Here is a 71,711-nt window from a genome sequence, read left to right as displayed (position 1 = left end):
TTCAGAAGACTCTGCACATGCATTTCCATTGATCTCTATGGCATTGCATGAGCACAGCCTTCTAAAAAGAGTAAAGCCTGTTGCAGGCACTGATTTTGCAGGGAGATACCGCTGGGACAGGGGAGCAGGTGAGCATGAAAAGAGACTCTCTGGTCTCAACTTCATCTAAACTATAAGCACATAACTTACCATATATACTCGAGTATAAGCCTAGTTTTTCAGCACATTTTTTAATGCTGAAAAAGCCCCCCTCGGCTTATACTCGAGTGAGGTAAAAAAAAAAAAACAACAAACCCCCCCGCAATACTCACATCGCAGCCTGCGTCTGTGTCCCTGGTGCGATGGTCTCCCTGGCGGTGTGGCAAGCTGCTTGAGAATTCTCCCCGCTGTCATCTCCATGCTCAGCTTTGAATTCCCCCACCGTCAGCACTGTGATTTAATTGAGGACCAGCCAATCACAACCGGCGCTCGGTCATTCACAGCCATTCAGTGGATGACATCACTGAATGGCTGTGATAGGTTTATCGAGCTCCAGCTGTGATTGGCTGGCGCTCAATCGAATCACAGCGCTTACTTACACAGCGCTGACAGCGGGGAATTCAAAGCCAAGCAGGGAGATGACAGTGAGGAGAATTCTCAAGCAGCTTGCCGCACCGCCGGGGAGAACTTTGCGCCAGGGACACAGATGCCAGCTGGGAGGTGAGTATTGCATTTTTTCTTTACCTAGTATATACTCGAGTCAATAAGTTTTACTAGGTTTTTGTGGTAAAATTTATTGACTCGGCTTATACTCCGGTCGGCTAATACTCGAGTATATACGGTAGTTTATGGTGCTTATAGTTGATGACAGCTACGATATAATGGCAATATTACATGCCTAAGAGGCTGCATGGTATACGTCACCACATAGTCATGAAGTTTCATGAGTGACGGGAAAGATCTTCACGTCCTTCTGGTAATACACTAGCAAAATGCGCCCGGAGTCTCACACTACATCCTTTATAATGGAGGGCCAACTAAGATCTGAGACAACGAGCTTCCTCTGTGTGTGGCATGGACATTCCTGCTGCAGGGCAAACCACAATGTTGCCAGGGGATTGCAGGAAGGGCATAATATGGGTCCATGTGAGCAGGGATTGTCCTTCTGATATGAGTCAAGGGGTGTAGGTTAGCCACTAATAGGGGCTTATATTTGATTTCATTAAATAAGTGTAATTATCACACCCACATAATTACATGACTGTTCTTCTTAACAAGCGTTCTACTCTGTGCTCCGGGGAGGAACACGAGTCACATTTTTTTTAAGTGTCATTTCATTACAAACACTAAAACTGACAGCAGACGGGGCATAATTATCTTATAGAGCCTATCTAGTCTGCATGGGGTCTTCTAAGTGCCCGAATGATGTCATTGCTGTGTATGTGCGGTCCTGGCTTGGGAAGGATTCAGATTTATCCATTAAAGGCCACTTAGATTCTGAAACCACTAAGCCCAGGTTACACTGGTCAATATTCAGAGAGGAGATGTGTTTATGACTTAAATTTCAGGTTAATAACGAGGACATTCTTGGAACTCGGGATGTGCCAAGAAAACATTCCCTACACCACTACTCTCACTGTTACACATATACTGAGGCAAACATGCCTCAATAGTGTGATGGTGGAAGTGTTGGCCAGATTACTAATGATAATATGTAGTAGCGTTCAAAGTGGCCTACAGCCAAAGAAACCTAGTAAAAGGGGAATGATTTTGGGCAGTGCTCCGATAGACCTCCACCATTGACCAGTCATAAGCTACCCATCCCAAGCAGACATTAGCCAACTCTAAAGGTGCAAACATCACCATTTATTCAATCCCCATTTATTCCCCTCCATCTCCATTTATTCAATCCCCATTTATTCCCCTCCATCTCTATTTATTCAATCCCCATTTATTCCCCTTCATCTCCATTTATTCAATCCCCATTTATTCCCCTCCATCTCCATTTGTTCAGTCCCCATTTATTCCCCTCCATCTCTATTTATTCAATCCCCATTTATTCCCCTCCATCTCTATTTATTCAATCCCCATTTATTCCCCTCCATCTCCATTTATTCAATCCCCATTTATTCCCCTCCATCTCCATTTATTCAATCCCCATTTATTCCCCTCCATCTCCATTTATTCAATCCCCATTTATTCCCCTCCATCTCCATTTATTCAATCCCCATTTATTCCCCTCCATCTCTATTTATTCAATCCCCATTTATTCCCCTCCATCTCTATGTATTCAATCCCCATTTATTCCCCTCCATCTCTCTCTTATTCAATCCCCATTTATTCCCCTCCATCTCTCTCTTATTCAATCCCCATTTATTCCCCTCCATCTCCATATATTCAATCCCCATTTATTCCCCTCCATCTCCACTTATTCAATAATAGTATTACTAGTGATTGATAGTTGCCCTCTCAATTCTATAATCCGCAGTATTGGATGTCAGAAGCTCTCAGTATCTCCCCGTATTTCAAAGTTGGTCATCTTATTCTTTGAACTCCATTATCAAGTATATATATTCTTTGACTAAAACCAGGTAACTTCGACATCAACGAACTAAACAGACCAATACCAATGTAGCCTATATACAAGTTTAACCACAGTAAACAATAAAGTTCCATAGTTATCCATTAATTTCCCATGCATAGACTATTTTTATACTCCTACAAGGGAACTGTCGGGAAAACCAGTATAACCAGTTTGTAGGAGTAGGGGGATTCCTGGCACAGGAAACCCCTCCTTTTTCCTGAAGACATGGGACATATATATGACAAAGTGTTGCTGGAAACTGAACCCCCATAACACTTCCTAAATCACTAGTGTCGGTTAGATGAGGCACTCCTGACAAATGGACAGAGTAAGGAAACAAGTACAATACCTGCTGTATATACATGTTATACCAAAGAGTTATTAATCTTCATCCGCAATCACATTGTAGTATTTTCAGTCTGAGTAATCTGCTGGCAAGTTTAGCTTCATTCATGTTCTTGCATGAGAAGTTCAATAGTAATAGATTTATCACTAGCGCTATAAATACAGTGGAGTAACTAATGTGGGGGGATCTTACGCAAAACCGAAGACGAGCAATTCAAGCACGAAAACCACTAATGTCTGTGACTCAACACATTCTGGGATGCGATTGGCTGCCTTACTGGTGTTAAAAGGGGTACAATACGTTATTATGGAAAATAGCTAGAGATTTATATTTCCTTTGATCCTTTTTGTTCATAGAAACATAGAAAATTGACGTCAGAAGAGGACCACATGGTCCATCTAGTCTGCTCTTATATTATCTCCTTTTGCTTTTTTTTTTCCTTTATCCCAGTCAGCTTGAATTCATTTATTGTTTATTTTCCAACCATGTCTGCTGGAAATCTGTTCCAAGCGTCTACTACTCTTTCCATAAGATATTGATTTTGATTTTCCCCCAAATCTTTTTGCGACCCCTTATTCTACCGTGTTTCCCCGAAAATAAGACAGTGTCTTATATAAATTTTTGTTTGAAAAGGTTTAACTTTTTTACATGTATAGCTGCCTGGACACTATTTAAATTGACTTTTTTAATTAACTGTTAGCAGGGCTTAATTTTGGAGTAGGGCTATTATTTTCAAGCATCCTCAAAAAGGCTGAAAAATCATTTTGCATCCTCAAAAATTCTGGAAAATCATGCTGTGTCTTATTTTCAGGATATGCCTTATTTTCAGGGAAACAGGGTAGTGTTTAACTTTCAAATAAAAGCACTTCCATCCTGAACCTTATTTATACCTTTAATATGTATATCAAGGTTTTCATCATGTCTCCCTCTCCCCTCCACTAATATATACAGGTTTGCCCCCATCACTTCTTTCTTACTGTAATATAGGTTTATAGTATATTGCAGTAGGAAAGAAGGGATAGGGGGCATAATGGAAACCTATATATATATATGTGTGTGTGTGTGTGTGTGTGTGTGTGTGTGTGTGTGTGTGTGTATATATATATATATATGTATGTATGTTTCCATCATGCCCGCCTATCCCTTCTTTCCCACTGTAATATATTATATAGGTTTCCATGACGTCCCCTTCTCTCCTCCTGTAACATACATAAAGGCCTCCTTCATGTTTTCCTCTCTCCCTTCTCTCCTGCAGGCTATACAAATTAAGTTATTTAAGTCTTTCCTGATAAGTTTTGTCCTTAATGACCTTCTACCATTTTTGTAGCCCATTTTTGGACTCGTTCTATTTTATCAATGTCTTTCTATAGATGAGGTCTCCAGAACGCAGTATTCCACATGTGGTCTCACTAAAGCTCCATACAGCGGGATCACAATCTTCTCCTTTCTACTGGTTATACCTCTAGCTATTCATCCTATGAATAAAAGGGATACCTATGAGAATTCATACTGTAGATAAAGTCTTGGTCATTAAACGAATGACATCATCGCACAGGAGAAATGACAATGTACTAGAGATGAGCGAACACGTTCGGCCCCGCCCCTTTTTCGCCCGGACACCGAACTTTGCGAGCACTTCAGTGTTCGGGCGAAAAAGTTCGGGGGCCGCCGTGGCAGCGCGGGGGGGTGCGGCGGGGAGTGGGGGGGAGAGGGAGAGAGAGAGGGCTCCCCCCTGTTCCCCGCTACTGCCGCCCGCGCCGCCGCGCATCTCCCCGCCCCCCGGCGGCACCCGGACCTTTACGCGCGAACACTGCAGTGTTCGGCAAAGCCGGTGTCCGGGTGCGGATGTGTCCGTAACGGACATGTTCGCTCATCTCTACAATGTACCAAAAGTCACTATTAGTGGTGGCAGAAATCTACAACTTCAACTGGAACTCCTCTAATGACCCTAGCTGTCTGTTTAGGGTCCAGGGTGCGCCCATATTTAATGTTGAATGGTCCATCAGCATTTTTCGATGAGCACCCAATCTACATTTTTATCTAGTATTGTCAAATTTGAATTGCCTGATGGAAAATGGAAGCAAAGCATGATTTAAAACATTTGTCTTTTTTCAGCCTAGCATACTATGTTATACTATGTTTGTACTAATTTGTGTCCTGCCATGTTATAAAATTAGTTAGGATCCAAGAGTTCGGAGTTTCACAGTTTCCCTAAAGGAACTGCTGCAGTTCATTCTAGAAAACATTTCTGTGATGAGGAATCATTGTGGTACATTACATCATGATGATAGGACATTCATGCTCCTCTGGGTAATATGCAAATAAAGGAGATGGAACAATACCTCCACAGTGCCACCTATTGGAAGGCAGCATTCCTTCAAGTCAATGTTAGACTCTTTATACAAGCCTTGTAGAGGGGAGTGGGGGGGGGGGAGAGAGAGAGAGCTCCCCCCTGTGTTGCCCACTGCTACCCCCCACTCCACCACGCCGCCCCCCACCCCCCGGTGCCCCCGAATCTTTTTGTCCAAGTAGTCAGTTACTCGGAAAAAGCGGTGCTCGAGTGCAAAAACACCCGAACCGAGTACGCTCGCTCATCTCTAGTAGCATTTCCTTTCACAATCCCTCTTGCAGTGCAAACAGCAGCACGGTTCGGCATAAATATGAGCTGCAGCGAGGATCACTAGTAAAAAGTGTGGACATCAGCAAAAAAGGTGCTCACCTTGACAAGGAGTGCTGCCGCAGGCACTATGGGCGTGTGTCTGCTGCTGCCTCTCCTGGGAACGGAAGGTATCCAAGCCTCTATGCAGAATTGTGGAATAGAAAGGAGAGAACTAGAAGATTTAGGGCAATGCGGAGATGAGTTGTGGAAACCTAATATGGAGCAAGATTATATGGAGATGCTTTATCAATTACGAGTTTCTGCACCGAAATGGCGCCTACATCAGGTCATAGGCAACATACTCACACAGACAAGTTTAACCACTAGAGATTTACCACTTTTTTTTGTTTGTTTTTTCATCCCTGCATTTTAAGAGCCATAACATTTCAATTTTTCCTTTAGCATAGCCATATGAGGGCTTGTTTTTTTGCGAATTGTATTTCTATGTGGTACATACACAGCAGTACTTTTTAAATTGTTTTAGTTTTTTTTTTATAGGAATTATGGAAAAAGGAAGGGGGTTTGAACCTTTAAATTTTTTTTATTTTCATAACTGTTCAAAAAAACTTTATTAAATCTTTTTTAAAACTTTTATTTAGTTCCCACAGGGGACTTGAACTTATGATCATTTGATTGCTTGTACTATATATAAGCTGACCACACTTCTAAACAGTCAGCAGCAGGGGTCAGAGGGTGCCGATGGGCTGGTATGGCAGCCCGGAGCATACTGGAGGCTCCCATGGCTACCATACATAGATGCTTTTCAAGCCCTGAATGTGGCAGGACTTGGAAGAAAACCTCAAAAATCAGTATGTGATGTCTGAATCTGACCTTAAACTTGTCTGTGCCCGTATGTTGCTTATGATCTGATGAAGGTGCCATTCTGGCGCAGAAACACGTAATCAAAAAAGCATTTCCATATCATCTAGCGGTATCCATAACTCAGCAATGCCCTGAATCGCCTGGTTTTTCTGTTGTGAGGATGTCTAGGAAATTACCGTAAGCATCTAACATTAGTCGCGTTGGAGATTTTCAGCTATGGACATTTTTTATAGCAGATGCAGAAAGTTTTAGGAAAATTAAACTAAGTCCCCACAATGTGAGATGTGACACTAAGTGGCATCACTGACTGATCGGCAAGGTAGTGACTAGCATTGAAACCTGATGCACACCCCTGTCTATGTATGCCAGGAAGGTGTCTTTCTGAAGTAGGTGGTCATAATTTCCCAGAAACCTGCGGTGGGGGGTTTCAGTTTTTTATGAATGGGTTTGAGCATGGATTGATGATGGAGACTGCGGATTGGCTGCTGATGCATGGTGCAGATAAGTGTAGTGTATAAAATGTGGCAGATCTCAGCCACCAGCCAGAAAGGGTCTGAGCTGTCAGACTGGAGAATGAATCTGAAGAGCAACCTCCTCCTTGTGCTGCTGGTCAGTGTGTGCTCAGCCTACGACGATGAAGAGCTCGGAGACTCAGTGCTGGTGAGGAAGAGCAGAGGAGCATCACAGAGCTTAGGTAAGGGGCAGGCTGCGGGGAAATGGGAAATAGGGTGCTGTATACACACACACACACACACACACACACACACACACATATATATATATATATATATATATATATATATATATATATATATATGAATATGGGTAAAATAAAGTGAAACTGGGCTGAATTTATCATTTAGCTCTTTGGGTTGCATATTTGATGCAGTAATCTCCCTGTGGTCCTATGTAAAAATCACAGCTTGCATATCCTAATATGTAAGAGTTAAAAACCTATTACTGTGTTTCCCCCAAAATAAGACAGTGTCTTATATTAATTTTTGTTAAAAAAGGTTTAACTTTTTTACATGTATAGCTGCCTGGAGACTATTTAAATTGACTTTTTTAATTAACTGTTAGCAGGGCTTAATTTTGGAGTAGGGCTTATATTTCGAGCATCCTCAAAAAGCCTGAAAAATCCTTTTGCATCCTCAAAAATTCTGGAAAATCATGCTATGTCTTATTTTCAGGGTATGTCTTATTTTCAGGGAAACAGGGTATATCTGATATCCTGTGGAAATAGCACAATTGCATTAATGTGGTCACTCATGTTATACCCATCTAAGTATTACATTATACAATAGCACTGTGGATTTAAAGGAGTTGAACCAGAATTGCAAGTTATCCCCTGCAGGGAGGAAAACTTGGTGATTGATGGTGGTGCTACCACTGAGACCCCACCGGTCCAAAAAATGGGGGTCCTGTTTCACTCGTTCTTATCACTGCAAGCTAACTGCACCCCTCGCAGTTAGGAGGAGATTGAATGGACCGTTGGTCGCGATAGCGCTCCGTTCATTTTCAATGCGACTGCCGGAGATAGCCGAGCGCTCATGAATTTCCGCCAGCCACATCAAAATGTATGGATCGCCCACCATGCATGCTTTGCCAGCTCTCCATTCTGACGTTACTGGGGAGGGGGGTACATGAAACCCCTGTTCTCAAGATTGTCAGGTGTCTCAGCACTACCGATGAAAAAGTTGTGACTGTGATTCTGGTACAACTACTTTATGAAGGTCTTCTGAGGGCTATTGACATCCCGTGTTTTATGTATGTTTAGTGTATTAGTTAAACATACGTAGAAAGCACATACCAATGTATAGTATGCAGTTGTAAGCATACATGCACATTATTATTAGTGCTTATGGTAAAGTAGAGCTGTATGTTTTCATGTTTGTGTCTGTCTTTACAGTGAAAACAGATACTTTTTTAATGCAAAGTCTTTCTTTTAGATAAAGTTTTATCATTTAGCAATTTTAGGTTTTTTTATGCATTTGAGAACAAAAAAAACTATGCATTTAAACTTATGGAAATGTACAGCGTTCATGTTGCCAAATGACTGGAATGTAAATAACATGTCAAGCATATGTTTAGTGAGGCAGAAAAAAGCTTTTCTATCCCACAAAAAATGTACACAAATGTAAAGCTGGACGAATGTCCTCAACAGTCTGAAGTCTGCTGGACCAATCATAGTCTATTCATGCTTTTAGCTGTTTCTTTCGTATTAACATGTATATGCTTGACAGATGACTAAACATGATGCTGAACAACTCCTTACACCGACCAACAAGTAACTATATACAGGGCTGCATTCACAGGATTACCGTATGTATCAGATGCTATAAAATGATAACGAACTGATGACAAATGGATTCATAACAGAAACAATAACAAAAAAGTTTGACGGATCAGTCAAAAAATGAACTCTTTGATCTCCGTTTGTTTCCATTATGCTGCTGTTTCTCCCCAGTTTGCAACAGAATGGTCTATTGTACTCTCCCACAGTTAGGAAAAACGGATCTGTGAAATGGAATAAATAACGGATAGTAATGGAAACCATTCTGTTTGCATCTGTTTCCCATTGACTTAAAAAAAAAAAACATTCCGGCGTGGGTCCGTTATTTTGAATGGAAGAAATAGTGCTGCAGACTTTTTTTTTTCTGGTCCGAGAACGGAAGAAAAAAACGGAAAACACAACACTGATTTAAATAATTTTCAAATCTGCTTTTTCTGTTAATTCCTCATGATTTTCATTTCTTGCTGTCACAATCTGGTTATGTGATAAATAGAGATGAGCAAACGTACTCGTTTAGGGTGATTTCACAATGGAGCACCGCTTTTTTCGAGTAACTGACTACTCAGGCGAAAAGATTCGGGGGGTGCCCGGGGGGGCGGCATGGTGGAGCGGGGGGTAGCAGTGGAGAACAGGGGGGAGCTCTCTCTATCTCTCCCCCCACCCCACTCCCCTCTGCAACCTCCCGTTCACCCCCGGCGCCCGCCGAATCTTTTCACCCAAGTAGTCAGTTACTCGAAAAAAGTGCTGCTCGATTGCGAAATCACCCTAAACGAGTACGCTCGCTCATCTCTAGTGATAAACACACAAAGTACAAGATTCAGTTACGACAACTGCACATCTTGGGTTGGGCATGTACCAGTAAATGAAATCAGACTCATGGCTGCTTAATAAGTAAATTACCTGAAAGCGCTGCGGAATACGTTGGCGCTATACAAAAAACAAGCTTTATTTTTTTATTAATTTAGGTGTCCAGAAGAGATCTCTGGCATGTTCCACCTCCATTCTCCATTCTTCCACGTGGAAGAAAGATAAGGCAGGACGTATCTTCCCACTTATTTTTTTCAAAAATCGCACGCAATAGGGCAAGTCCTATCTTTTCTCCTGCGTACTATTAACATATATGAATCCCAATAGTGCAAACGAAAACATTAAAATCAATTGTTTCATTTCATTGGGTTATGCGGTTGTGATTTTCACGGCCACATAACGGGATAAAAACGCACCATAAATGTACAAACACAACAAGTCAACCCTTTTAGGGCTCCTTCAGTAGATCCCATGCACAGAACGCAGAGAATAGAAGCCATTGATTTCAAGAAGTTCCTTCTCATTAAATTTTTTTGCATGCGCAAAGAATACGATCTCCATTTTTGCGTATTTGTGCACCAAAAAGCCCCAAGCAGATCTATGGGAGGTATGCAAATACTCACATCTGCATGTGCTAAATGCTGAGCATACACCCGATCGCCCGCACCTAGTTAGACCAATTAGCCAATTAAATCACGGTTGGGTGATTACCCCGCCCATGTGAACAAGCAATGCCTGCGCTAATACGCCCAATATACTTGCACAGGCATGTGCTCAAAATACATTTGCTCCATGCACAAACAAATTGCGCAGCAGCGAACGTATTGTCAAACGTGCTCGTCTGAAGAAGCCCTTAAAGCATAAGCACTAGAGATGAGTGAGTATACTCGCTAAGGCACATTACTCGAGTGAGTAGTGCCTTAGCCGAGTATCTCCCCGCTCATCTCTAAAGATTCGGGGGCCGGCGGGGGAGAGCAGAGAGGAACGGAGGGGAGATCTCTCTCTCCCTCTTTCCCCCCCGCTCCCCGCCGCAACTCACCTGTCACCCGCGCCGACCCCCGAATCTTTAGAGACGAGCGGGGAGATACTTGGCTAAGGCACTGCTCGCTCGAGTAATGTGCCTTAGCGATTATACTCGCTCATCTCTAATAAGCACTCAATAGCCGTCCCACTGACTATCGCTCCTGTGTTTTCAACATGGTAGTCGTTGAGAGATTGGAGTCAGAACGGAGATCTCTTCTGGACACCCACCTCCATTCATTGCAAACAGGCAGTCATTCACAAATAAACGACTGCCTGTTTACACTGGCCGATAGTTGCTTGGTTTCTAGGTGAGGTTGCAAATACGCTTGCTGCTACGGAGCCTATTTGCGCATGAACAAGTCAAAAAGTCTTTTTTTTCCCACAAACTTTGCACTAAAAAAAGCAGAAGGATGGGGCAAGACCTATTTTTTTCACGCATGATAATTGCACGCAGGAAACACGCTCGCGAAAACAAATCCATTGAAATCTGTGGATTCGCTTTGTTGCGTTTTGCAAAAAGCTCTGCAAACGCATTCCTATATTTAAGCCCTGAGCTATAAACCAAGCAACAGTTAGCTTAGTGCCCTTTGGGTGGCGATGTGTACTTGGCACAACTATCGCCCAAATTCATTGTTTCCAGCGATTATTCAGGTGATAATTGCCCTGTGTGAAGATACCCTTAAGTAAATCAGTATTAGGGCTTAGGCAGATGAACGTGTTTGCGGAGGTTTTGCGCACATGAAAATCAAGCCTGTAAACGTGAAGAAGCGAAGGCATTGATTTCAATGGGTTCGTTCCCATGAGCGTGCCCTATCTTATTGCGCACACAATAGCACTGGCTTTGAACAGTAAAAAAAGATGCCACATGGACAAAGCCTTCTAACATGCCAAATACGCTCCATTGCGGTAAGTGCATTCGCGCATATGTTCATCTGTGTAAGCCCATAAGTAGAGGCAATTAAGCAGCTTTGAGTCTATGTGGAACAGTCTGTCAGCTTTGCACTTTCTCTCAACTTTTCCTTGGGAAAGTTCTTTCCAGTTGCACCAGAACCTGAATGATCAATTATTTCCAACCCAACCCCAACATCTTAAAGTGACCCTCCATACCGCCGACACAATTTGGCTAGGAACTGGAAGATGATGTTATACTACAAGTGCCGTCTGTTCTCTCAGTTAAGCTGCTGATCTGTTTGTTCATGGGACCCCTCTGAGCAGCATGTAATGTCTTCGACTACCGATGCACCACCAGTGCTCAATGTGCATCAGGTACTCTTGGAAGTATGAAGAGAGGTCCCAGGAACAAGCAGATCGAAAAGAGACAATAGCCAGCCTCTATAATTCCCTGCCTTCGGTCTCTCAACTAATTTTTACCCAGAAGAGAAGAGTAGCTTTAACTGGATTGAAAACTAGTCTCCTTCTAAGGCTCCTTCAGGATGAAATATTTTGAATATTTGGCTTTATGTTTAGGGATTTTGCATTGATAATGAATAATTCTTCAGCAAGAAGCAACCAATGCCAATCGGCTGCTGCAAAAGCTAATAAAGTCTTGGGGTGCTTTAAAAGAGGTTTAGGGGCGAAAACATTATTCTTCCACTATATAAGGCACTTGTCAGGCCCCACATGGAATACTGCGCACAGTTCTGGTCACCGGTGCTCAGGATGGATGTTGCAGTGCTGGAGGGGGTTCAAAGAAGGGCAACTAAATTAATAAACAGAATAGGAGGACTAGAATACCCAGAGAGGCTATCAAAATTGGGATTATTCACCGTGGAAAAAAGACGACTAAGGGGCGACCAAATAACGATGTATAAATACATGAGGGGACAATACAAGGATCTCTCCCATGATCTGTTTATAGCTAGGACTGCGATGGTAATGAGAGGGCATCCGCTATGTCTAGAGGAAAGCAGGTTTCATCACCAACACAGAAGAGGGTTCTTTACTGTAAGAGCAGTGAGACTGTGGAACTCTCTGCCTGAGGATGTGGTGATGGCAAAATCCATAGAGGAGTTTAAGAGGGACTAGATGTCTTTCTCGAGTGGAAGGATATTACAGGATATAGACATTAGGTGACCAGCGGGTTTGTATTTTTGGGTCTAACAGTCAGGTAGGAACTATCAAAGGTTGATCCAGGGATTAGTCTGATTGCCATTATGCAGTCGGGAAGGAATTTTCCCCTAAATGGGAAATTGGCTTCTGCCTCTTGGGGTTTTTGCCTTCCTCTGGATCAACTAGATGGTGGAAATATGGCTGAACTAGATGGACATTGTCTTCATTCAGCCTAACATACTATGTTACTATGTTAAGCTGCAGTTATGCTGTAATCTGCAGCAGGTTTTCCTCTTCCAGATTTTCTTCTTTCATTCTGTGTCATTCATTTACACTTTACATCCACAAGAACCTTCTACAAAGAGGCTTCCCCACAGTAGTATGCTGCTACTTTCTTTCTTTATGGTGGGGCTCATTTGTTTAAGTTATTCAAAAAAGGGAGTAATTTGCATTGTTAAAAAGCTCAATTTCCCACTTGCTTTTTCCAAGCAATTTGGCAAATTGTAACCAAAGTGTCATTGCTGATGTGACTTTCTCTTTGAACTTTCCCATAAAGATGTAACTGGTGAATCAGTTGTTGTTGACATGTCACAAATTGTCATACAGATGTAGCAATCACTAACATGACTGTTATCCATCATGATAACTTGATTTATAGCATTGTAGTACGTTGTAGTTAGGTTTTCATAATGTGTTAAGTGTTAAAGGGGTTTCCCAGGAGGAATACTATTGATGACCTATCCTCAGGATAGGTCGTCAATAATTGATCGGCTGGGGTCTGTTGCTCGAGACCCTGACCGATCAGCTGAGCGGGCGCATGCTGTCAGCGCCACAAATACACAGAGGGCGGACCGGTAGTTTCCGCACTGACCTCTGTGTAGTGGCTGGCGCTTGTAACAGCTGGCACGACTCATGTTGATTTCAATGAGTACCATGCCTACAGTTACAAGTGCCGGCCACTACACAGAGGTCGGCGCAGAGATTCTTGCTGCTTCAGCCGCAACCTCTGTGTATTTGAGGTGCTGACAGCATGCGCCCACTTAGTTGATCGGTCGGGGTCCCGAGCGGTGGACCCCAGTTGATCAATTATTGATGACCTATCCCGAGAAGATGTCATCAGCAGTATTCTCCTTGGAAAACCACTTTAAGTTCATGTTTGCTACATCTGTAGGTCTTTGATATCTTCCTCACTACCTGCTCTGGGCATATGTATACCTTTTTTGCGTTTTCCGAAGACTTTCCTAAATGTACATTTCTAATATCTATTCCCTGACTGGTACTTTTTAATAACTTTGTTAGACTTGATTTGTATGGAGCGTTCTTCTGTCTTCTCTTTGCCAGGAAACTGATTCATCAGCTGTTGGACCTGGCAGATACAAGTGTATACAAGAATCTCGTGAAACTAGCTATTGCCATTAACTGTTATTGTATGTTGTGCTGAAGATATAGACATGTCACAGTAAGGCTGGGTTCACACAGGGCGGATTTGCCGCGGAAATTCCGTGCGGAATTTCGCCGCAGCAAATACGCCCGCGGCCGCTATTCTCGGGATTAGCCAGCCATGTGGACGAAATTTCTCAAATCTGATCCACACGGGACGGTCAATCCGCTGCGGTAAGTCCGGCTGAAGCTGCGGCTGCGGCTGCTGCAACTGCGGTTTCAGAATATGCAGCATGTCAATTCTTTTTTTCTCTCCGCCGCGGGAGCGTCAGCCGCAACGGAAGAGCGAGCGTCCGGGCCGCTTCAAAGCCGCCGCGGGTTTTTCTGCAGCGGTTCCCCCGTCAGAAATCTCGCGGTTTTGGCTGTGGCCAAACTGCGGGATTTCCGACGGGAATACGCCCCGTGTGAACCCAGGCTTATGGCGTGAATATTTATGCATTCTTTTATGTTTGTTTTTTATTGAATGTGTCAGTTTTCAGAAGTTTGTCTTTACTAGTAAAGAGTCAAATTATAGCTACTACTTCAAGAAAATCCAGTCCAAGGGGGCAAACCTATAGACGCTGCATATTATTATACATCTCATTAAAAGATTTTTCTTAACTAACGATATGCATTACAATATTTCTCCATATAGTAGAAGTCATCCGTTGCCTGAATGGAGCGTTGACAGTGGGTTGTGGAGCTTTCGTCTGTCTGGAGAACACAACCTGTGACACTGACGGCCTTTATGACATCTGCAAGTCCTTCCTGTTCAATGCTGCTAAATTTGATACTCAGGTAAAGACACCTCCACACGCTCATCAGCTAACACACACTGTATGTATTGTACCTATTTATTTTTAGTTGTTTTATCTATTAGCATTTATTTGCTAAACAGAGAAGAGAAGAGCAGCACTCCAGGGAATTAAATCAAAACGATGTCAACGTTTCAACCCTAATCATAAGGGTCTTTGTCAACCCTTATGATTAGGGTTGAAACGTTGTTCATGGGCACAATAAAGACATCGTTTTGATTTAATTCCCTGGAGTGCTGCTCTTCTCTTCTCTGTTTGGTTGATATACATCTGATCCAGGATCCAGGATCGTGTCGAGCGTGCACCATATATTCAAGATTGTCCTTCCTTTCAAGATAAGGTGGTGTGAGTGCTGTGGCAAATTGATTATCTGTGATAGCATTTATTTGCTACATATACATTGTTGCAAAGCATGTATACATAGTTTTAAATAAACATCAAGTGCATAAAGCTTATATTCGATAATTTTAGGGTGGTTTCACTGCATAAATAAAAAGGTCTACCCCTTCCTAATACACTTTGTGTTTCAGTTCCTGGTAAGGCTTTGTTCACATAAGCATTGGAGGTTCTGTTTGTAAGCTCCGTCACTGATTTCCGCAATTAGCAGCGCTATTTTGTCCTGTAAATTCTGGCAAAATGCCGGACTGCTCACCAGAAATCCAGCTGACCTCCATTATAGTCATCGGGGTCCAGAGCAGGAAGACAAAATACCCTAATGCTGATTTGGATGAGCTTTTATTTGTAAAGGCCCATTTACACGGAGCGATGATTGCTCAAAAATCGCTCAAACGACAGTTTGAGTGACAGTTTTCAGCGATCATCTTTGCATAACTCTTAAGTAGCTAATTAGCTACTTAAGAGTTATGCAACCAGGGCGGGATACCACTGCGATGGTTCGGAGAACAATGCAGCTGTTTTGTATATGCAAATAGCTGCATTGTTTTCGAAACTTTCAGCTGGTGTCCTGCTGAAAACTGCCAGCAGGATACCAGCTGAAAGAATGCTAGCAGCACCACCCGTTGAAATATCAGCATGCGGTGCTGATAAGGCTCATGGGTCATTTCTAGCTTGCTTGAAATTAGCGATGAACGAACAGTGCATGAACAGTGCACGATGGCCGCGTGTTTAGATGCAACAATTATCGCATAAAAGATTGCTTTTGAGCGAATTTTGAGCGATAATCGCTGTGTCTAAATGGGCCTTTAGATATATGTTGGCTTTGAGTAAATGCCATAATTGTTTACATGCAATTCTATCAGTCTGGACAATGCTCTGTGAGATAAATACATCAGAAGCAGCTACACAAATCACTCTGCTAGTTTACTACAATTTGTCAGGCTGTTTAGCTCACAGAGCATTGTCTAGACTGGATACAATTGTATGCATTTCCCAGATGGAAGCAGGACAAGGTATGTACGGGTTTGCTGCCTCTGAATATAATCAAGTATGTTCTCATTCACTGACAGCAAATAGATATCTTATAAATGATGAGGAATTGAAACATATAATATACTGGTAGAAAGTCCGTCCAGGACAGCGAATGCTATCTATATATAAATATCCATGCTCAGCAAAGTTACTCAGTGGAATTAGATATAATAGTTATAATAGAAAGGAGTCAGCTGTTTCAAATACACCAAATGCTCAGGGCAAACCAGCGTGGAGGTCCCTTTGCGTTTTGCCTCACTGGACTACGTATGTAGACACTGGCAAAATTTTTTGAAAGCCTATGCAGGCCTTTTTTTTATTCTTAATGTACCTAATTGAAATATTTCCTGATAAACAACATTCTAACCTCGGAAGGATGGAAGCCTGAGTGGACCTTGAGCCGGCTACCTGATTGAACTTACAACCTTCAGGTCATGAGCGAGAGCTTAGGACTGCATTTCTGCTGCTGTAAGCCTGGGTTCACACAACAGATGATTGTTTCTTCGATGGTTCTTCAATAGAGATGAGCGAGTATACTCGCTAAGGCACATTACCCGAGCGAGTAGTGCCTTAGCCGTGTATCTCCCTGCTCGTCTCTAAAGATTCGAGGGCCGGCGGGGGGCGGAGAGCGGCGGGGGGGGAGCGGGGAGGAACGGAGGGGAGATCTCTCTCTCCCTCTCTCCCCCCACCCCCGCTCCCCCCTGCTCGCCGCCGCAACTCATCTGTCACCGGCGCCGGCCCCCGAATCTTTAGAGACGAGCGGGGAGATATTTGGCTAAGGCACTACTCGCTCGAGTAACGTACCTTAGCGAGTATACTCGCTCATCTCTATTCTTCAACCATTAACATACTTTTTTCTACTGTGTATGACCATCTTATGATCGTTGGCAGAACCCACCAAAATCATAGAGACTGACAATGTTTATATGTGTATGACCAGCTTACCCCATTTAATCCCCAACTTCCGTCATGCATAGGGAATACATAAAATGCAGATCTACAAATGTTACTTCAATCCACTGCACCTGGTACAATATATTTATCTCACTTTTTCCTGTCAGGGCAAAGTGTTCGTAAAGGACAGCCTTAAGTGCATAGTTGGTGGTATAACCTCAAAAGTCTTCCTGGCTATCAGACGATGTTCCAATCTTCAGCGGATGATTGCTGAAGTACAAGACGACTGTTACTCTAAATTTGATCTCTGCACTATTGCCCGTCAAAACCTAGAGGCATTCATTGAGGTTGTGCATCTTCCACAGCATTTTTCCAATAGGTAAGTCTTCCTTGGACTCGTTCATGTTGTTCTCCAGTTCATCATATTTCAAAAATGTTGTACAACTATAGATGTAATGGAAAATGGCTATGTAGGTAATGCTTAGTCATGAAGTTCAAGATTCACCTCTTGTGAAGGGCAGCTTATCCATAATGGATAGACATTTAGTACAGCGTTCAATGTATGTTAACTCTTGAACTATGCTGGAAGTCTTATAAATTTACCTACCTTCTCTCTTACAGATATTACAACAAACTCTTGAGTAGTCTTTTGGAATGTGATGAAGGGACAATCACAGCGGTGAGGAACAACCTGATGGAACAGATTGGACCTAATCTAGCCAGTCTTTTTAAAACCCTTCAAGGTGACAAGTGTTCCCAAGCTCAACCTAAAGTAGACTTTAACCGCAAGAGAAATATTGACCCACAGACCCTTCGAGTCTATAGCCGTAGTTTCAGAAATAAAGACCTTGGAACTCTATCTTCTACCCAAGATTCCTTCGAAGATGATTAGCAATGACAAAGATTCAAGGATAAGAACGATCACAGCCAGAAAATGTATTAGATGTAACTCAAGTCAAACTCTCTTCCGTTCTTTGTTGAGTAACCTACTTACTATCTTTCCTCAACTCTCTAAGTAAATGGATTGGATGATGGTTTCCTCTATTATAGGGAATTCTTACCTCTTTATTTGCTTCAGGTAGCAGTTTTAACCTGTGCCTGTTCATTGGTAATGTCTTACAGATTTCTTAAGAAATCAACATTTACTCACCTAAAATGTAATCCAGAATGGGTGACTGCTGCTCTAGATTATGGACTCATCCTCTTCTAACAAGTCCTGAAAGGGGTTTCCCAAGAATTTTCATAAGCTTTGGCTATGCCTAAGATAGCAAATTAATAAAATTTGTAATATACTTACCTTAACAGTTTTCATTAGTCTCCTGCCTTCCCTTCTTTCCTAAGTTTTCTTGGTCCATAGTGACAGCACACCGTGTGACTGTGGCAGTGAAATATCATGACATACCACTGAAGATCTAGCATAGGACACAGGAGATCAGCAGCCCAACCACAGTTATTGGGAAACCTAAGTGACCACCAATATGGCTGCCACAGCTCTCTAAAAGCCTAGTAATGCTGAAACATGAAAATAGGGGATGTATATATGACAGCATAGCTATGCAGAAGTGCTGTGTAGTGGGAATATGTTGTCTTTGATTACCTCCTTATGCATTTATTGGTACAGCACTTAATTCCCAGCCACTGTCTTGAGTAGCAGTAATGGTCATATGGTATCATCCCGTTCATTCCTATTTAAAAATCAATGTTTATTAGATTTACTTGAGCACAGAGGAGACAGACAGCAAACCAATACAGATGTTTAAAAGAGAGACCCGCACTTGGAATACTGCACAAGAGTATTATTATCATCTTCTTAAAATCTTCAACACGGCATGAAATATCAGCGGTGCGTTTCGACATGTAAGAACATCAGTTTTCCCTTCTTCTTGAGGGAATGCTGCCTTCAATAGGTGGCGCTGCAGAGGTATTGCTCCATCTTCCTTATTTGCATATTACCCAGAGGAGCATGGATAGCCTTATACGTCTCCTCACTCACCTTCTAGGTTTTCTCCTGAAGGAGAGATGTTACCCTTCCCGACCTACGTCACAGGCCTCTCACCAGCCAAGCTAGGATCCTTCTGGACACCGATGAGGGGCAAACACCCCGAAACAGCTGTGCATGATTCTGGCTTGGTTTTCAATTCCCAATCATTGCTCTACAGACCAGTATAAAGGGTCAAACATTGATTTGAAAGAATTCTGCTATCCAATAGGTGGTAGAGGTATTGTTCCATCTTCATTAGTTCCCTTGTTCTGGCAGGGTAGGGAAATGCTGGAGGAATCCTGATGCCAGAACTGATCCTGTACTTTTCTATTGGATCATTCATGGCATCCAGGACATCAGTCTTGATGCTAGATGTCTGCCTACACTGAAAGAAAAAATGTTGCATACCATCTTTTTTGTCTGGCTTGTGCACAAAAATGTCATCACTTGTGTCCAGGTCAGGCATAAAAAACTGTCCGGACCCAACTGTACACCTAGTCTATGAAATATTCCTGTGACAAGCTTAAAGCAGTAGTGCCAAGATATAACGTTATTCCCTAGCCACAGGATAGGGGATAACTTTATAACTGGTGGAGGTTCAACTGCTGGCACCCCAACGATTGGGAGAACCGGGATCCTGAAGGTCCCTGCATGAATGTATCCCAAGTATTTGTGCTGGAACCCCATTCATTTCAATGGAAATTGCATAATACAAGCCTTCAGCAATCTCCCACGGCAATGAATGGAGCGGCGGTATGTATGTACCGTACTTGGTCCGCTCCATTCATGCAAGGACTTTGGAGACCAATGTTCTTGGGATCGTTAGGTTTCCCAGCAGTCGGACTCCCACCAATCATAAAGTCATCCCTATCTTGTGTGTAGATGATAACTTTATGTCTTAGCACAACCAAAATTCTTGGCTCTCTCGCTTTTGTAACATTTACTGGATAACAAACGAAATCTGTATGTTTCTGATTGCATAGCTTTAATTAAAGGGATTGTCTGATTACCAGACAACATTCCCCTTATAGTGCCCACTGCACTAAAATAATAAAAGGAGCAGTACTTACCCATCCTCTGCCACCATGATCCAGCGCTGCGGTCTTTGTGGTTTGTTGTGGCAGATGATGTCACCGGAAGTCACCTAACCACTGCAGCCAATCAGAAGCTGCAGCATCACTATTCCAAACTCCTGTCATCATGGCACCCTGGGTGTAAGTGCTGATGCGTGACGCTAAAGCCTCTGATTGGCTGCAAGTTTTGATTGGACAGAGAACGTGTAAGTATGGCTCCTTTTGTTATATCAGCACAGTGGGTGTTGTAGAGGAAATGTTGGCAATTAACTGGAGAATCCCTTTAAGGCTAGCCTTCACAATGTATCACCCAAAGGGAATAATTGTTATATATGGTACCTAAACAAATGGAACCTATAATAGCCACTATTGGACCATCAAGAATGCTAATATGTGTATTTTCATTGGGTGGGTGGTGGAAATTCAACTGCATCCTCTGCCAAAATACGGTGTCCCGGCTTATGCACTATTTCCTTACAGCATATTATGAGGGCAGCTTCAGAATCTACAAAAGTCTTATATTTTTTCAATCCATTCCAGATCTTCCATGTCAGTGTTTTACTAATTTTCTAGGGATCCTGGAAAATGAAGGGACTGTAAAGACTTGTTGATACTCTGACCAGATCAGATATATCCATCTGTAGCTCGTGACATCTGACTTGGGTGGAAGATGAAAAGACGTTGCTGAAGGGGTCAAGACCATGCTACCATTTCTATCAGAGTTCAAAGAAGTCCATCCAGCGCTTGACACAAGAATCTCTCTTTCGGATAATCATTGGGAATGTTTCCCTCCACCGTCATCCTGGGGTCTGTTCCTAATTTTGATTTAGGCCTCCTGCACATAGGTGGATTTACATTGTGAAATCCGTAGCAGGATTCTGCCCTACGGATTGTGCAGCAAATCCAGCCCATAGCGTGCTGTGAGAAAACGCGATTTCCTGCGCACAAGTGGAAATCGCTTGCGATGCTGTGATTTTGTGCAGACTACGCACAGCCAGCTTCCATTGACGTCAATGGAGCCGTCCGTTCTGCTGCCATTCTGCAATCATTATTGCAGAATGGCCGCAGGATTCACGCCATAGCGACGGCGCGGCGTCCTCTCAACTGCACTCCGGCTGGCACATTCGCAGCAGAGGAGGTCGCGTCATCGCCATAGGAACGGCACAGCGTCCTCTGTACTATGCAAAAGCCAGTCAGCTGAGCGGAAAGCGGACGGACCCCAGTACAGTCACTGGGGTCCGTCCAGTTTTGTTCAGTTCTGTCTAGAGACGGAGCTGTTTGACAGCGGGGATTCTCCTTTCCTGCTCCACAAACGGAGCAGGAAAGCGAAACCCTGAGCGCAAATGTGTCACCACTAGAGTTGAGCGAACGTACTCTGCTGAGCTTGATGCTTGTTCGAGTATTAGCGTACTCAATGGTGCTCGTTACTCAAATGAGCATCACACCGTGTTCGACCCTGCCCCAGTTTTTGGCTCCTCCCCACCGTGACGTGCCTGTTTTGGCCCCTCCCCGCCGCAGCGCGCACGTCAATGGCAAATTTTGGGGGGATGGCAGGCAGGCAGAGAGAGAAGAAAAAAAAAAAGCTCAGCACCCGGCGTCCCACATACAAAAATGCTCGAGTCTCCCATTGTAGTCAATGGGGTTCGTTACCCGAGTAGAGCTCTCGAATTTTACGAAAAGCTCGACTCGAATAACGCGGACCCGAGCATTTGGGTGCTCGCTCATCTCTAGTCACCACCCTATCTGCAGGCAGTTGGTGCTGCTGATGGTGCATCCATCCATCTTTTAGTTAACAGCGGCTTTTATTGTTATGAAATTTTCAATGTGTTTTTGTTTGTTCCTTGCCTAATTGTTAAATACCCTTCTCCATGTCTCAGTACATATATCTCATTCCAGGGGCGTAACTATAGAGGGTGCAGGGGATGCGGTTGCACCTGGGCCCAGGAGCCTAAGGGGCCCATAAGGCCTCTCTTCTCCATATAGGAAGCCCAGTACTATGAATAAAGCATTATAGTTGGGGGCCCTGTTACAGGTTTTGCATTGGGGCCCAGGAGCTTCAAGTTATGTCTCTGTGCAGCATGGTTTAGGTATGGGTACGGGTACAGATACAGATAGAGGGGGGGGGGCAGCTCACCTTTTGCATCAGGGCCCCTGAGCCTTTGGTTACGCCCCTGTCTCATTCTATACCTCGTGTTGTCCACGGATTAGAGATTACCAGTCTACCACATAGAATAGTGTGTGATGGGACATGAAAGGGGAGTTTTGTTTTTCATTACTCTAACTTGACTGAAAATACTGTTTAAATGGCTTAAAGGGAAAGTATCACCTGTATTTTATTTGCCAATTAAAACCAGATAGTGAAATATATTCCATTTTTCTTATCTGCTTTTATTTTCTGAAGGTACATTTTTTATTCTGTTGTCTGTACATGACTATGGAGGCGTCCATCTTTTCTGAGCTGCAGTTAACACCTTTTAGAAATTTGGAAGTAACCTCATAAGCCATAAGCACAATGGGTAGAAGCTGATCCATTGACTTCTATGGGAGAATGGTGTGGGCATGCTCTGTTACCCTAAGGCTGCCTATCCACGGGCATTGAGAAGATCCCCCGCGGGAGCCACTGCCCGGAGCAGGAGCCAGATGACAGATCTCCGCAGTGAGCCTCTCTGACAGATAGGCTCGCCGTGGAAAATAGCGGCAATTCACATCATTCTGCGATTTGCCAGCCGCGAGCAGAGAATCGCTATGATTCTCCACTTGTGAACAGGGGGGCTACGCTATGGAAAGCATGCACTGCATTCCCCGTGGCCAGATTATCGCCGCAGGGAACGCAATACAAAATCGCCCGTGGACAGGCAGCCTTACGGAGGTCATTGTGTAGGGAGGGGGAGGAGGTGAACTGTGACTATCCCTTTTTGTGAATGATGGATCCTGCGTTATCTACATTGAGATGTTACATTTCATCGTAATACTGCCTGTGATGATAATAAGATGACTGCTGAAAAGTTTTCTCTACAGAACAGGAAGTTCTGTAGTCAGACTATTATTAGGCTTAGTGGTCAGTGTGTAAATTACAGGCTTTTAGGATTATTTTAAAGGTTTCAAAGAAGTTTTTTTTTGTAAATACACCGGGTTTTCTTTAAACACTTATTTGCTGATGTTTACACCCTAAGGCAGGGTTCACACAGGGCAGATTTGCTGCTGTTTTGCTGCAGATTGCCGCTGCATATCCGCACTGTGGTAAAACCGTTGCGTTTGCAGTACAATGCAGCACAAATGAGTTTTGGAAAAAAGCTGTTCTCACAGGACGGATTTTTTCCGCACAGTCGCAGTGCGGAAATGCAACCGCGGCGCGGTTTTAAAAGAAGCAGCATGTCCATTCTTCTGTCTTTTCCGCAGTGCTTTTTTGTCCATAGACCTCTATGGACGCAGCTAAATCCGCACCAAAATACGGGGCAAAATGTAAAAAAGTGCTACGGAAAAAAAATGCTTGCGGATTTTTCCGCAAGAAAATCCGCAAGCCAAAATTAACCTTTGAAGCAGTTTTGCCGCAGAAGCAGTTCTTCTGCAGCAAAACCGCAATGGAAAAAACGCGGCAAAACCGCAGCAAATCCGCCCTGTGTGAACCCAGCCTCACTCATGCTTGTAAACTCTGATTTACAGGTGGTCTTCCCCATTTTTTTGCTGACCTGATGTTTGCAATCCACTTTCAGGCAGGGGACATGTAACAAGCCTAGCATTCTGCCAGTAATTCACTGTCCTGTACTTCTTTTCCCTCACTTCTCTCCCATTATGCAGCCATGATAATCACAGCCGCATAACGGGACAAAACAAAATGACTGACTTCAATATGATTCCAGTGGTTTCATTTTCACTATTGGGATTCTCACTCGTTAATTATACAGACAAGAAAAGATAGAACCTGCTCTATCTTCACTGACTGTAGGGAATACTACGTGCGGGAAAGATCAGGCAGCTCCTATCTCCCCGCGGCTTTTTTCAACCTCCTGCTCTTTGGCACGTAGTTTGAAAGCCGGCGAAGGGGAAGAAATTCCCCTCGTACATGTACAACTACGCTCCAGTCTGGCGAGACATTCTGGACAAATGGCTAGAAAATCCAATATAGTAGCCACTTCAGCCTTGACTTACAGTGGTATTACAGCATATTACAAGACTAATGAGGCATTCACAGGCTATTACATGAGCAGAATTTGAAAAGTTATGGCCCCTTTAAATATAGGGATTGTGAAATAGAAATGATCAACAAAAATTAGTTTAAAAATGTGTTTCACATAAAAACAATTCATACAACAGGTAATATTCTGATGACACATTCCCATTAAAGAGCGAGCTACATATATGAATCCCTATGTACATAGTGTGGCTCTTCTCTAACTAACAAGCGTTTTTACACAGCTAATTTAGTTGCGCTAAAAACACTGCGGCCATCTGCAGCGTTGGACTCAATGCAGTCATTCAGATGGCAGATGTTTAGCCGCATAAAAATGTCCATCCGGCTGAATACGGAGGCCGATTACACGACCAAAAAGATAGGCCTTGCTCTATCTTTCGGACGATATATGCTGGCGTCTCACATAGGCTTCTATGAGAGCTGCCGAAAAAGGAAGGGGAAAGGAGTTTAGCAGCGTCCAATGCTGCAAAGACATTACAGCTGGCTCTATTTAGCTATTAAAAGCCATGCCGAGGATTTAGGCTGACCGAGGGATTTATGCTCTGTGGCGTATATACACCGCAGTCGCCTGTGTGAATAGGTGAAAAACTGCAAATTTTGGCTGCAACTTGAACGCGGCTTTTTCCCGTTCACGCGGTTTTCACCATGATGCAGCCAGCGTTCAAATGCAACGCCTGTGTGAAAGAGGCCTAAATGTGTACAAAAGTGTTGTGAGAACAGACAGATTGATAGCTATGAGATAGATAGATAGATAGATAGATAGATAGATATGAGATAGATAGATAGATATGAGATAGATAGATAGATATGAGATAGATAGATAGATATGAGATAGATAGATAGATAGATAGATAGATATGAGATAGATATGAGATAGATAGACAGATATGAGATAGATAGACAGATATGAGATAGATAGACAGATATGAGAGATATGAGATAGACAGACAGATAGATATGAGACAGATAGATAGATATGAGATAGATAGATATGAGATAGATAGATAGATATGAGATAGATAGATAGATAGATATGAGATAGATAGATCGATAGATAGATATGAGATAGATAGATCGATAGATATGAGATAGATAGATAGATAGATAGATAGATAGATAGATAGATAGATATGAGATAGATAGATAGATAGATATGAGATAGATAGTTAGCTGTGAGATAGATAGATAGATAGATAGATTGATAGATAAAAATGAGATAGATAGATAGATAGATAGATAGAAATGAGATAGAGAGATATAGGATGGATAGATAGATAGATATGAGGGAGATAGATAGACATGAGGGAGATAGATAGATAGATATGAGATAGATAGATATGAGACAGATAGATAGATAGATAGATAGATAGATATGAGATAGATAGATAGATAGATAGATAGCCGTGAGTTAGATAGATTCTGGAATTAATTTACAGTTATTAACAGGTAGACATTAATTTTCCAGTTTTCGTTGGGCAGGGAGGAGAACGTTCTTCTCTTTTCCTGAATGAGTAAGATCCTTGTTCTTGGGCTCTGCTGTGTTCTTGGATAGTTCTCAGTGGAAAGATTGATCACAATTGTTTGCAGAACTGGAAAATGCTGTAGGGGAGAGGTCTGTACATTTTCCAGCTTAAATGATATCCAGACTAAATCTACAATACCCAGTGACTGCTGCCCAAGATGCTGGAAGCACCTGCCTGCTCGCCACTGCTGGGAGACCGCCATAGATAAAAGAATAGAGCGGGTGTTCAGAAACAAAATAGTCTGCATGATTTACCAAACAGTATTATTTTCCCAACACAATCACATCTCACAATGTTCACTGGCACTATTATGTATTCTGCGTACACTTCTGTCAATCCAGAGCTATGGACTGCTTTCAGTCCCTGGTGGGCAGTGGTGTATATACAGTTGCGAGAAAAAGTAAATGGACTCTTTGGAACCACGAGCATTTCTGTATTAGTTGCTAAAAAAATGTGGTCTAATTGTTATCTGAGTTACAATTACTGACAAACACAATCTAACTAATAACACAATCACAGTATAGGGGGAAATAGTAAGTGAACCATTGAATTTAATAACCTGTAGATCCCCCTTTAGCAGTAATCATTATTACCAAATGTTTCCTGTACCTGCAAATAAAATGTGTACAGAACTGAGGAGAAATTTTGGACCATTTCTCATTGCAGATGCTTTTCAGCTCATTGATATTTCTGGGATGCCTTGTGTGCATAGCCCCCCCTTCAGCCGCGTCACAGCATCTCGATAGGTTTAAGGTTAGGACTCTGACTTGGCCATTTCAAGATACAAATCTTCTGCTTAAACCATTCTTTAGTTAGTTTACTTGTGTGATTTAAGTCATCATCTTGTTGCATCACCTAATGTCTCTGCAGCGTGAGGCCATGGACAGCTTTCCTTACATTCTTTTGATACACCTTAGAATTCATTATTCCCTCAGTGATTGCAAAGGTGTCCAGGGTCTGAGGGAGAAGAGTAGCCCCAAAACATTATACTCCTTGCTTCACACTTGGGATGAGGTTTGGTTGTTCAGTGCGTTCATAGTGTTGTGTATTTGTGCTGAAAAGTTTGTAAACTCTGAGAACAAAACTACTAATAATGTAACTTAACAATGGGGAAAGTGAAAGCTCACCCTATCATATTAAGGCCTCATTTCCATGAGCGGGTTGGATTCCGCATGCTGGAGCCCACAGCGGAATCCGACCCTGCCCACAGCTGAGGACACTGCTTTCATGTCCAGGTATTCACTATGGATGCGTGCATGCGCAGTTGAGAATTTTTTAAAAATCTCCTGCTTTCCCGTGGAATGCGCGGCCCATCCACAATTCAATTGCGGATATGCCGCGGATTGGACGGCATCCATTAATTCAATGTAAGCTGTCCATGCAGGAACTGCAGCAAAATGGAGTATGCTGTGATTTGTTTTATGGACCAAAAGGTCTGCAAATCAAATCTGCATGCTTTAATTCAGCTGCGGACACCCATGTCCTACTATGGGCGGCTTTAACTGCGGATCGTCTGCGCAGGACCGAAATTCAAATTTGCCCGTGGACATTGGGCTTAACATGAAAAAACCGTGTCTAAAAAGGGAGGCAATCGTCCAGACAAGTGCTGCCCCATGTCCGGAATCTGGGATCAACCTACACTGTTTCTAGGTGGTCAGAGGGGTGACAGATATAAATAACAATGGTCAGAACAGTACTAGCACCAACAAATGAGTATAAACAGCAGGGACTTATCTGACAATGAGGACTCAGACTGCACTAGAACGCCACCATGCAGTGACTGGAATAAATGTACTGCTGCAGCGTTCAAGGAGCAGGCCCTCAGCCTAGGAGACAGCGGGGTAGAGTTTGGGTCTTGTCACGGTGCTCTACCATCTCCCACTCCCGTCCAAGTAACTAAGGGAAGGCCTTTCAAAGGGGTAACCCAATACGTGGTTTATCTTAACAGTCTTTTGTCACGGGTGATGCCACCATTCCTTCCTTTGCGGTGAATCCGGATGTTGAAATAAAGATCCACACTCACAGGGAACATTTAAATAGCAAAACCGTGAACGGTCGGCAGTGCTCCTTTACTTGCAGCAATTTATTTACAGTCCAAATAACGGTATAAACGCACGCCAGCAGGAAAAGTAGTGCAGAAATCACCAAGTGTTGTGACAGAGAGGAAATCACAGGTGCACAGAGGAATCTACAGTCCTAGTTATCTGCAGGGCTCTGATCCCGGTACAAAACTCCTTTCTCTCTCTCCAACTCTCTACTGGTCAGCACTCACATTGGGGAGATGCTCCACACTACAATGGAGGTTCCACTTGCTCTCCATTCACAAGTGATAAAGAAATATATCGCAATCCACAATCCAGTACTAGTTCCTGTCCTCCATCCTCCTTTACACAACTGCTAATATGATAATAGGTCTCTGGATCTCTGACTTAGCGGAAAGGAGGACGGAAACTACCTGTGCACCACATTTGGCCTCAAAATCTGTACTGGCTCATTGAACGGAGGACACTTTGGGATATCCAGATATATGCATGCTTTGTGACATACAAAGAATACACAGGGGGAAAAGGTGGCATATCAATCATATCACTTCCTCTGCGTGTAGTCCAGGATGTTCCATAAGTGTCTACCAGAATACCTACTGTTGAGAACATCTTCTTCATATTATTTCAGCTCAATAGGAAACCATGGCTTTAGCATGGATGCTGTATTGCTGGTACTATAATGTCAACTGGCCCAGTGTTATAACATGGACCCAGCTATGTCTAATATTACATGGCCAATTCAAGGTCTGGTAAAAATGACATGGTCATAACTACATTTGGTATTATAGGATATACAATCCAGCAAGATCCACACTTTGTCCTAGACAAGAAAGGCTATTGGAACCCATTTTATGGAGAAACTTTCCATTTCCATGATTCACTCGAACAATCTGGAGCCAGATCTGTGACCTTTAAGTGAGTGTTTGCAAAAAACAAACCATTAGGAAATTGTAGCCGCTCAGTAAAATTGGTATCACTCTAGGTAATAAATATTGAGAAGATCCGGCCATCAGTAAGAACCGCCAGTCCAGAGTCTTTATCCCATAAACAGACGGTCTGGCGATTTACCCCATTGGCTAAAAGGCAAACGACCTGCTGAAAATGTGGTTGGGCTTTAATCCTAAATGTCTAATCTGCCTCATGTGAAATATATACAACAGACAAAGGAAAATACATTATATATAAATACATTATATTTAGTGACTGTCAGCAACATGTGCTGGCGAGAAGCCCTGCCTTCATTGTAACTCTACACACAGAGAAAACGAAAAGAATCAACTCAATAGAACAAATTGGTCACGCAGCTTTACCCTATGCCAGGACTTTTAAAGCGTAACTAAAAGTTGAAAAAACTTTTAACATGTCATAGAGATATGTCAAAAGTTTTAATCGGTGGGGTCCAAGTGCTGAGATGCCACGATGACTAAGACGAAGGGGCAGAAGTGCTCATCTAAGCTTTATATGATTGGTTCTTTTTAGCTTTGCTTCGTGTGGTCAATGGGCTGAATAGAAAACCTATGAGTCGGTACATGACTCACTGATCACAACCAGATGGGTACAATGCTCGGCTGAGTACTTTAGTTCTTTGTTTTGGTGATCACTGGGGGTCTTAGCATCCCAATCCACACTGAGCAAAACTTCTGATGTCAAGTGTTTTTTACAGTTTAGTTATGCTTTAAAGCCATATCAGTAGAGAAGACCAGGAAGAGTAGGGAGTAGAAGAGCCATATGAGTAGAGAACAGCACCCCAACTGTAATAGTTGATATTCTCCTAATGTAGGGGACAGATATCTTATGGACCCCTAGACCTGCCAACTATCTGGTTAATAAACATTATAAGCAATGATTTCTGATCTTGTGCAACAAAGCTGTAGGGAAAGTATCGCGGATATACAGGGTTATTACAAATTATCTTCCCGATGTGAAATAACTGACTTTTAGTGACTGTTACGATCGTGTGGGCAAACTAAGCACAGGGCCCACACGATCGTTACCAAAGAGACGGATAGACACAGGTTTCAGACAAACTTACCCTGAACTACCGGGGAGGATGACATGGCCCTACCTAAGCGGGGAGATCGCCCCAATAAAGGGCGGCCCAGCGGTCTTCGGAACTGGGCCCTAGCTGCTCCTAGGAACCACACACCAGAACAGGATACATAAACATGCCACAAGACAGGGACAGATCAACAGGACACACAGAGCCAGAAAAAACAGCATACAGCAGCCAAAATGCAACAACTAGTAACAGATGATAAGCTATATATAAATACCAGGTATTAGTTGACATTTTGATCAAAACATGAAAGCTAGCAGGCCACTTCACGGCTCCTGGCTTTACCACTAGTCCCTACACTAACCAGGAGTCCAGCGGCACCATACACAGGTCACACAGCAAGCTGCAACAGGACAGAACAGAACAAAGTCACACAGCAAGCTGACACAAAACTGACAGAAAATAAACGGACATGAACTAGCAAGACACAGATCACACAGCAAGCTGCAACAGGACAGACAACCAGGGCACGGACTCTACTGGCACAGACTCTACCATATAGTGCACACCACACAGACTCCACCCAGATCTCACATGAACACAAATGAAACTCACAGCAAGTCTAGGTGTCCACATACCAGGGGGGATAGACAGTCAGCCACCAAGCTGACATAGGGAACTGTGTCAGGGATCCACCAACTGACACAGAGAGAGAGAGACATAAGACGATTGGAGGCCACACCTGTACAGGTGAATGGAAAAGTGCGCTGCATGTGCTGCAGACTAGGACTACAGGTGTCCAAACCATCTTTAGGGAAGCAGAGAGACACAGACCTACATGCAAACACAGATCTGAGTGGGAACAAGACAGATACCTGATAACAAATTACAGAAGTGACATGACTGCTCAACCTGGGACCCAACCAGACACTGACCAGGAGCTGGGTTTACATGTGAGCACAGACCCAGGGGATTGGCTAGCAGGATATCACCACACCCAGCCAGCTCAATCAATTCACCACCTGTGTGGCTGTGCTGCTAGAAGTACATAGTACAACAGATCCCAGCAGCACATACTGACAGTGACACTCAGATACATTAGATATCAATGGAAACAGAAACCTTCATTTAGCAAAACTGCCAAGGGCTCGTTCACATCAGTGCTAAGGAATTCCCCTTTCCTGCTCCATTCGGGAAGCTGGAAAACGGCACCGCTTGGCTGAACGTGTCTGTTCAATTTCCATCCAGCAGTCCGGCATTTTGCCGGAATTTAGAGGACAAAATAGCGCCGTCCTATGTTCTAGTGTTCTAGTTTTAAACGGAACCTTCAACCCTGATGTGAATGAACCCTTACAGAAAAACTGTCTTTGTTGACCTTATTAATCAATCACAGCGCAGCTTTCATTTCTCTAGCTGCTAAGGTAAAATGAAAGCTGCACTGTGATTTGTTGCTATGGGTTATAAGGATGGTCTTACTATTGGACAGTTTTGCTAAATGAAGCCCAAAAAGTTATTCTGACATGGTCACCACTAGCACAATTCATAAGCGGTACTCCAATTGTAAGGAAAAAGGTTGCATCTGTAAGCGAAAATCGACCGTCCATCCAATTTAGATATCTGAGTGTCATTATCCTCTTAAGGACTAAGCACTATAATTTTATGGCGCTTGGTCCTGGGCTTTAATCCCGGCCGATAGCAAAAATACAGCAGGATTAAAGCCTCTGGTCCTGCAATCAAGCATGAGCAGGTAGACTGTAAGACCGCTTCTGCCTTCTCCAGGCTGTGCTATGTACTAAAAAGTGAAAGCGGAAGTGTTGGTTCCGCCATACAACACAGTGATCATGTGACTACTGGGTGCCCCATGTTACAGCAAAGCTGCAGGGTCCCAGCAGACCCTGATCAGCTCTGTTAGTGACTACTGTCACTACAGGGAAATGTTTTCCTCTGTAATTGGGGCTCCTCTGGATGCTCCAGCTACATTGGAAAAGTGTGAAAAAAAGACAATGTGAATGACTCCCAGAGGTCCTATATGACATCATGGGGGAGACAGATGGTAAAAAAAATAGTTACAAAAATACGTTAAAAAAAATTACAGAATAACATTAAAAAAAAAATAAAATATATATATATATATATATATATATATATATATATGAAAAAGAAAGTGACCGACACCAACCAAAACCGTCACCCTATGCACCCTGTAATCGAAAACTATACAGATTATATATCAAAATGTCCGAAACAAAATGAGGAACACATTACCATACTTTATTTTTGCGTAAATATATTAATTTTAAAAATAAAGAGATACAAATGTAAAAAAAAATACTTGTTCTAGCTTTTTACCCCTAATAAAACTAAAAAAAAACGGGAGGAAAAGGTCAGTGAAAAAACATATAAAAATAGCGCTATATGTCATGGGGAAGAAAAATAATTTTGGTAGCTAAAGAAAACTAACAGGGCAGTAAAACCTCCAAATGGACACAATCCCTAAAAAGTGTCTGGACCTTTAGGACTGAAACACCCTGGTCCTTAAGGAGTTAAATGTGTTATGAAGGTTTCAAATCAGGAAGATCATTTGTAATAACCCTGTGAATCTATATCTCTAGACACTGTTATAAGGGCCCATGACAGTCACTGTTATGGGGGGCACTGAGCAGTCATTGTCAGGGTTACGCTTCGGTCTCTGGAACTTTCCTGTATTAACCTGCTCCTCTTTCCAATCTCCAGATGTTGCAAGGTATATTAAAATAACATTACGGGTTGTCACATCCAATGCAGTCTGTATATATCTCTCTGCCACTAGAGGGTAGCAGAGACCACATCCTGGCGGCAGTTCTAGGTATGCACTGAGGAGGGAAGAGGATGGGCGAGTGTCACACATCATACACACCTATAGCCTCCTGTCTGTCCCAGCTATAGAGAATAGACTCCGTGGATAAAACAGACAATGGGGGAGAATGGGAGGTGATTTGTCACTGTCATATCCCAGACCTAGCACTGCTATTTTATTGAGAGGCGTCCCATGAGATCTATTGTGTCCGCCCTTGACCCCTTCAAAACCAGAGATTTTTCATTTTTTCTTTCTTAATGCCATAACTTTTTTATTTTTCCATTGAAGCAGCTGTATGAGGGCTTGTTTTTTGAAGACAAGTTATATTTTTTAATGGTACTTTTTAATGTACCATATTAGTATATTAAAAAACAAAAAAAAATGTAAGTGGAGTGATGTGATGCAATTGTGCCATTTTTTGAGGGTTTGTTCTGATCAGCAACATTATGGTGATACAAAATGTATGTAGTTTAAATTTTTTTTATAAATATTCCTTTCTGTCGCCATATTCTGAGACCCAGAATATGGGCTTTGTGAGGGCTCATTTTTTGCGGGGTGAGCCGTAGTTTTTACTTGTACCACTCTGGGGTACAGACATCATTTTGATCACTTTTTTTTCCAATTTCTTTTGGGAGCCGGTATAACTTTAAATTTTGCACTTTAAGAAAGAAAAAAAGTTGACTGGGAGATAAATATTCTGATATTTCATCAGTTCTGATTTTTATGGCGGTATCAAATATGCGTTTATTTATTGTTTTGATTTTTTCATGAGAAAAAGGGAAAACATTTTTTTTAAACTTTTAGTATATATACTATTTTACTGATTAAGGGCTCAGTCAGACGGGCGTTTTATGTGCGAATTGTTGTGCACAAAACGCATGCGTAAAAACATTTGCACGACAAAAGTGGGCGTCACACTGAAAAAATGCAGTTGGCTGCGTTTATGCGCACATAAAGTGCGCTGCCTGCTATCCCCTGCGGTGGCTGTGACAGCTGCAGCAGGGGATTCCTTGCATGTGAAACCCCTGCATAATGTCACATCCAGGGCCTTAGCTTTGTAGTCAATGGGGCCGGCGGCAGCATGATATCGGGCGGGGTTTCTGGATAAGTAATATAGGAATATTGTCATAAACAACAGTATCCTCTATCACCACCTCTGAGCCTGGATGTTGGAAACAGTAAAACCGGGCTCACACGGGTGGACCAGATTCCACATGCAGGAGGCCCGCAGCGGATTCCATCTGTGAGCCCGGCTAGCAACCCTGTTCTTTCTGTATTGCGGATGACCGTGGCGGCTCACTGTCGGTGATGCGCAGTACAGTTTTTTTTCAAAATTTCCTGCGCCGTCACTTAGCGATGATGTGGGTACCTGCGGGCCCTATGCAACGGCCCTATGGACGGCCTTCATTGCCTTTAATGGAGGCTGTCCATGCGGAATCTGTAGCAAAATAGAACATGCTGCGATTTTTCCTCCGCTCACGGAATACGCAATTCATGTGAGTGTAAAAGCAAATTTATATGCTTTTCAATGCCCACATTTTGCCGGGTTTCCTCAGTGCGGATGCAAATTGCTGTTTCTGCAAATGGAATCCACCCGTGTGAGCCCCGTCTAAGGAATATCACCCTGTACGCTACAATAAACAACAGTTTGCTCACTGTTAACCCCTTGCTGACTTTTGGAGCTCCTTTCCACTGGCCGACCTGTACCTCCCACTCTGTAACATCATCCCCAGGAGCAGAGACCAGCACATTCCATCTTGTCCCCCACCATTCACTGTACTGCAGCCAGCTGGGAGTTAGAGACATCAGCCATCATTGGCACTAGCCTCCTTCCCTGGCTCAGTAATTAGCATGAACTGCCATACTTTTATGACACAGTGATGGTATGGGCTCAGGGACTCTGCGTCATCAATTGCCAGGGTCAGCTGTATTATAAAGTGGAATTGTGCACTAACAGCCAGGATAGAAGTTAACTCTGATCAACCACTTAGATGCTGTAGATAATGCAGACCATGACATGTAAGTGGTTAACAGAGAGACGAGCTTCCTTTGTAACTCCACTGACCCCTCCTGTGCCGCGATCACAGATTGCCAATAGATTTCCATCGCAGCCGTGGACCTGTTCAGAACACCCTACCGTGCCCTAGAAGCTAAAAACATGCCAGGGTGGCATCCTGGTGTGCTCTGACTTCACTGCACCCCTGGTTGTTGATCTAGACTAACTCTGTTTGTATAGCTGACTCCACATGGCCATAACTTGTCTGCCTTTTAGTGTCTGTATAGGGGCTCCATCAAACTGTCGAGGGCGATATCGGGCTGTAATTTGCAATTCTTTTGAAAACCCATGGATGCGAAGCATTTTCACAAGAAAACTGCCTCGTATCACTGTGGGGGTTCCCTTTATCCCGATCACAATGTTCTCCCACTGTTTTCAATGGGGCCGACACTGCGGCTACCAGCCCCATTGAAAACAATGGGCGATAAAGAAAGGAGATGCTGCAATTTTTTTCTGTTCAAGCAGCATCACGGGAGGGAAAACATCACAAATGAGAACGAAGCCATTGAAAATCATTGGATTCATAATCATGCGTTGTCACTCACCCTCGCATCGCGAGAAAAATCGCACAATTCTTTCACCAGTGTGAAGCCGGCCTTATGGGGAGAACACTAAGGGAACCCTTATATGGCTTTCTCAGTTTGGTATGGCCATAATACGCACTATTTGCAATGGGAGGGGTCAGAGGCGGAACTTTGCCCCGCCCCCATCAGGTACCTCCCTTTGCAAACAGTGGCAAGGGGCTGAGAGGGGGCGGGAGCTCAGTGCACTGCTCCCTGTCTGGCCCATCTCCTCCCCCTGCAGAGAAGGACAGCGTATATCGCCCCCGGCCGTGAAAACCTGGGGAATAAGCCTTAAGGCTAAATTCACACGGGCAATTGCAGTCCAATTTTTCATGAGATTCTCTTGCAATTTTCATGCTTGATTTCCATCTGTTTAACATCCCTTTTTCACACATAAAACGCATTAGTGTACGGGCTCTGCAGCTCCTGGTTGCATTTTTTTTATGGTCCCCATCGTTACATGCTTTAAAAATAGATCTCTCTCACATCATGGCTTTTTAATGATTTGAATGGTCAATTTCCCTCACAAAATTGATCAAGAATAAGACATTCTGCGTTTTTTGTACTCGGACTACCCATGTGGGTCAAATCGATGTCTTCTATGTCTGTGCAATATTTGTCTAATTTTTTCAATATGAAAATTGCATGGAAAAAAATTGCCCATGTGAATCCAGCCCTAGGGCTTGTTCACACCAGCGTATATCGGGTGGCAGTTTCACGGCCAGCCGATATATGCTACCATGTGATGCACTGGCTCAGCGTATATGCCGTCAAGTGGGGGAAGACAGTTTAGCCTCATCCCTCCCCCTCACTGGCTCACCTCCTCTCTTCTCCCCTCCGGTAAGCGGCGGGGGCGGAGCTAAGTGCCCCCCCCCCTTTGTTCGCAGTCAGCAATTGGAGGCGGTGGGATGAGGTGGAGGTTAGCTGCTAAACTCCCTCCCACCTCCCTTCTCCGGCCACTGTCATTGGTTCCCATAGGAGTGTATAGCAGCGACCGTAGTCCGGCGAGAAAGATAGTTCCTGGACTATCCTTTCTGCCTGGCTTAAAAAAGCACCCGGCCGGTTGCTTTTACGCCGCGGGACTACACGTGCGTGATCTGATGCTTTGTATCCAATGCATCAGATAGTAGCGTATATCGGCCGGCCGTTAAAACGCGGCCATTGTGCTCCTGTGAATAAGCCCTTATGCCAGTGACACACTACCATATTTCGGCCCCCATTCTGATTCTGTAATATGGAAGTGTTTCCCGGGCTGATTGCAGGCCTGCTGACCAGATACCTCCATATTATGGTGGCTGTAATATAGCAGTGTGTCATAAGACTTGGGGTACATTCGCACAAACTTTTTTTCCGTCCGATTTTCAGACTGAAAAATGTGACCACCCGCCCGATATACGCTGCCCCTCTGATGCATTGGTTTACAATGCATCAATGCACAAGGGGGTATGTCCGCAGTGTAGAAGCGCCCGGCCGGCCAAGATAGGGCATTTTGGATGGGTGCTTTTACAGTGGCGGCGGCTGCATAGACTCCTATGGGAACCTATGACAGCTGCCAGAGAAGGGAAGTGGGAGGGAGTTTAGCAGAGTGACTGCTAAACTCCCTCCACCTTCCCTCCGCTCCGCCCCTTGCCTGCTGTTTGCTGTCCTGCCCCCTCCCATTGCTGGCTGCGACAATGGGCGGAGAGGAGGCGGGAGCTTAGCACACTAGCTCCCACCCCGTTCCGCGTCCTCCCCTTGTAGAGAGTTGGCGAGGGGGAGGGAAGGGGGAGAAGAGTTAAACTGTCTCCCCTCGCCCGACGGCATTGCGGCCTCGGGGTATATGCACCGGGCCTGTGCCGTCTGAACAGGCGCACAGACGTTAGATTTGTGCACGCTTTCACGAGTTTTGACTCGGAATGAGAGTGGCTTCATACGACCATACGCGCAACTGCACTCGCCGCTATGGAGTATAGTTGCGAATGAACAGGGTTTTTTTTTTACATTATCGAGCCATTCAAACTCCGTGTCATAGCGCAGCCGTTTGAAAAAAACAGCAGCAAGATAGGTCCCTCCCTATCTTTCCTGCACGTAGAGAATCCTGCTAGTGAAGGCAAAACCATGTAGATCAATAGTTTTGTTTTGTCCCGTAATGCGGCCATTATTATCACGGCCGCATAATGAAACAAAAACACGTCCATTATGCGTCCATGATTATCACAGCTGCATACCTGGAGAAAAATATGTTCATGTGTTTAAGCCCTCAGGCCGTGAAACTCGTCCCAATACCGCGCTCATGAATGTGCGATGTACCCGCAATGCCTGGCATCACTTCAGTATAGTTGCGATCCTCTGGCGCGGCTGAATGCTGAAAGGATCAGCAAGTGTTTTCAATGGGAAACCTTACATCGCACGCTATGCGACGTGTTTTACAGTCCCATTGAAAACAATGGGCGAGGTGTTCCGAGGGAACGGCCAAACATAGGACATGCCGCCATTTTTTCCGCACTGTGTTGCTGGGAAATTATTGCTCATACATATGACCCCATTCAATAGAATGGGGTTCCTATTCGTGCAAGACTTCTGCATTTTGCAACGCGCAAATCTTGAACTTTTTTTTCGTCCATGTGAAAGCGGCCTCAGGCGGAATCTCCACAGTGACGTATAACGTATGACCTCATTGACCTTCACAAGGAGACATCACAATTAGGGTGCATTCAGATGACCGTATATTGGCCGGGTATTCATGCCGGCCGATATATGGTGTCTCTCTATGCAGGGGTAGGAGGCTGGAAGAGCCGGGAGCAGTGCACTGAGCTCCCGCCCCCTCTCTGCCTCCTCTCCACCCCCCTGCACTATTTTCAATGAGAAGAGGCAGGACAGGGGCGGAGCTAATTGCCAGAACTTAGCCCCGCCCCTGTCCTGCCTCCTCTCATTGCAAATAGTGCAGAGGGGCGAAGTGGAGGCAGAGAGGGGGCGGGAACTTAGAGCACTGCTCCCGAGTGAGCAGGGGGAAGCGGGGGGGAGAGAGTGAGAGATCCCCCCCCCCGTTCTTCCTCGCTCTCCCCCGCCGGAACGCGAATCTTTTGAGATGAGCGGGCAGGTACTCACAAAAGGCAATAGTCGCTCGAGTATTTGCCCTTAGCGAGTACGCTCGCTCATCTCTAATCACAATGCTCTCCAGCATGAACACGCTCGTGTAATATCAGCCACGATATGTCGCCTTGGAGCTCAATGCCATATAATGGGGACACATCTATTCATTTATTCCATTTTTTAACCAAATGTGGCAAATGACATAACATCATGAGGCATTTCTTGCTTTTTTTCTTGTTTTATTTCTGGGGTTTTCTTGATCTTGGTTAAATAAAATACACAAAAAAACTTCTACAAAAGTGTCTTATGTAAAAATACCTGAAGGTTGTATTCACACACCTAGGTTATGTAAGCAATTTTGATTTTTTTGAAAAATCATAGCAATGGCCTAGGTTTGGCTGCGGTCCACTACAATGGCAGCAAAAACTGTGACATGACTGTGGAATGTGAATAAACCCAAAGACGGTATTCACATGGTGCAGTTCAGGTGCAGCCAAAAACCACTATGGAAAAACTGCATACAGACTTGCTGGGATATGCTGCAGTCTTCACTGTGGTTATGGGAAATACTGCTGCCACATTGAAAACCATGTCATAAAACCTCTAATGTATTTTGACTGCACTGTGTGAATAGTCAGAGGGGTGGAAACAAAACCTAGTATGAACTCCACCTCATTGCTGTATCCCCATCAGGTGGGGAAGGTGTCAGCTGAGTATAATGAGGTCTCAGGTGGAGAGATGATGGTGGGGTATAAAGCTCAGATCCCTACAGCTTCTCCTTGTGTGACTTGTTCTTCAGTCAGGATGGAGCTGGTATACAGGTGGAGTTGGCTATTAGTGGGTCTGCTCTTTTGCCAAGGCTTTACCAGTGCCTTGGTCAGACACCAGCGCCAGTCTGATACTTGGCAGAGGAATTCTCAGCCTGGCTTGGGATCTTCTAGAGGACTTGGACAGCCTGTGTTTGGAGTTGGTTCTTCTAGAGGAAACTCTAGGTCTGGTTTTGGGCCTCAGCGAGGTGCTCAGCCCGGGTTTGGATGGGGCTCCAGGTCTCTTGCAGGTCCTCAGCCCAGACAACTTGCCCAACCTCAGTACTCCCCTATCCGTGTGCAGTGTGGTGAGGACAGGATGGTGGTGAGTGTGGAGAGAGACTTCTATGGGAATGGGAAGCTAGTGAAGCCTACAGACCTGAGCCTGGGCTCCTGCAGATCTGGACCTCAGACTACAGATACGGTGGTGGTCTTTGATAATGGCCTTCAAGAATGTGGCAACAGCTTAGAGGTGAGTGCTGAATAACCTGCAAAGACATTTTTTTTTTTTTTTTTTCCAGTTTAACTTTTTCTTCATAATCTCACTGGAGTGTAGAATGGGATTGCATATGGTGGTAAATGACATAGGTGCTAAGTTCTAGAAGTTGCTCTCGGACATAACTGTATATCTTGCATGCAATATGCCCTACTAACATCTCCCTCTGGCTGTTGGGTGTGTAAATGCTGTAGCAGAGCTCAACTTTGTAGGCAAGTTAATACATCCTATTGAGAAACACAGCTGCATCAAAGAACCATTGGAATAGCTCCTTGAAGGCAAATACTCACTTGACCAACATATAAGCAGCTTTCTATTGCTGGCTAGATATAGCTGTACTATGTTTGGTTTCTTGAGCACACTAGTTTATAGTGCATCAAATAACTTTAAGTCCTATCTAGGGCCAGTAACAAAATCCTCCTATGTATAAAGAGTTCTTGAGCATTTATGGATCCATTCCAAGGGATCTGCAGATATAGCAGAATGTTATCTTTAGCTTTCTTTGGTTCTTCTGCAGAGATGAGAATGGTGCATGGTAAGTAACAAGCTACCCAATGCTATATCCTTGATGGACAGTATGACACTTCTGCAAATATTACTGTCCCAACAGCATAAATCAACTGACTGACTAATCTTATGATCTTTTTCTTCCAGATGACTTCTGGCTGGTTGATCTATAACTCCCAACTAAGCTACAACCCGACTTCCTCCAGGAATGTGCCCATTATCAGGACCAACTCTGCTTTGGTTCCCATCCAGTGCTTCTACCCAAGGTATGTCAATAAAGAAGGCTTGTACAGTAAGCCTGTGGGGTGCTGGTACATGTGTGCAGTACCCTGCTATCTATCATACTTCATCTCTTTGTACTGTGGAACCACTGCAAGTACAGAGAAGCATGGCAACTGGTGGTAAAATGCATGCAGCTCGTCTGCAATGTGCATTGGCACTGCACAGCCAGAGGCTTTGCTTAAAAAGTGGATGAGGTCTAACTCAGTGGTTCAGGAAGCCAATGACTCATCAAATCCTTACAACCACTAGATAATAATTCTATGTAAATATCCCATAACTGATAATGTGGTTAGCTTTCTATTGGCAGTGTAGCATCGCTTCTTATGGACTCTGGTAGTCTGAGGCAGCTTTCAGACTGTTATGGGGGTTACTCCACCGCACCATCAGACTCCAGTGCACTGGGTTGTATCATGTACTGACACTACATTAGGTCTGGCAGTGAGGAGGAGAAGCCATCTGTAGAGTAGAATGGCTTCTCCTGTCACAGCTCGCTGCTGGGGACTGACAGGAGCAAGAGGATTAATGGAAAACACCAGTGGTGGGACAAATGCACTAGGGGATGCAGAAGAACTTTAATTACATTAAATAAAATGTCACTTGTGCATCGACAGCATTTCTACAACTGTTCTAAAGAGAATGGCTGGATAGAGCTCCATCTACTGCAATGCAGTGAGGTGAAGACAATTTTTTTCTTATGGCTAGTCTGTATTCTCCAGGATTTTTTTTTCAGTCACTTGACCATGAACTGTAATGGGCCAGAAGTTCAGCTTTAACTTTTCTAGTACATATCCTTAAGAGTCTTTCTTGTCTAGACATGGCAATGTGAGCAGCAATGCTATTAAGCCAACATGGATTCCATTCAGCACCACAGTGACTGCAGAAGAGCGCCTGGCCTTCTCTTTGCGTCTCATGACTGGTAAGCTTTCCAGCTCTACAGTAATGTGTTCAGTCTCTTGGCCTATGCTAATACTCCAGTATTTCCTCTTCAGCGGACTGGAGTGCTCCCAGTTCATCAGTGGTCTTCCAACTTGGTGACCTGTTCTACATTGAAGCCTCTCTGGACACTCAGAACCATGTCCCAATGATCCTGTTTGTTGATAGCTGTGTGGCCACCCTTACTCCAGACATGAACTCCAATCCTCGTTATGAGATCATCTCTAACAATGGGTGAGTTGCCACCATCAATGCTGTACAAGTCTTCAAGCAGCCTACTAACAACTAATCTGCTCCATAGGTGCTTGATGGATGGAATGCAAGATGACTCCTCTTCAGTCTTTGTTGCTCCAAGATCTCAAGCAGACAAGCTTCGCTTCATGATTGATGCCTTCAGGTTCACTGATAGTGCTTTCTCTACGGTGAGGGCTCCTTCTTCCACCAGTCATACAGCAAACCACCCCCCACCCCTGACCAATTTCCAAAATGAAAGCTTTTTTGTTTTGCAAAAAGTTGTACTTTGGAAGTAGGGTCCTAAAAATGACATGAATTTGGTAACTGTTGTCCTAGATCTATATCACCTGCTCCTTGAGAGCTGCTGCCATCAACCAAACCCCTGATCCAATGAACAAGGCTTGCTCCTACAACAAGCTATCCAACAGGTAAGCCTCATAGAAGCAGGTGACTCTTGGGTCTAAACCTGTTGGATGATCACTTGGTTGACCCTCAATCTGTTGTAGTTGGTCACCTGTAGAAGGCCCAAGTGGGATCTGCCAGTGCTGCTCCGCCAGGAACTGTGCCACTGCTGCAGGCCAGAGAATGGCTTCCCATGGGAGGTCAAGAGGATTTGGGAAGAGAGATGTTGGTAAGTCAGCCAGATGTGTACCTTGTTTGTGTCTTGCTAACTTCCATTCCACTTTCTAACGCATGCCTTGGACTGGGCACTAGTTGAAGGTAGAGTTCTTGATGACACTGCCTTCAGCCGCACGAAGGCTTGTCAGACTTTTAGTCTAATATACCTGTTAATGTGACTTGACCAAGGTTGTCAGAGTATGCTGAAGTTTAGCTGTAAGTTAAAGTTGCTGTGACTATTTGGCCTACAATTAACCACTTTGCTTTGACAGGTTCTCATCTGGAGGAACACAGCCTGGCCACATTGGGTCCTCTTCTGGTGACTGGAGCTAGGCCTAACCAGGTCTCTGGAGCAGGAACTTCCCAAGCTTCCAAAAAGACCATCGGAGCTGAACCTCTACAGCTGTGGGTGCTGGTGGCCATTGGTTCTGTCACTGCAGTGGTTGTTGCTGTTGCTCTTACTATGGCTGGAAAATGTCTTCTGGGAAGATTTCACAATAAAGAATCTGTATAAAAATAACTTGTTAATTCTCATCTGTATTTTCAGCAAAGAATCTGTGCAAAAATAAAAAATATTGGTTAATACTGTCTTTCATGGGTCCTAAATAGAGATGAGCGAACGTACTCGTCCGAGTATTAGCGTGTTCGAGATGCTCGTTACTCGTAACCAGTGTACCACGCGATGTTCGGATTACTTTCAGTTTCCTCTCTGAGACGTTAGCGCGCTTTTCTGGCCAATTGAAAGACAGGGAAGGCATTACAACTTCCCCCTGTGACGTTCAAGCCCTATACCACCACCACCCCCCCCCCCCCCTGCTGTGAGTGGCTGGGGAGATCAGATGTCACCCGAGTATAAAAATCGGCCCCTCCCACGGCTCGCCTCAGATGCGTTGTGAGATAGCTGAGGGACAGTGGTATCGTGTTGGAGCTGCTGTAGGGAGAGTGTTAGGAGTTAGTGTAGGCTTCAAGAACCCCAACGGTCCTTCTTAGGGCCACATCTAACAGTGTGCAGTAGTGTGGAGGCTGCTTTTAGCAGTGTTGCGTTTTTTTTGTTTGTTTTTTTTTTTGGTATATCGGCCGTGCAGAGCATTGCACCCTGCAGTAATAGTCCAGGGATAGAATTGTGTAGGCAGGGCCAGAAGACATATATTATAGATTGAATATATGCAGTGGACCTTTGGAAAAAAATATTGAAGAAAAATCTATTTGAGCTGCCTGTCACTCTGCTCAGTGTTCTGTGTCTGCTGGGGGTAGTAGTTCTCCAAATAAATACGCAGCCAGCTAAGTGTTACAGCAGGCTTGCGCCAAATTATTTCCTGGGGTTCCGTAAACTAAGTCAGCCTCCAACCACAGGCCAATAAGCGGCACATTTAATTACAGCATTCTGTTTCTGCCCTACTGCTAATACACCATGCTGAGGGGAAGGGGTAGGCCTATAGGACGTGGATGCGGAGGCACAAGTCAGGGTGTGGGCACAGGCCGAGCCACTGCGGTGGCCAGGGATAGAGGCAGGGCCAGACCGAATAATCCACCAACTGGTTCCCAAAGCGTCCCCTCGCACCATGCCACCCTGCAGAGGTCAAGGTGCTCTACAGTGTGGCAGTTTTTCAGACGCCTGACGACCGACGAACAGTGGTGTGCAACCTTTGTCGCGCCAAGATCAGCTGGGGAGGCACCAGCATGCGCAGGCATATGATGGCCAAGCACCCCACAGGGTGGGATGATGCCCGTTCACCGCCTCCGGTTTGCACCACTGCCTCTTCCCCCCCCCCCCCCCCCCCCCCCCCCCCCCCCCCCGTGCCCCAACCTGCCACTGAGATCCAACCCCGCTCTGAGGACACAGGCAGTACCGTCTCCTGGCCTGCACCCACACCCTCACCTCCGCTGTCCTCGGCCCCATCCAGCAATGTCTCTCAGCGTAGCGTCCAGACGTCGCTAGCGCCGCAGTTTGAGTGCAAGTACGACGCCACGCACCCGCACGCTCAAGCGTTAAACGTGCACATTGCAAAATTGATCAGCCTGGAGATGCTGCCGTATAGGCTTGTGGAAACGGAGGCTTTCAAAAGCATGATGGCGGCGTCGGCCCCGCGCTACTCGGTTCCCAGTCGCCACTACTTTTCCCGATGTGCCGTCCCAGCCCTGCACGACCACGTCTCCCGCAACATTGTACGCGCCCTCACCAATGCGGTTACTGCCAAGGTCCACTTAACAGACACGTGGACAGACACAGGCGGGCAGGGCCACTATATCTCCCTGACGGCACATTGGGTGAATTTAGTGGAGGCTGGGACAGAGTCAGAGCCTGGGACCGCTCACATCCTACCCACCCCCCGAATTGCGTGCCCCAGCTCGGTGGTGGTATCCTGCGGGGGTGTATGCTTCCTCCACTAAACCCTCCTCCTCCTCCTACGCAACCTCTGTCTCACAATCAAGATGTGGCAGCAGCAGCAGCACGTCGCCAGCAGTCGGTGTCACGCGGCGTGGCAGCACAGCGGTGGGCAAGCGTCAGCAGGCCGTGCTGAAACTACTCAGCTTAGGAGAGAAGAGCCAGACGGCCCACGAACTGCTGCAGGGTCTGACAGAGCAGACCGACCGCTGGCTTGCGCCGCTGAGCCTCCAACCGGGCATGGTCGTGTGTGACAACGGCCGTAACCTGGTGGTGGCTCTGCAGCTCGGCAGCCTCACGCACGTGCCATGCCTGGCCCATGTCTTTAATTTGGTGGTTCAGCGCTTTCTGAAAAGCTACCCACACTTGTCATACCTGCTCGGAAAGGTGCGCCAGCTCTGCGCACATTTCCGCAAATCCCACACGCACGCTGCCACCCTGCGGACCCTGCAACATTGGTTTAATCTGCCAGTGCACCGACTGCTGTGCGACGTGCCCACACAGTGGAACTCTACGCTCCACATGTTGGCCAGACTCTATGAGCAGCGTAGAGCTATAGTGGAATACCAACTCCAACTTGCGCGGCGCAGTGGGAGTCAGCCTCCTCAATTATTTACAGAAGAGTGGGCCTGGTTGGCAGCCATCTGCCAGGTCCTTGGAAAATTTGAGGAGTCTACCCAGATGGTGAGCGGGGATGCTGCAATGATTAGCGTCACCATTCCTCTGCTATGCCTCTTGAGAAGTTCCCTGCAAAGCATAAAGGCAGATGCTTTGGAATCAGAAACGGAGGCGGGGGAAGACAGTATGTCGCTGGATAGTCAGAGCAACCTCATGTCTATATCTCAGCGCGTTGAGGAGGAGGGGGAGGAGCATGAGGAGGAGGGGGAAGAGACAGCTTGGCCCACTGCTGAGGGGACAGATGCTGCTTGCCTGTCATCCTTTCAGCGTGTATGGCCTGAGGAGGAGGAGGGGGAAGAGACAGCTTGGCCCACTGCTGAGGGTACAGATGCAGCTTGCCTGTCATCCTTTCAGCGTGTATGGCCAGAGGAGGAGGAGGATCCTGAAAGTGATCTTCCGAGTGAGGACAGCCATGTGTTGCGTACAGGTACCCTGGCACACATGGCTGACTTCATGTTAGGATGCCTTTCTCGTGACCCTCGCGTTACACGTATTCTGGCCACTACGGATTACTGGGTGTACACACTGCTCAACCCACGGTATAAGGAGAGCCTTTGCACTCTCATTCCCGAAGAGGAAAGGGGTTCGAGAATGATGCTATACCACAGGGCGCTGGTGGACAAACTGATGGTAAACTTCCCATCCGACAGCGCTAGTGGCCGAAGGCGCATTTCCGCGGCCCAGGTAGCAGGGGAGGCGCAGAGATCAGGCAGCATGTACAGCGCAGGCAGGGGAACACTCTCTAAGGCCTTTGACAGCTTTATGGCTCCCCAGCAAGACTGTGTCACCGGTCCCCAGTCAAGGCTGAGTTGGCGGGAGCACTGTAAAAGGATGGTGAGGGAGTACGTAGCCGATCGCACGACCGTCCTCCGTGACGCCTCTGCCCCCTACAACTACTGGGTGTTGAAGCTGGACACGTGGCCTGAACTAGCGCTGTATGCCCTGGAGGTGCTTGCTTGTCCTGCGGCTAGCGTCTTGTCAGAGAGTGTGTTTAGTGTGGCTGGGGGAATCATCACGGATAAGCGTACCCACCTGCCACCGACAGTGCTGACAGGCTAACACTCATCAAGATGAACAAAGCCTGGATTTCCCCAGACTTCTCTTCTCCACCAGCGGACAGCAGCGATACCTAAGCAATACGTAGGCTGCACCCGCGGATGGAAGCATCGTTCTCTATCACCATCCAAAACGTGGACCTTTTAGCTTCATCAATCTGTGTATAATATTCCTCCTCCTCCTCCTGCTCCTCCTCCTGAAACCTCACATAATCACGCCGAACGGGCAATTTTTCTTAGGCCCACAAGGCTCAGTCATATAATTTTTCTAAACAATTTTTATACGTTTCAATGCTCATTAAAGCGTTGAAACTTTCACCTGAACCAATTTTTATTTTAACTGGGCTGCCTCCAGGCCTAGTTACAAATTAAAGCGATTAATGGGTTTCACCTGCCCTCTTGGTTGGGCATGGGCAATTTTTCTGATGTACATTAGTACTGTTGATACAGCAATTTTTGTGGGCCCTCGCCTACAGTGTAATCCAATTAATTTTTAGCCCACCTGCATTAAAGCTGACATTACCTCAGCTGTGCTGGGCACTGCAATGGGATATATTTATGTACCGCCGGTGGGTTCCAGGGAGCCACCCATGCTGTCGGTCCACACGGAGTTGTAACTGCATGTGTCCACTTCTAAAGAACCCCAGTCTGACTGGGGCATGCAGTGTGGGCCGAAGCCCACCTGCATTAAGCACGACATTACTACCTCAGCTGTGTTGGGCAATGCAATGGGATATTTTTATGTACCGCCGGTGGCTTCCTGGCACCCACCCATGCTGTGGGTCCACAGGGAGTTGTAAATGCATCTGTTTCCACTTCTAAAGAACCCCAGTCTGACTGGGGCATGCAGTGTGGGCCGAAGCCCACCTGCATTAAACATGACATTACCTCAGCTGTGTTGGGCAATGCAATGGGATATTTGTATGTACCGCCGGTGGGTTCCAGGGAGCCACCCATGCTGTGGGTGCACACGGAATTCCCATTGCGGAGTTGTACCTGCCTGTGACTATTTATAAAAAACCGCGGTCTGACTGGGGCATGCAGACACCTTGACAGAATGAATACTGTGTGGCACATAGGTTCCCCATTGCTATGCCCACGTGTGCAGCTCCAGATGGAGGTGGCACAGGATTATATTTCTCATTGCTTCTGTACAGCATTGTGGGCTATCGCCCCGCCCCTTTTAAAGAGGGTCGCTGCCTAGCCGTGCCAACTCTCTGCAGTGTGTGCCTGCGGTTCCTCCTCATGGCAGACGCACTTATAAATAGACATGAGTGTGGCGTGGCATGAGAGCAGCTGAAGGCTGGGCAGGGACACTTTGGTGTGCGCTGTGGACACTGGGTCGTGGGGGGGGGGTTGGGCAGCATGTAACCCAGGAGAAGTGGCAGCGGAGTGTCATGCAGGCAGTGATTGTGCTTTGTTGGAGGTAGTGTGGTGCTTAGCTAAGGTATGCATTGCTAATGAGGGCTTTTCAGAAGTAAAAGTTGTTGGGAGGGGGGGGCACCCACTCTTGCCGCTATTGTGGCTTAATAGTGGGACCTGGGAACTTGAGATGCAGCCCAACATGTAGCCCCTCGCCTGCCCTATCCGTTGCTGTGTCGTTCCCATCACTTTCTTGAATTGCCCCGATTTTCACAAATGAAAACCTTAGCGAGCATCGGCGATATACAAAAATGCTCGGGTCGCCCATTGACTTCAATGGGGTTCGTTATTCGAAACGAACCCTCGAGCATCGCGAAAAGTTCGTCTCGAGTAACGAGCACCCGAGCATTTTGGTGCTCGCTCATCTCTAGTCCTAAAGTGAACAAAACTCTGGTAAATGGATAGTCTTCATGCATGCTGATGGCTTATCTTAAAGATTCCTGTTGTATAAACTTGCAATACTGCAGCTATAAATCTATGGGGGAGAAAAAGTTGCCTAATTAGTTCTTTTTTTTTTTTTTTTTTTTGACTGCTAATTCTTGTTGAGAAGGTGGCAAATTGCACCAGGGATAACTATTGGAGAAAATGTAAAGCTGCGCTGTGATCAGTTATGTGCAAATATTTCCTAGATAAAGTTTATGTAGAGCTAACTTATCAACTCGAAAGCAGGTACACTTGGGGTGGGCAGCAACTCATTGGGAATTGTCCTTTTCTGATAGCGATTGATTTGGGCACCAGCCCAAAACTACAGGTGTAGGTTACAAAAACATGTTTTTACTGGGGAAAACATATGGCAAACTAGGGAAAACATATGGCAAACATACTGCAGTATGACATTATCAGGTGATGCAATAGCACTGCCATCTTGAGGTACTAAAATCACTGTTACATGGCTAAAAATTTGACTCTGGACTCCAGCATGCTATCATGTCATGTAAGGTCGCTTGATTCATTTTTCCATAAGTTGAAGTATACAGCTAAAGTGAACATTCGAGAAAATGGTGGAGTCTGTTGCAAAATGCAACAGATTGTCAAAATGCTCAAACTCATTCAAGAGGCTTGTGAGAACTACGAAGTCTAAAATTGCTAGCTCTGAAAATCAAATGCCCATCATACTAGCTGGCGATTTCAATAACTATGCCAAACTGAATTTACATGCTGTAAACTTCATAAACGCATTTTAGTCCAGATTATCTGCCCAGAAGTCTCCCACCACTTTGGGCGGTACAAATAGAGTTAACCTTCACCTGTAGTATTGATCCCATTACAGACCTGTTGTACATCGACACTGGCTTGGAAAATGCATGAATTTTGTTTAGGATTAACAAAATGACCTTTCAAAAACTTCACAGCCATGATGACTTCCACAATACCGATCATGTGGCTCTAATTCTACTACACCAGGGTCATAACCCCGACAGCCCCGTATAAACTTTTTTTTTTTTTTTTATCTTAAAGTGATACAAAATTATCAAATGTCACAGATTAAACTTGTCGCATCTCTAAGGCAATCCTCACATGGGCTGTAAATGCTGCAGGAATTCAATGTTTACAGTGCAAGTCATGTGAAGATTTGAGAAAGCTTTAGGGTGCGTTCACACGAGAGTAGGCGTATTTACGTTCGCACGAGCGCAGAGTATAATCGCCGGAAAGAACGTTTTTCACCGATCATGACCAGAGCTAGAAAGCGTATTTTCGTTTGTTCCTACTTTGCAAACGGTCTTTTCGGCCATCGAATATGCGTTGGCGCGTATTTCGGTCGCACATGTTCCGTCTTTTTTTCGGGTTGCGTTTTTACGCGCCGTAAAATCGCCCGTGCGAACAAATACATTGGAAACCAATGCCTCAGATGGTCACGTTTATACGATTGGGCGCAAAAACGCGCCGTTTATGCGCTCGTGTGAACGCACCCTTACAGTGTACAAATTTTCCACAATGAATCTGCAGCCGGTCTGTCTTGGATTTCTGCTGTGAAATTAAATTGTAATAGTATGTAAGGTCAAAGACATGTCTGTCCCAGTTCAGCCTATTACCCCCATTGTTAATCCAGAGGAAGGCAAAAAAAAGAGGTAGAAGCCAATTTTCCCCATTTAGGGAAGAGAAATTCTTCCTGACTCCACTCTGGCAATCGGAATAATCAACAGATCACTGACCCTTCTGAGGTAATCGGTGACTAGGCCACTCTTCTACTGATCACAGTAACAATCCCCACATTCTCAGGCAGAGGTTTCCATAATTTCACTACTCTTACAGTTAAGAACCCCTGTTCTGTCAGTGTACCAACAAAAAACCTTCCTCTAGACATAGAGGGCGCCCCTCTTGTCAGTCCTGGTATGAATAGATGATGGGAGAGATCTCTGTATTGTCCCCTGAGCTGTCTATATTCTAAACCAAATAACCCCAATTTTGATAACCTCTCTGGATATTGTAGTCCACCCATTCCATTATTACTTTAGTTGCCCGTCTTTGTACCCACACAAGCTCTGTCCGAGTACCGATGCCCAAAACTACACAATATTAGCCATTTTAATCAGTGTTTTTCTGTTCCACACGCAAAAAATGTTCTGTGTCTTGTGTTTAACCTCTTTACATAGTTTTGTGTCATCTGCAAATATAGATACTTTACTGCACAATTCTTTTACCAGGTCATTAATAAATTGAAGGATTAAATCCCGCAACCAATCCCTTTAAGGGACCTTTCAGATAGAATGGAATTGTCCACAGCACTTACGTGGAATTTGTCAATTAGTGCTGATTTTGGTGCGTTTTTAAGAGCTTATTCACACGACTGTGGTGCGTAAAATGCTGTGTGGTTCACACAACAAATGCAGTGTGCCTGACTCTATCTCACATGCGCAGTGTAACTTTTTTTTTTTTAAATACCCTGCTCTGTTTCATAATGGGGTTGCATATGTATCATCAGCCATATGCAGTGCCGCCCATAGAAAGGTATACGGCTCACGCTGCATAATAAGCAGAGAAATAAAGGATGCTGCCATCTTTTTCACACATGGCTCTACACACGGTGTTTACATGCTAATGTGGGAGGGCACAGACCTGATGTCTGTGCCCTCTTACCCGGTCTCTGTTTATCAAAGTGAAAATTCACCATGGTTGTGCCCTCCCATTCAATCATGTGTATATGTTTTATTATAAATGCGTCTCTAGATTTGCTCCATTAAGCCCAAGGAACAATCCTGACTGGTTGGAAAGCTCACTATAACATCATGTATTTTTGTTCGCCATTAAAAGGTATCATATCTACAAGATTACTTGGTTTCTCTTACTGAAAACAATCACACGGTAATGTACACTGACACACGCACAAAGAAGGCTTGTTTATAGCGCAAAAAAGTGTTGCTAAGGTGCAGGCTGGAGGAGAAAGTGGGGATGCTACCCTTGCGTTACCTCCAAAAAAAACACGTCCCGGCTGCACGCAGGGGAAAAAAATAGTAACCATGCTATGAAATTCTCAGTACTTATCTGTTCACATGACGCCAATGCCTCTTCTGAGTGATAAATCACCCGAGTCAAAAAAGAGTCCACACGGTTTTCTTTTACTCACAATTTTTCAACTTTGATTCCAACATCTCTATTCTCCTCTCAACACTACTAGCTTTGCCCCCTAAGCTCTCTAATGACCATTCATGCCACCCAGAGCAGGTTAGGGAGAAAGACACACTGACATCACCAAGAATGTTGACACCGATACGAACACAGTACATAGACCAACATACATAAAAAAGCACAAAGACAATCCAAGTGGGGTAGACTAACACCAACTAGAGGCACCCTAAATCTGGGCCACTACAGTTCCTCCCTACTTAAAGAAAGCCGACCATGGCACCCTCCAAAATCGGAGGCAGGGATTCCTCAACATTCTAGCCCTTCAACTAGATTCCTAACCTCCCAATAGATAGGGCCTTCTACCAACTACGATAAAGAGAAGGCTGGAGACTGCAAAACTCACTAACTCAGACTGGCGAGCAAATGGCAGAACCACAAAACTCTCCCCCTTTGGTTACTGCAAAGCATATAACCTGCCCCGGCATGACTTTCCAGGACCTTCCTTCTCGTGTCAGTTTAGAACCAACGACAGCATGCATTAAAATAAGGACTGGCTGAGCCGGGTGTAACCCAAGTTGCATCAGCATACGTTATGGGGCCCTTAGGTAATTCTTCTCCCCAAAGCCGAAGACTAAGTAGCACACTGCTGCTGACACAGATAGTAAAGGGTGCCTGGTATATGGGTAGAAGTGGAACGATCTTCACTCCACCCTGTCAGCATGTGTAGCGGAAACATTATTATCGCCCCCAGTCGAGATTAAAATTACTGCACTGCAGAATGAAATGAGGATGTGCTCTCAAGGGAAGAATCCCTGAGAGAGACACAGACAGACACTGGAGATCTACTGATAAACACTTAAGCAGGATTTCATCTCTTATCAGGAACCTCATCTAAAAAAAATTTTTTTTTTCTTCTTAAACTAGCTTACTTTCCACAGTCTAGACACTCAAAACACATTAGCCATTACCTCCGCTGCACACCATAACATACCATCATCTCCACTCCTGTGTTTTGTTTTGTTTTTAAACAATACAAAATATTTCTTCACCAACTGTTACTATAAATAATTATTAAGGCACTCTACACATTATCACATTTAGATTATTGTAAGCAATATTTTGCATATTATCCAGACAGTACAATGAGAATAAAACAGGGAAAACATACTTCAACAGTGCAAACTATTTACGTGGAGTTATGTTCAAAGTCCCACTTAAACTCAAGATTCTAGAGTCCTTTGCCAAACTTGTTTGACGGCAAACAAACACAATACCAATTAGTCCTTAAAGGGGTTGTCCCGCAAAATAAAGTAAAGGTAAACACTTCTGTATGGCCATATACATGCACTTTGTAATATACATCGTGCATTAAATATTGGCCATACAGAAGTTATATACTTACATACAGGGGGTTCCCCCCCGTGTTGGCGTCCCCGTCTCCATGGCGCCAACCGAATCCTTCTCCCGGCTCGATTAGACGTGCTTGTGCAGTCTGCCTCTTCTGTCCCGTTGAAGGGGCCGCTCCAGCGTGCTCGCGCCGCACAGGTCGTCTATGGCCATACAAAAGTGTTTACCTTTACTTTATTTTGCAGAACAACCCCTTTAAACAAAACCTTGCAAGTCTTATCTCGCTGTATAGCAAAGAGTTCACAATCTCAACTTTTTTTTAGTAGTCCCTCAGTCCTTGAGGTCCTATCGGACAGGTGGGTTCCTCTGTTTCTGAATCCGTGGAGAAACCAGTGGGTGTCGGATTGCTTTCCCATGACCAGATCCCGAGGGAAGAAAATAGGGAAGGAATAGGACATATTAATCTTCTCACCTCCTGGTCCTCCTTGGGGCAGGTTTTCTTCTCGGCCACCAGTCCTGCCACAAAACCTGGGTAGACCTGTTGGCAACCATGGGTCAGTCCTGAAAACCAAACATCTCTCCGCTCTGTCCATTAAGCTGGGGCGGTAACATATGCTGGACCTCTTTTTTCCTTGTTCCGATCATCCCAGAAAATGAAAGAAAAGTCACTGTCTCCATACTCGATGACAAACTTTGGTAAGTGCTCCGGCACAGCCTGTCAGCCTTCCACGTTGTCCCAATGCACCAAGATCCATGGAGAATAGTATGACAGTACCGCTCCCATAGGGGTAATATAAGGAAGACGTCTCTGGCCCCCAGGGCCGGATGATTCCTCCACCAGACCCGCCGGGGCAGGAGCAACCACCTGTGTTGACTCTTCCATTGTCCGAACATCAGTTGCTGGGGTGGTAAATGGCCGAGGGCAGGTTGAGTCTCAGAGTACATTTCAGGACCAGCCAGTGCAACCTCTTGTCTCGGCTGGGGATAGCAGTGCCAACAGGTACAGGCTCTAGATCAGTCTTTTCTCCCTCACCAGCAGAACTCAGGTCAGCCGGATCCCCAGATAATGGTCGGGTGAAAGGCACCAGTTCTTGAACTTCTTTATCATCCCCCAAGTACCATTGAGGTCGGGCAGGGGGATATCCAGCGGGCACGCCCTGTAACACCATTGAAGCAGATTCCAACTCAAAATCTCCAGTGCTCTCACTGTTAAGCTCTTCCTCTTTCTCTTGAGCACAGTGTTTGAAGACTGAAGCGCTTGTCACTGACCTTGCCTTCGGGTGGTTCCCGGCAACTCTCTTCTCCTGCTCCGCAGTGTGGAATTTCCACCCCCTACTTTTCTCTCACCACTGGCGGTCTTTTCTTGGTGGAAAGGATTGACAGGCTTTTCTTGGGAGGAGGAGGGGGTTATCTGGGCACCATTTTGGAAGTCCATTTTGCTACCTGTATTTTCTGGACTGAAGTGCATCTACAACAGTGTTACTTCACCTAAACAACACCACACAGTCCTCCTTAAACTTGTAGGGCATTTTCTGTATGCACATTCTGTCTTCATAAAAGTTAAATTCCAACTCGCAGATTTTGTAATCCACCAAGGGCAATAACACAACAGTAAGAAGTCCACTGTACCACTCGTCAGTATATATGGTGTGGTGGTTTCATCCTGTTCGTAACGCCAAGGTCCGCCTTGCAGCAGACGTGGTCAGACCTTTGGCTGGAAGAGACAGAAGAGACAGCGGTGAAGAGAGAGCGGTGATGTAAGATGGTGCGAGGTCACAGTGGCGCTACTGACTCCTCATGGACCTTCAAAAAACAATGGCCCAGTTGCCTGCAGGGAATAAAATTAGCAACTGTGCTATGGAACTCTTTGTACTTATCTGTTCACGTGATGCCAGTGCCTCTTCTGAGGGATAATTTACCCAAGTCAAATAAATGAGTCCACAGTCAAAGAGGTAGTTTCAAAACGGAGGCACACGGTTTTCTTTTACTCACAATTTTTTAAGACCAACTTACAACAGTCTTAGGTACAACACTTTGGTAATTAGGAGTCACTTTTCTCCTGTAGTACAGTCATTATTAGTCTCAGTTATCTGATGGTAGAACTCTTGAGAGAACACTCCAGAAATGGAGGTGAAACACTTATTTCTCATTCATCACTCGTTATGTCCCTGAACTCGCTTCTCTAGCGGCATTCTTCCGGTGCAACTGCCTATGGAAAACTTGTCCTTCGACCTGCCATAGCGAAGTCAACACGTAGTTAAACAGTGGAGAGTGTGGTACTTTCCGCCAACTCCTAACACAGGATCCAGTCTGTGAGCTGCAGTCCCTAGAGGGGAAACTTCCCATAGCAAATGGGAAAAGGCCTGGGACTCTGCCCAGGCAGAAGCAGCAGAGCCACCTGCTCACATGTTTTCCTCCACCAACTACATCTCTATTCTCCTCTCGAGACTACTAGCTCCACCCCCAACCTCTCCAACAACCAATCACACCACATAGAACAAGTTAGGGAGACAGACACACCGACACCACCAAGAATAGTGACACCAACACAGTACATAGACCAACATACACGCAAAAGCACAAAGAAAATCCAACTGGGGTAGACAAACACCCACTAGAGGCACCCTAACTCTGGGCCACTACAAAGGCATGTGTAATTGAAGTCGACCTTAGCTATGGATTGGAGCAGTGCAGTTTTCCAGTGTAATCCCTGCAGATATACCGTTACTTAATGCCAGCAGCGGTTACGCTGTGTTTGAAGGTCGTCAAAGTATCTCCACAGATGTGGAGTCACTTTGTACACTGACCACTGACTAGAGTGAGGCTGCCACAAATGATGATACTATTTAAAGAGTCGCAATTCTTAAGAGACCTTTCACACAGGCGGAATAATTCTGCCCAGGATGCAGTGGAATTTGTCGCTGCAGAATTCCGCACCAAAATCTGCAGAACTAACTGGATTTTGATGCGGAATTGCAGGCTGATTTAAGCCATTTTCTTTTCGCATCAAAATCCGCATGGAGCTGTGTAGATTTTGGTACGGATATTACCGCAACTTACAGTGCGGAATGCAGAAAATTCCACACATGTAAAAGATTCCATAATCTGTCTAAAAATCTCACTCCACTCAAACTCTGCTCCCCTTTTTATACACTTTGGTAAAGTGGAGTGAAAGATGCTACATCTGATTTTTTATGCCAAATCATAAATTTGTCTAAATTTGTCTAAATTCATTTGCGCTAAAAAAGGTGCAACTTACACCATTACTGGGGTATAGCAATAGCCCATGCAGCGGCCGACGTATTCCGGCCCAAAAGATAGTTCCAGGACTATCTTTTAAGCCTGACGTAAAAATGCCCGTTGCTATATTGGCTTGGCCGGGCGTTTTTATGTCTCAGGGCTCCTGCACACTTGCGTTTTTCTTGCCCGTTTTTTTCATGCAATATCGCTGTGTTTTTTTCACGCGATTGTCAATGGGACTTTCTAATGTTAAAAACACATCATAAGTTGGTGCTTTGCAATTTTTGTGCGATGCGTTTTTAATATTAGAAAGTCCCATTGACAATCGCGTGAAAAAAACGCAGCGATATCGCGTAGAAAAAGCACACGTGTGCAGGAGCCCTCAAAAATACGCCCATGTGATCTGATGCATTGGAATCCAATGCATTGCATAGCTGTAGCGCTGAATGGGTTAACTGGTATGTGAGATGTCTGAAAAATGTATCTTGTTCTTTGTCATATGATCGTGCTATATATATGTGATTGCAAGGTGTTCTGCAGGGGTGGTTGAGAGTTCTGTTCTGGTCTTGCAAGAGTGAGGAGCATCTGGAGTTCTGAAAGTAAGCCACACAGACACCATCAGTTCTGTGTGGGCCGGAATTGAAGAGGCTGAAAGATGACCGCAGCCTTACCTGGGCCTGCTTTACGCAGGAGATACTGAACCACTGAGAAGAGAAAGAGTGGAACTGCCATGCAGTGTGGAGTGCCTGCCTGCCAAGTGTGAGTGCTGACTGGCAGAGAGCTGGTGAGAGTGAAGGAGTTTGTAACTGGAGCAGAGCCCCACAGATAATTGGGACTGTGGATTCTTCTCACATCCTGTGATTTCCTCCCTGTTGCACCACTTTGTGTTTTGCACCATTTTCCTGCTGGCATGCATTTGTACTACTGTTGGACTGTACAGTTATTGTTCAAGTAAACGAGCACTGCCGACTGTTCCCGGCTTTGCTCCTTTAGGCCTCATGTCCACGGGCCCACACATTTTTCCTGTGCAGAATCCTGCAGCCGACTCCACCCGGCCTGCAGGATTCTGCACAGGAGGCCAGAAAATACATTATACTCACTTGTCCGGACGCTGCAGGCCAGATCTTCTTTCTTCTGCACGGCGGATGCGCTCGGGACGCTGGCGGTGTTCCGCTTGCATGTGCCGTGCTGTCTTTTTTTTTTTAACTCCTGCTTTCCTGCGGTCCCACAGCACGGATGCAGTGACAGTTTCAAAGGTATTAGATAGCTACAAAGCGATTAGCGAGGGAGCAAGGGACTGGGGGGCGGGGCAAGGACAGGAAGGGGTTAAGAAAGCGACCTGAGGAGGTAGGAGGAGTTAGGACAGGAAAGAGGAGAAAGAAGGAGGAGGAACGGTCAGTCCACGTGGAAGAAAGAAGAGAGAAGACGTGTGAGGAGAGACAGAGGGAGATAGAGGGAGACGTCGAACGGCCCTCGCGCCGCTCCAGCGGAGGGCGGATGGATCCGCAGGCCGAAAAGAGTTCCGGCGCCAGGACTCTCGCGCGGCGAAATACCAGCGAAATCTGCGGGAGCGAGTCCCTCAGCAGCGCAGGCGGCAACAGTGACCAAGAGAGGGGGAAAGCTAGTAAAAGAGCTAGGGGGGGAACGGATAGGGAGGTTAGGCCTGCGGCGCGAAAGCAGAAGGGAGCGGGGGGGAGGGGGGGAGGTGCGGGAGGCGCAGTTAGTATGGCTTCCAACTCGCCCCAGGGCTCATGCTCGGATGGAAGGGGCACTCCACCGCAACGTTTTGGGGCCTCCACAAGACAGCATAGGGTGCACGTGGCAACAGAGAGCGTGCAGGCCGGCCGGGGGCTTATAAGGGGGGCAGGGGAAAGCTACACGCCCTGTAGTCAGGGGTCTAGCAGCAGGGCAGCGAGAGGACTAGAGCGTAGGCAGGGAGAGGGTAATTTAGCGGGCGAAGGAAGGCGCAGCGAGGCTAGACAGGGCAGCTCTGCCGTCAGGTGAGGATTGTGCCGGCCGCGAGGAGATGCCCCTTTACAGGCGACATAGGTGTGCCGGAGCGGTGCAAAGGAGCAATAGGCGTAGCAGCCAAGTGGCAGCGGCTTGGGCTACGCGGTACGCTTTACCATCTTCACCGGCTTCCTCCACAGATGATAGGCGGTAGGCAGCAACCGGTCGCAGCCACCAGAGCTTCATACGGCGATAGCCCGTTGCCCCGTGGTGTCTCCCGCAATAGGGACATGGCACGACACGCGGTGGCGAGTCCGTTGCGGCGTCAGACTAGACCGAGTGACCCGTCCTTTCTCTCGGCAAGGCCGGAGGACGAATTAGAGGGTGAGTCTTTATGTGATAGAGTTTGGGGCGACACGTCGCCCGGGAATATGGGTAATTTTATGGTAGCGCTGAGAGCGCTGGTGAATGATTTTGAGAAAGAAAAAGGGCTACCAGTGTCCTATGGTCGTCCGGGGAGCCAAGGCTCGCCCTTGGTTGGTAATGTGACTCATGCTCGCGGGTACTCGTCAGCGGTGGCGAGCGGGAAAAGCGAAGAGTCGGTGAAGGAAGGTTTACGGTTTTCGGATTCATTATTTTGTAGCGTTGCCCCCCTGGGTGTGGGCCTCGCGGATGACACGGTGGAGAAAATAAAGAATGGTTTATACGTGGATATTTGGTCGCTCCTGTCGGTGGAGCATGTGGCAGTCGACAAAGAACGTTTTTCGGAACGGGGAGTTGATAAGAAGCCTAAAATAGCTAAAACCTTTAGTAACTGGCTACAAGCCATGTTGACCCTGGCTCACGTGATAAGCCAGCATCAGCCGTTGAAAGGTCCGGAGTTGCTGCTTTACATAAACACGATTCACAGCGCTTACAAGCTGCACGGTGGTTCAGCATGGTGGCGCTACGACGAGGACTTTCGTCGTCGCATTTCGGGAATTTAAGATGTGAGTTGGGTGACTAAGGCGACGGACGCCTGGATCCAGTTGATTCTGGCACAAAAACCGACGAAGCCGCTGTTTCAGAGTAGTACCACGGGAGCCGGAAATGGGCAACAGGCACCCGTGGCACACAAGCCCTCGGGGTCCTGTTGGTCGTTCAACGAAGGGCACTGCCGGTTTCTTGCCGCTTGCAAGTTTGGGCACGAATGTTCCTTTTGCAGCGGATCGCACGCAGCGGTACGGTGCTTCCGTCGACAGAGGCAAAACGCGCCTCCTGGCACACCCGCGCCCGGGGGCAACTCCAGTGAACATCCAGTTCCTGGAGGGGTGGTTCGGCAAGTACCACAGGAAACGGGAAGCAAGCCTGCTTAAGGCAGGTTTCGCTTCAGGGTTCGTAATTCCGCATACGTCAAGTTCTGCGTTGACGCTTAGTCGCAATTTAAAATCGGCATACGATAACAAGGAGCTAGTGATGGAGAAGCTGCTAAAAGAGGTGGAATTGGGTCGTATGGCGGGGCCCTTTCGGGAGCCGCCATTCGAGAACTTGCGAGTTTCACCGTTGGGCTTGGTACCAAAGAAGGAACTGGGCAAGTTCCAGCTCATCCATCACTTATCCTATCCGGAGGGTGAATCAGTTAATGACGGCATCTCTAAGGAACAGACAGCCGTGTCGTATACTTCTTTCGATAGGGCGGTCTGCCTTGTCCGTCAGGCGGGTAGCGGTGCGCTATTGGCGAAGGCTGACATCGAGTCAGCTTTCTGGCTACTGCCGGTGCATCCAGATTGCTTTCACCTATTGGGTTGCCGCTTAGACGGCCTGTATTTCGTAGACATGTGTTTACCGATGGGATGTTCCATCTCGTGTTATTTCTTTGAAGTGTTCAGCTCCTTCCTGGACTGGATGCTATGATATGAGACGGGCATGCGATCGGTATTACATTATCTGGACGATTTTCTTTTCGTCGGGCCTTCAGATTCGGACGTATGCGGGTTCTTACTTTCCTCCTTTCAGGAATTGATGGGAAAAGCGGGAGTGCCGCTATCGCGTGAAAAAACCGTCGGTCCGGTCAAATGCTTAAAGGGGTTGTCCCGCGGCAGCAAGTGGGTCTATACACTTCTGTATGGCCATATTAATGCACTTTGTAATGTACATTGTGCATTAATTATGAGCCATACAGAAGTTATCAAAAGTTTTATACTTACCTGCTCCGTTGCTGGCGTCCTCGTCTCCATGGTGCCGACTAATTTTCGGCCTCCGATGGCCAAATTAGCCGCGCTTGCGCAGTCCGGGTCTTCTGCTGTCTTCAATGGGGCCGCTCGTGCAGAATGCCGGCTCCGTGTAGCTCCGCCCCGTCACGTGCCGATTCCAGCCAATCAGGAGGCTGGAATCGGCAATGGACCGCACAGAAGAGCTGCGGTTCACAGAGGGAGCAGACCCCGGCGGCCATCTTCAGCAGGTGAGTATGAAGACGCCGGACCGCCGGGATTCAGGTAAGCACTCTCCGGTTTGTTTTTTTAACCCCTGCATCGGGGTTGTCTCGCGCCGAACGGGGGGGGGGGGGTTAAAAAAAAAAAAAAACCCGCTTCGGCGCGGGACAACCCCTTTAACGTTTTTGGGGTTCGAAATTGATACGAAGGAGATGGTTTTCCGTCTACCAGAAGAGAAAGTAGAGCGACTGCGTCAAGAGGTAAAGCTGGTTGGCAGTTCAAAGAAAGTTACACTGCACCAGCTACAAGTGCTTTTAGGCTTGTTAAATTTTACTTGCCGGGTCATTCCCATGGGCCGCCCATTCGCTAGGTGGCTGTCGTTGGCAACGGCAGGAGTCAGAGAGCAGCATCACTTTGTCAGAGTGACAAAGGGTATGCGGGCGGACTTACACGTATGGCAAGTCTTCCTCCAGGCGTTCAATGGACAGGTTATTTGTCAGGCAGCGGAGGTCGCAAACGAGGAGCTTTGCCTCTTTGCGGATGCGTCGGGTTCATGGGGCTTTGGCGTGATTATAGAGAACAGTTGGTGTAATGCACCATGGCCGGTAAATTGGGTCATAAAACGGTGGGTTAAAAATATAACGCTGTTGGAAATTTTCCCATTGATGGTGGCTGTGGAGATCTGGGGTTCGGTTTTGGAAAACAAGAGCATTTGCTTCTGGTCGGATAACCAAACGGTGGTGAGAGCGGTGAACAAACAATCATCCAGATCTCCTTCGGTTTTGGCTGTGATGCGCCATCTGGTTTTGAGATGCTTGCAAAATAATATCAAGCTGAAGTCGAGACATGTACCCGGAACAAAAAATAATACGGCTGACGCTCTTTCTCGTTTCCAGATGGAGAGATTCAGGGAACTTCACCCGACAGCGGATGTCGAAGGGGTATGTTGCCCGTCGTTTTTATGGGAAATAATAGAAGAGAGCTCCTAACTCTGATTCGCAATTCGGTTGCGGAATCGACGTGGAAACGCTATAATGCTATATGGAAAGCATGGATGGCTACCGCGGGGGGTTATGTCCCCGAAGAAGCGCAAGCGAGTGCGGTGACACTGGACACGTTGGCAGAGCTGCGGAAACAAAGCGCGTCGGCAGACGTGGCGCGCAAGCATCTATCGGCAATCGCCTTTTTGTTGCACCTGCACGGTCGTCGTGACGTAACAAAAGAATTTGTCTTTGGACAGATCATAAAAGGTTGGAAGAAGGAGAAGTCGTCAAGAGACGACAGGCGACCGATAACTTTTGAATTGTTGAAGGCAATGTTGAGCGTTTTGGAGGCGGTTTGCAAAGGAGAAGGTGAGGTGTTGCTTTTTCGGGTCGCGTTTTCGCTAGCATTTTTCGCGGCGCTAAGACTGGGTAAGCTAGTATCCCCCAGCAGAAGGAAGCTGGGGGGGGGGCTGCTGTTTGCGGATGTTTTGTGCGGTGAGGAGGACATAAAATTATGTATAAGTAAGTCTAAGACGGACGTGTACGGCGCAGTCGAGTGGTTGCGCATAGCAGCGTTGGGCTCAGCTTCGTGCCCGATTTTATTGGTAAAAAAGTTTGTGGCAAGACACAGCGGCACGGGACAGCTGCTGGTGCACTCTTCCGGGTCCCGGTTAACTAAGTTTCAGTTCAAGGCGGTCATGCGTGCATGCCTTCGGAGGTTAGGTATTGAGCCCAGCAAGTTTGGCACCCATTCTTTCAGGATCGGCGCAGCGGCATCGGCGTTTGCATGCGGGTTGAGGGTAGAGGAAGTGAAGCGGGTCGGCCGCTGGAGGTCGGAGGCGTACAAGTCGTACGTCTGACCTGATCTGCGGGTATTATAAATGTTTAACTAAGTTAACTGTTGGTTGTTTCGGTGTTTTGCTTTGCTTTGCAGGTTCGGAATGGACAGTATGGGTGGTGGGACATTCTTTTATACACTGGGCTGAGAAAAGAGCCGGGACCAGGCCTATTGGCAGGAACCTGGGCCTGAAAGAGGTCCAAATAAAATGGCATGGTATAAGAGGACTGCAATGGGCCAGGCTGCTTCACGAGATTTTGTGTGTCAGCAGGTGGTCACAAGGAAAGGTGATTTTAGTCATCCATGCTGGAGGTAACGACTTGGGGAGGGTAAAAGTCGCGGAACTGGTCGCTCTTATGAAAGAAGACATGTTGCGGTTTAGAAAGTTCTTCGAGAAGACCATTATAGTATGGTCGGACATAGTCGCCAGGAGAGTTTGGAGGGAGGCGAGAGATGTAGAAGCTATTGACAGGGTTAGGAAGAGCGTGAATTTTAAAATTTCAAAATTCGTCAAGTCGATAGGTGGGGTAGCCATTAGGCATTGGGAGTTGGAGAAGAAGGTGCCAGGTATGTGAAGGAAGGATGGAGTTCATTTGAGCGACATAGGAATGGACACATTCCTATCGGGGCTGCAGGACGGGGTCGAGGCGGCTCTGTCGCTGGCATGTGGGGGGCGGAGTGCAGCGTAGGTAGGCTGCATCCTTCGTGGCGGTTATAGTGGACTTTCCATGCCAGCTGGGGAATTGAGGGCGTGTACAGGCCATCATGGGCTTTCTCACGCCTTGACAGAAGTTGAACATTAGCAAGTTTAATAAGTAGTTTGGTAGGCATGGGAAGAAAGAAAAATCAGTTAATGTTATAATAAATAAAGCTGTGGCCTACCCACAAAGTTTATGCCAGCATTAAGATAAATGTGTGTTTTCAATAAAATAAGTTTTATTAACAATAAGTGGTTTCCGCGGATTTATCATAAAGGGAGCAGGTTAAAGGGTTATGAGTCCCCCCAGTCTTAATTACCTGCGGGTGCCCAGTGATTCCCTATGGGCGCGAATCACATGTGTGGGAGACCTACGCAGATTTAATAAATCTATTTTCCCCGTGGACATTGGGCCTAAAAGTTTCCCTGTGTGTGGATCACTTATTTGATCATCCGAATTCACCGTGTGGGAAGGAATGTTGGTGTCATGAGTGACAGGACTGTTTAAGGTAAACCACATATTGGTTTACTCCTGTGAAAGTTCCCCAAGCAGTCTCTTGGACGAGTCCTGTGCTACCCTCTGGGGAGGTGATGGTAGAGCCCCATGACAAGGCCGAACTCTACCCCGCTGTCTCCTTGGCTGTGGACCCGCTCCTCGGACGCTGAATTTACAGCAGCTCTTTTCTCGGCTGTTAATTGTACGGCCGAGAAACTATAAGACTTGCTCTATTTTTACCGCATGAAGTGAATATATCGCACGGGAAAGATTAGGCAGCACCTACCTTCCTGTGGCTTTTTTCAAACTCCTGCACTCTGGTGCGGAGTTTGAAAAGCCGCCGAAGGGGAAGAATTTCCCCTCATTCAGGCGCAACTACGCTCCGTCTAAAACCGCTCCTAGGGCTCCTTAATAGAGATGAGCGAGCATACTCGCTAAGGACAATTACTCGAGCGAGCATTGTCCTTTGCGAGTACCTGCCCGCTCGGAAGAAAAGATTCGGGCGAGGTGGAACGGGGGCGGGGCTAATTCTCATAACTTAGCCCCGCCCCGCCTCCTTTCATTGCAAATAGTGCAGAGGGGCGGAGAGGAGGCAGAGAGGGGGCGGGAGCTCAGTTCCTGCTCTGAGGCTCTTCCATCCTCCCCCCCTGCACATGAGGACGACGTATATCGGCTCGGCGTGAAAACCGAGACGATATACGTTCGTGGGAATGCAGCCTAAAACTTATCAACCTCAAACTTATTAACAATATCACCCTCGCCAGTTTTCAGGAGCCCTTCGGCTGTATCTCCGCAGTGACACGCCACATATGACCCCACTGATGTTCACAAGCGGTGATATCGCACTGCGTTCTAGCATATACACATGCAGTTATTAGTCACGATATGGTGCCTTGGAGCTCAATGCCATTCATTTCACAGAGGATGGAATATTCCATCCCATGTGAGCGGTGCCTGATAGCGACAAATCCATCAACTTACAATTTTTTAATCAAGTGTGTCCAATCACCAATGAATGTGAGGCAGTTTTTGCATTCTTTCTTTGCTTTTTTTTACCATGGTTTAATAAAAGTCACCAAAAACTGCAATGAAAATGTTTTTTACAGAAAAATCTCAGCAATTACCTGTGGTTTGGTGGCGGACTAGAAGAAACATGATATAAGCATAGCATATGAATAAACCCAAAGGCTGTACTCATACAATGCCAAGACGGCACCAAACCCACACTGGAAAAAATGCATGCGGTTTTATCATGATCTGCCGCAGTCTATAATGGGTTTGCGGTAAATAGTGCAAGCACATCAAAAGCGTTAGCAAAGACACACGCAAATTTTCCCAATTCGGTTTTAACTGCTTCTCAACCGCACCATGTGAATAAGGGTGCGTTCCCACGAACGTATATCGGCTCGGTTTTCACGCCGAGCCGATATACGTTGTCTTCATGTGCAGGGGGGGAGGCTGGAAGAGCCCAGGAGCAGAAACTCAGCTCCCGCCCCCTCTCTGCCTCCTCTCCACCCCTCTGCACTATTTGCAATGGGGAGAGGCGGAACGGGGGCGTGGCTAATTCCCGGAACTTAGCCCCGCCCCCGTTCCGCCTCCTCTCATTGCAAATAGTGCAGAGGGGCGGAGAGGAGGCAGAGAGGGGGCGGGAGTTCAGTTCCTGCTCCTGGGCTCTTCCAGCCTCCCCCCTCTGCACACGAGGACAACGTATATCGGCTCGGCGTGAAAACCGAGCCGATATACGTTCGTGGGAACGCACCCTGAGGGTGCGGGCAGACGAGCGCATAAACGGCGCGTTTTTGCGACCAACGTATATACGTGACCATCTGAGGCAATGGTTTCGAATGTATTCGTTCACATGGGCGATTTTACGGCGCGTAAAAACGGCAATTCGAAAAAAAACGGAACATATGCGACCGAAATACGCGCCAACGCATATTCGATCGCCGAAAAGACCGTTTGCAAAGTAGGAACAAACGAAAATACGCTTTCTAGCTCTGGTCGTGATCGGTGAAAAACGATCGCTCGGGCGATTATACGTTGCACTCGTGCGAACGTAAATACGCCTACGCTCGTCTGCCCGCACCCTTAACTCAGAACAGTGGAAACAAGTCCTAGTATGAACTCCGCCTCATTGCTTTATCCCCATCAGGTGGGGAAGGTGTCAGCTGAGTATAATGAGGTCTCAGATGGAGAGGTGATGATGGGGTATAAAGCTCAGATCCCTACAGCTTCTCCTTGTATGACTTGTTCTTCAGCCAGGATGGAGCTGGTATACAGGTGGAGTTGGCTATTAGTGGGTCTGCTCTTTTGCCAAGGCTTTACCAGTGCCTTGGTCAGGCGCCAGGCTGATACTTGGCAGAGGAATTCTCAGCCTGGCTTGGGATCTTCTAGAGGACTTGGACAGCCTGCATTTGCAGTTGGTTCTCCTAGAGGAAACCCTTGGTCTGGTTTTGGGCCTCAGAGAGGTGCTCAGCCTGGGTTTGGATGGGGTTCCAGGTCCCTTGGAGGTCCTCAGCCCAGACAGCTTGCCCAACCTCAGTACTCACCTATCGGTGTGCAGTGTGGTGAGGACAGGATGGTGGTGAGTGTGGAGAGAGACTTCTATGGGAATGGGAAGCTGGTGAAGCCTACAGACCTGAGCCTGGGCTCCTGCAGATCTGGACCTCAGACTACAGATACGGTGGTGGTCTTTGATAATGGCCTTCAAGAATGTGGCAACAGCTTAGAGGTGAGTGACTACCTGCAAATATACTTTTATTTTTTGTTTTGCATATGGTAGAACATGGCACAGGTGGTCTCTAGGTATAGAAGTTATATGCATATTGGATAAGCTACTTGTAATGTGTCTTGTTGTTTGTCCTCCCTGGTTCTGTTAGCTTGATGTGATGTAGTAGAGATGAATTTGGCTCATGATGCACATCTTTATTAGTTGGTCAACTTGCTGTAGCAGTGGTGTATGCTATTGGGATACATCCACTCTTGGAATGGCCCACAGGTGAATTCCCTGGTGGTTCCTGAGCCTACATTGGGCCCCTGAACCCCTATGGCACAAGGTGCAGTTTACTTGCAGTACATACACCTAGGGGACATATTGCCCAGCCTAAATATGAAGGTACATAGGCTGGCTGAAATATCTAGGTCTATTGGGAGGCCAGCTACTGTTAAAGAGCCTGTAGAATTTCACTGGTGGGCCCCAGGCACCAGTCTGACATTGGATACACCTGTAGAAACACTGGAATGGATCATTTAGGTAAATGCATGTACATATAAGCAGTTTCCTGTGGCTGGCTTCAGATCTGGATGAGATTGTCACTGTGATGTGTTAATTTAAGATCCATTGTGCTGAAGGAGCAAAGCATGGCATGCTACATCTATAGCCGGTAACAGAAAACTACTAATCTGCACGATATGGACTTGCTTTTTATTCCCCCTTCACTTATAGATATATTACAATAGCTCTACAGATGTAGCAGAGCTGGTTATTCTACTGCAGAGAAAATGAAATGCATGAATTTAGCTCCTCCATGGTACATGAAGTGGCATGACCTCGAGACACACGGACACTGCCGCTGTGGTGCAATGGATGTCTTGTCTTAGAGAAGTCCTCAGTTGTGAGGATGGAGCCCTGAAAGCCTCTCCCGATCTGGATCACCTAGACTGACAGTCCTTCCTCCTTCCCCCCCCCCCCCCCCCCCTTAGAAAAAGGGGGAGAACTGGCAGTTTAAGTGAGCTGTTGGGGGTGCTGCTCTGTGACTCTAAACCCCATTCAGAATAGACTATTACTGCTTCAATAAAACATGCATGGCTGCAATATCAATGCTTGTCCTGAGTTGAAGTTGCCTATGGCTCAGGCATCATGACCCTGACTACCAGTAATCTTTAAAGCAAACTTCTGAATCTACTATGCTCATGTCAACTGTCTGTTCCCCCACAGTATGAATCTCCCTAATCTTGTGATCTCCTCTTTCAGATGACTCCTGACTGGCTGATCTATAACTCCCAATTAAGCTACAGCCCTACTTCCTCCAGGAATGTGCCCATTATCAGGACCAACTCTGCTGTGGTTCCCATCCAGTGCTTCTACCCAAGGCAAGCCTATGCCAATACAGAAGGCTTGCAAGGGAAGCCTATAGTGTTAGGTTTGGCTGTATGACTTAAGTTGTTAGCCCCTTACTGGTGAACTGCACTTACTGCAACATGTACTAATCTCACTCTTGAGCCTCATCTGTACAGAGTTCTAGAACGTCCTGGCCTGACCGTAGGTTACTGGGCCCAAACTCAGAGCATCATACACATTTATCATGCTCGGAGTGTTGGGTCTGGAGACCTGCAGTCAGGCCAGGATGCTCTGGAACTCTGTCTGTGAAACAGATGGGGCAAAAGTGTAGTTGGCCCCTTATTAAAGGGGTTGTCCCGCGCCGAAACGGGTTTTTTTTTTTCAATAGCGCCGCCCGCCCCCCCGCCCCCCCCCCCCCCCCGTTCGGCGCGAGACAAACCCGATGCAGACGTTTAAAAAAAAAAAAAAAAAAACCCGGATAGTACTTACCCGAATCCCCGCGCTCCGGTGACTTCTTACTTACCTTGTGAAGATGGCCGCCGGGATCTTCACCCTCTGTGGACCGCAGGTCTTCTGTGCGGTCCATTGCCGATTCCAGCCTCCTGATTGGCTGGAATCGGCACGTGATGGGGCGGAGCTACGAGGAGCCGCTCTCCGGCACGAGCGGCCCCATTCAGAAGGGAGAAGACCGGGCTGCGCAAGCACGTCTAATCGGGCGATTAGACGCTGAAGATTAGACGGCACCATGGAGACGGGGACGCCAGCAACGGAACAGGTAAGTGAATAACTTCTGTATGGCTCATAATTAATGCACAATGTACATTACAAAGTGCATTAATATGGCCATACAGAAGTGTATAACCCCACTTTGTTTCGCGGGACAACCCCTTTAATGTCACTGTTTTGCAGCAAAAAAAGGTGAAGCATAGCAATCAGGGGGTAAACTGTAGCGACATGCAGTTAGTGCTATTCCTGGGTGGGAAGGGGGGTGATGTTTAATTCAGTGGCCCGAAGTCAAGGGTTCATGACATTCTCAGTCACTGCCTACTTGGAATTTTATGTAAAGGCTGTGTAGTGCATCCCACCTTATATTTCCTTCCTCATTTGTCTACCCCCCCCCCCCCCCCACAATGCTCTCAACTCTGTTAATGAGTTTGAGATGAATTCCCCTCTAATCCAAACCTCCCATTCTCCAGAACTGCACCAGTACTCTGGAGTTAACCTGATTTGTCTAGGGTAGCACACTTCAAACACCCACAGGTTTCTGGGACCCTTTTAGATGGGAAAATCACTTGTTCAGTGATTACATACTGCAACTGAATGACAAACTGTTTGCTGCACACATAAAAACAGACCCATCAGCCCAAGTAAACAGGCAGTTCATAGATGGATGTGGGTGGGCCAGAAAGATCCCTGGTCCATTCCACCTCAATGTGTAAAAGGATCCTTAGGGATGACTACCATATTCCCTAATATAAACTCTGCATCCACCCCTTCATCGCTGTTCTAGTACATATCCTTAACAGTCTTTCTCATCTAGACATGGCAATGTGAGCAGTAATGCTATTAAGCCAACATGGATTCCATTCAGCACCACAGTGACTACAGAAGAGCGCCTGGCCTTCTCCTTGCGTCTCATGACTGGTAAGCTTTCTAGCTCTAGAGTAATGGGTCAGTCTCATGGCCAATGCTAATACTCCAGTATTTCCTCTTCAGCGGACTGGAGTGCTCCCAGTTCATCAGTGGTCTTCCAACTTGGTGACCTGTTCTACATTGAAGCCTCTCTGGACACTCAGAACCATATCCCAATGATCCTGTTTGTTGATAGCTGTGTGGCCACCCTTTCTCCAGACATGAACTCCAATCCCCGTTATGAGATCATCTCTAACAATGGGTGAGTTGCTACCATCAATGCTGTACAAGTCTTCAAGGAGCCTATTAACAACTAATCTGCTCCATAGATGCTTGATGGATGGAATGCAAGATGACTCCTCTTCAGTGTTTGTTGCTCCAAGATCTCAAGCAGACAAGCTTCGCTTCATGATTGATGCCTTCAGATTCACTGACAGTGTGTTCTCTACGGTGAGGGCTCCTTGCACTATATTTGATTATCCCAAACCCTCAAAATAAGGTTGCCTCAGACAAGGGCAACAAGCATGTGCATGGAAGGCCTTTATTTTGCTAAACTGTATTTAACAAGTGCTGATGGGTCCTAAATGGGATATGACTCTCGTAAATCTCTTAGATCTATATCACCTGCTCGCTGAGAGCTGCTGACATCAACCAAACTCCTGATCCAATGAACAAGGCCTGTTCCTACAACAAGCCATCCAGCAGGTAAGTCCCATGCAACTGGGTGAGTATCTTTGGTCTGGACAGTGATCATCTATTGAACACTTATTTGACTCACTCTGTTCTAGTTGGTCAGCTGTGGAAGGTTCAAGTAGAATCTGCCAGTGCTGCTCCACCAGGAACTGCGCCACTGCTGCAGGCCAAGGAATGACTTGGGACTCATCCTTTGGGAGGCCAAGAAGTCTTGGGAAAAGAGATGTTGGTGAGTCAGCCAAACTTTTACCACAGGTATTTGTTTAGATTCCTTCAACTGGGCATCAGCTGAAGGCAGTGCAGAGTTCCTCGAGACAGACTTCAGATACTCAAAGGTTTGCATAGTTTAGACCTGTGGTTCCCAGTCTGTAATCTCAATACTGGTCAACATTTCAAAGCATGCTGAAGCTTAGTCTTACAACAGTTGTAAATAACTAAAGATACTATGAATGTTTAATGGTCTCACATTCCTAAGTGAATAACTCTCCAGCCTATTTAGACAAGCGGGTGAACTAGTTAGCAGTGACATCACTTGCTTGTTCAAACAATCGGCTAGTATAAAGTAACATGCATCTTGCAAGAATTGTAAATGACTGGAGTTGCTGTGAATATTTAATGGCCTACATACAACTCACCACTGTTTCTTCTGACAGGTTCTCATCTGGAGAAGCACAGCCTGGCCACACTGGGTCCTCTTCTAGTGACTGGAGCTAAGTCTAACCAGGTCTCTGGAGCAGGAACCTCCCAAGCTTCCAAAAAGACCATGGGAGCTGAACCTCTACAGCTGTGGGTGCTGGTGGCCATTGGTTCTGTCACTGCAGTGGTTGTTGCTGTTGCTCTTACTATGGCTGGAAAATGTATTCTGGAAAGACTTCAAAGTAAAGAATCTGTTTAGAAATAAAGTCTTGTTTAATCTGTGCCTTATTTGTAGGACTCTTAACGTGGGAGCAAACCTATAAGTTGTGACAGGGACACAGTAGTAATACATGTGGACTACATGTTATGTAGGCCTGCTCCTGTGGGTGAGAAGAGCAGGTTATCTTGCAAACTCCTGCTGTAATACAAGTCTTTACAACCATTTCAGAAATCCTATGGGGTTCATACCGTACATCAATGTGGAGGTATGGCATCAGTCCAGTTATTGCACTAGCATACACAATACACTGGCACCTCCTATCTTCTGTAACTCACTTGGTGCATTTGCTGTATAGACAGACACTAAATAAAATGGGGCAAATCTGTCCTATGTGGACATCACCTTAGGATGAAAGTACACACCATGCTTCTCTGCCACAAACAAAGTAAAGATCCGATGATTGTGGTTAACACTTGTCAATTCAACCAATAGAAGTCCAGGATAATGGCTGTATAGTCAAACTGGTCACAATAGCTCCTCCAGTAGGCCCTGGTTCTGACACAATAGGCCCCAAATGTCCAGCAGGGAAAAACAATTTGAAGCAACATTTGCCACTAGGGTACTAACAGCTATTTACTCTGACCGATCGGCAGTCCACCAGGGCTGCGAGAATCTTCGTATTAACTTTTGTATGTGAGATGGCCTTTTAGTTAGGAGGACCAGCGCTAATCACTTAGTTAGGGTAAGACAGTCACCATCTGTCAGCTTAATTTGGCCTCCCAAGACACTAAGGGTGCATTCACACGAACGTATATCGGCTCGGGTTTTACGCCGAGCCGATATACGTTGTCCTCGGGTGCAGGGGGGGGGGGGGGAGAGGATGGAAGAGCCAAGTGCAGGAACTGAGCTCCCGCCCCCCTCTCTGCCTCCTCTCCGCCCCTCTGCACTATTTGCAATGAGAGGAGGCGGGACAGGGGTGGGGCTAAAGTCTGGGAATTAGCCCCAGCCCCCGTCCCGCCTCTCCCCATTGCAAAAAACCCGAGCCGATATACGTTCGTGTGACTGCACC

The 71,711-nt window shown here is 45.9% G+C and overlaps 3 protein-coding genes across 4 annotated transcripts; all 3 read left to right on the top strand.

The window, feature by feature from the left end:
* Window positions 1-6,951: 6,951 nt before the first annotated feature.
* On the top strand, window positions 6,952-18,371 carry STC1 (stanniocalcin 1). 2 transcript variants are annotated; one of them, XM_066590022.1, is made up of 4 exons: window positions 6,952-7,084; window positions 14,640-14,779; window positions 17,286-17,497; window positions 17,740-18,371. In XM_066590022.1, the coding sequence occupies exons 1-4, from the start codon at window positions 6,964-6,966 to the stop codon at window positions 18,008-18,010; spliced, it is 744 nt and encodes a 247-aa protein (XP_066446119.1). In that variant the 5' UTR covers window positions 6,952-6,963; the 3' UTR covers window positions 18,011-18,371. The 2 variants fall into 2 exon arrangements, with proteins under 2 accessions (XP_066446119.1, XP_066446118.1); XM_066590021.1 differs by having other exon boundaries at window positions 14,637-14,779.
* Window positions 18,372-39,259: 20,888 nt separating this feature from the next.
* LOC136610185 (zona pellucida sperm-binding protein 3-like) lies at window positions 39,260-42,845 on the top strand. Its single transcript, XM_066589428.1, has 8 exons — window positions 39,260-39,733; window positions 40,412-40,530; window positions 41,359-41,462; window positions 41,536-41,713; window positions 41,781-41,901; window positions 42,050-42,141; window positions 42,220-42,344; window positions 42,604-42,845. The coding sequence occupies exons 1-8, from the start codon at window positions 39,260-39,262 to the stop codon at window positions 42,843-42,845; spliced, it is 1,455 nt and encodes a 484-aa protein (XP_066445525.1).
* A 22,819-nt stretch (window positions 42,846-65,664) lies between these two features.
* On the top strand, window positions 65,665-70,752 carry LOC136610184 (zona pellucida sperm-binding protein 3-like). Its single transcript, XM_066589427.1, has 9 exons — window positions 65,665-66,132; window positions 67,375-67,493; window positions 69,002-69,105; window positions 69,178-69,355; window positions 69,423-69,543; window positions 69,707-69,798; window positions 69,882-70,015; window positions 70,440-70,664; window positions 70,718-70,752. The coding sequence occupies exons 1-9, from the start codon at window positions 65,665-65,667 to the stop codon at window positions 70,750-70,752; spliced, it is 1,476 nt and encodes a 491-aa protein (XP_066445524.1).
* The last annotated feature ends 959 nt before the right edge of the window (window positions 70,753-71,711 follow it).

Source organism: Eleutherodactylus coqui, chromosome 2 (assembly GCF_035609145.1).
Source record: "Eleutherodactylus coqui strain aEleCoq1 chromosome 2, aEleCoq1.hap1, whole genome shotgun sequence".
NCBI lineage: Eukaryota > Metazoa > Chordata > Amphibia > Anura > Eleutherodactylidae > Eleutherodactylus > Eleutherodactylus coqui.
This window is presented reverse-complemented; position numbering and strand designations above follow the sequence as displayed.

Coding starts and splice junctions, on each gene's coding strand:
- STC1 (XM_066590021.1), top strand. CDS start 6,964: ATGAATCTGAAGAGCAACCTCCTCCTTGTGCTGCTGGTCAGTGTGTGC. Junction 7,085..14,636: donor AGGAGCATCACAGAGCTTAG/GTAAGGGGCAGG, acceptor TTCTCCATATAG/TAGAAGTCATCCGTTGCCTG. Junction 14,780..17,285: donor CTGCTAAATTTGATACTCAG/GTAAAGACACCT, acceptor TTTTCCTGTCAG/GGCAAAGTGTTCGTAAAGGA.
- LOC136610185 (XM_066589428.1), top strand. CDS start 39,260: ATGGAGCTGGTATACAGGTGGAGTTGGCTATTAGTGGGTCTGCTCTTT. Junction 41,463..41,535: donor CTCTTTGCGTCTCATGACTG/GTAAGCTTTCCA, acceptor TTTCCTCTTCAG/CGGACTGGAGTGCTCCCAGT. Junction 41,902..42,049: donor CTGATAGTGCTTTCTCTACG/GTGAGGGCTCCT, acceptor CTGTTGTCCTAG/ATCTATATCACCTGCTCCTT.
- LOC136610184 (XM_066589427.1), top strand. CDS start 65,665: ATGGAGCTGGTATACAGGTGGAGTTGGCTATTAGTGGGTCTGCTCTTT. Junction 69,544..69,706: donor CTGACAGTGTGTTCTCTACG/GTGAGGGCTCCT, acceptor TAAATCTCTTAG/ATCTATATCACCTGCTCGCT. Junction 70,016..70,439: donor TCTTGGGAAAAGAGATGTTG/GTGAGTCAGCCA, acceptor TTCTTCTGACAG/GTTCTCATCTGGAGAAGCAC.